General features: G+C 35.4%; 6 protein-coding genes and 1 pseudogene across 6 annotated transcripts; 5 read left to right on the top strand and 2 right to left on the bottom strand.

The window, feature by feature from the left end:
- The first annotated feature begins 7,846 nt into the window (after nucleotides 1-7,846).
- On the top strand, nucleotides 7,847-8,812 carry LOC145527265 (olfactory receptor 52N4). The gene has a single exon (XM_081544955.1). It carries the CDS (start codon nucleotides 7,847-7,849, stop codon nucleotides 8,810-8,812), a length of 966 nt encoding a protein of 321 aa, XP_081401081.1.
- A 12,142-nt stretch (nucleotides 8,813-20,954) lies between these two features.
- On the top strand, nucleotides 20,955-21,938 carry LOC145525263 (olfactory receptor 52N4-like). The gene has a single exon (XM_081538069.1). It carries the CDS (start codon nucleotides 20,955-20,957, stop codon nucleotides 21,936-21,938), a length of 984 nt encoding a protein of 327 aa, XP_081394195.1.
- Nucleotides 21,939-33,120: 11,182 nt separating this feature from the next.
- LOC145525262 (olfactory receptor 56B2-like) lies at nucleotides 33,121-34,161 on the top strand. The gene has a single exon (XM_081538068.1). It carries the CDS (start codon nucleotides 33,121-33,123, stop codon nucleotides 34,159-34,161), a length of 1,041 nt encoding a protein of 346 aa, XP_081394194.1.
- Nucleotides 34,162-42,265: 8,104 nt separating this feature from the next.
- On the top strand, nucleotides 42,266-43,225 carry LOC145525261 (olfactory receptor 56B2-like). The gene has a single exon (XM_081538066.1). The coding sequence runs from the start codon at nucleotides 42,266-42,268 to the stop codon at nucleotides 43,223-43,225; it is 960 nt and encodes a 319-aa protein (XP_081394192.1).
- Nucleotides 43,226-51,422: 8,197 nt separating this feature from the next.
- LOC145527213 (olfactory receptor 52N5-like) lies at nucleotides 51,423-52,329 on the bottom strand. The gene is given in 2 exon segments (XM_081544819.1): nucleotides 51,423-51,453; nucleotides 51,455-52,329. Coding segments are annotated over 2 exon segments (906 nt in total).
- A 5,910-nt stretch (nucleotides 52,330-58,239) lies between these two features.
- On the bottom strand, nucleotides 58,240-59,205 carry LOC145527216 (olfactory receptor 52N1). The gene has a single exon (XM_081544823.1). It carries the CDS (start codon nucleotides 59,203-59,205, stop codon nucleotides 58,240-58,242), a length of 966 nt encoding a protein of 321 aa, XP_081400949.1.
- Nucleotides 59,206-70,493: 11,288 nt separating this feature from the next.
- On the top strand, nucleotides 70,494-71,455 carry LOC145527219 (olfactory receptor 52N2-like; annotated as a pseudogene).
- Nucleotides 71,456-72,089: the final 634 nt, after the last annotated feature.

Raw genomic sequence — 72,089 nt, 5'->3', positions numbered from 1 at the left:
CCTTCAGCTCACTGTTTTGCTGTGAAAGCAAACCATAAGGTAATTAATATATACAAAAGAAAGGATAATGGCAGGATTATTTTTCTTTCTTTTTTCTTGTAGGCAGTAAGACAAAGTGGATGGATACATGGCAAGTCTATGGATACATGGCAATTGCTTATTATTTTTCCAGAAATTTCTAGTCACACAGTTTTAAGGCAGAAGTGTTGTATGATATTGTACATTCTTGAAAAATGTGTATTTCCCCAAGTGTAACATTGTGGTTATGATTATTTCTGTTATTTCTCTATTCAAAGAGAAATTAGAAGTAAATCACTCCCATGACAAAGAGAAATAGGGGAATAGTTAGAAAAATAGTTCTCAATCATTAGTCTGATGGTAAAAATACTCTTGTTTTTCCCTGATTCTTTCCTTATTCCTCAAAATCTTAATGTAATTTGCCTTGATCATGTACTACAGAGACAGACCTATGACTTTTGTTTCATTGATTTTGGATAGAAAAAAACTACATGGAGCAAACCACTCTCAGATGAAAAGAGAAATATGAGTCCAAGGATTAAACATGGTCTAATAAAAGTACATCTATTACCTATCAAGTTTAAGGATGAAGATAGACAATAGACATATCAAAGATGTATTTTATAAGTGGCCATAGTCCTGTGTTTGTATTATTTTTCCAGTAACTCTGACCACACCCCAGTGCCCCCTATTTTCTTCAACACAGATAATTATTCTTTCTGCAGAGAAATTATTAAGGCACTGAACTGACGTTGTTCGCTCTTGTCAAGAGACCCTTTTACTCCAAGAGAAGCTGCAATATTGCTTTGTGCACTGCTATTTACAATGCAATATACAGTTCAAGGTTTTTCATTCATTATGTCAGCAAATCTGGAACACCTAACAGTGGCCACAGAGCTGGAAAAAGTCAACCTTCATCTCAATTCCCAAGAAGGGTAGTACCAAAGAATGTGCTAACCATCGGACAATCACACTCATCTCTCATGCTAGTAAGGACATGCTTAAAATCTTGCAGGCTAAGCTTCAGCATTATGTGAACCAAGAACTTCCAGATGTCCAAGCTGGGTTTAGAAAATGAAGAGGAACTAGAGACCAAATTGTCAACATTTGCTGAATTATAGAGAAAGCAATGGAATTTCAGAAAAAAACCATCTATCTCTGTTTCATCGATTATGCTAAAGCCTTTGACTGTGTGGATCATGACAAACTATGGAAAGCTCTTAGAGATATGGAAATATCACACCACATTCCTTGTCTCCTGATAAACCTATATTCAGGTCAAGAAGGAAGAGTTAGAACCCTGTATGGAACAACTGATTGGTTTAAGATCAAGAAAGGAGTACGACAGGACTGTCTGTTGTCACCCTGCTTGTTTAACCTATATGCTGAGGATATCATGAGAAATGCCTAGCTGGATGAGTTAAAGGCTAGAATCAAGACAGGCGGGAGAAACATCAACAACCTCAGATATGTGGATGATACCACTCTAACGGCAGAAAGTGAAGAGGAACTAAAGAACGTCTTGATGAGGTTGAAGGAGGAGAGTGAAAGAGCTAACTTAAGACTAAATATTAAAAAACTAAGATCGTGGTATCCGGCCCCATTACTGCATGGCAAACAGAAGGGGAAAAGGTGGAAGTACTGACAGATCTCCTCTTCTTGGGCTCCAAAGTCACTGCAGATGGTGACTGCAGCCATGAAATCAGAAGATGGTTGCTTCTTGGCAGGAAAGTGATGACAAACCCAGACAGTGTGTTGAAAAGCAGAGACATTACTCTGCCGACAAAGGTCCGTATAGTCAAGGCTATGGTCTTCCCAGTGGTCATGTATGGTTGTCAGAGCTGGGCTGAAAAGAAGACAGAACTCCAAAGAATTGATGCCTTCAAACTATGGTGTTGGAAAAGACTCTTGAAAGTCCCTTGGGCAGCAAGGAAGTCAAACCAGTGAATCTTAAGGGAGGTCAACCCTGAATATTCAATGGAAGAACCGATACTGAAGCTGAAACTCCAGTATTTGGTCATCTGACACGAACAGACAACTCACTGGAAAAGTCCCTGGTGCTGGGAAAGATTGAAGGCAGAAGAGGGCTTCAGAGGATGGGAAGGCTGGACGGCATCATTGACGCAATGAACATGAACTTGGGCAAACTCCAGGTGATTGGGAGGGACAGGGAGGCCTGGTGTGCTGCAATCCATGGAGTTGCAAAGAGTTGGACGTGACTGGGTGGCTGAACAACAACAACAACAATACAGTTCAAAGCAGGTATTGAACCTCACAGTTAAGAGAAACTCTTCACTGCCTTAAAGTAGATAGATGGAGAAAGGAATAGAAATCCTATTTTTAAATTAATTAGAATTATCTTAAAATTGATAGGTGGTTTAAATAATTTATCTTTATTGACCAAAACAATATATTTGTTCTGTGTTTGTCATCTTATTCTTACCACTCTGTATTTTGTTTTCCTACTTTATCAAGGGAATGTTTATTTGTGTATCTTTCTAGTAATCTTTTTTAAAAATTAATTTTTATTACACTATAGTTGATTTACAATGTTGTGTTAGTTTCACATGTACAGCAAAGTGAATCAGCTCTACATATACATATATACACTCTTTTTAGATTCTTTTCTCATATAGGTCATTACAGAGAATTAAGTAGAGTTCCCTGTGCTATACAAAAATTTTATATCAGTTATCTTATGTATAATATGTGTATATTTCAATCCCAATCTCCCAATTCTTCCCTCCCCCTCCTTTCCCCCTTGGTAACCATGTTTTTTTCGCATATGTGTGACTCTAGTGATCTTGAGGAAGATGCTTTGTATTTTTTATTCTACTAGTTTATTTTATGCATTCCAAGTAATACTATTTAGATTATAACTTAATAATTCTCAAAGTCAAACATAAACTGTTATTCATTTATTTATTTATTCTTTCATCCAACTGTTCATTTATTTTAAAAGTTACCTGATATGTATCAGGTGGTTGTTAGACTGAGTGTTTTAATGTAAATACAAACTGTCCTTTTTTAAAAATATACAAACTGTCCTTACCATAAATATATATATAATTTTACTGAATTGTGGAGGATTCCCACTATGAATTGATTTTTATAGCACCATGAGTTAAATACAAAGAATATAATTATTATTTGAATAAATCAGTTCCTTGCCTCTAATTATGGAAGTTTATAACTATATTATTTTAAGATTATTTATAGAATGTTTCACTACTGTTACATTCAAGAGACATTCAACTCGTTCTGAAGAAGATTTTTTTTTTAATGAATTTGAATTAACTACATTTGATGAGGGTTAGAAGGTGAGCACCAAAAGGGCAGAGGACCACATATCACAAAGCAGAGAATATCAGTGTGATTTGAGTAGAAAACAGCAAGTAGCATCCTGTGACAGGCAGTATGACTGTCTTTGACTTTGTAATGACACAAAGAGAAGTCCTTGAAGGGTGTGTGTATCAATATATGCAACCTGTGTTTCTTTACTTTTTCCAAAACAAACCTTTAACAAATCTAATCTGTCATTTCTTGGTGGCACTTTCTGATGCAGAATTTCAAAGTGATTATATTCCCTATAGATAATGGCATTGAAATAGCCAAATTTATTAATGGAAGGTAGAATGAATATTCTCTCTGATGGAACACAGTAAAGAATTCATTTAGTGGCATTCAATGGCTTTCTAGAGCATTAATTTTTGTAAGCATTCCAAAATTGCTGTCAGTCTGAAAAAAATATACAAATATTGAACACATAAAATGTGGTAGCATGTTTCAACGTTCTCTTCAATATGATTTTCTGATTTTAATAGCATAATATATATATGAAATTTTCACAGTTACATCTTGATGGTTTTTTACAACCAGAAACCCATTTCTCTCACAACTAGATCAAGAAAGATAATATTCCCAGCACGTCACTAGACTCCTCTTCCTCATGCTTCTTTTCACGCATTCACACGTGGGAAAAACACTCTTCTGTGTGTAATAGCACCTATTTCTTTGATCCATTTTTGTATTTAATGTAAATGGTGTTAAACATGACATTCTATTTTGTCTAGTTTTTAAAATTAACAGTTTGTGAGATTTATATTTTTCATTTTGTGCATGTAGTTATAGGTTGTCTGTTGTCATTATCAAATTTCACTGTGGGAGCACACCAAAATTTATTTACCCATTCTGATATCAATAGAAATTTAGATATCTTCCAGATTTAGATTACTAATATACTGTAAATAATATTAGAATAATCATTCAGTTAATAGTTGATATGTCTGGCAAAAACATGTACACATTTTTAGTTGGGAATGGAAGTGATGGCTATACGTACACTCACCATCAAGATATGCCAAAATTATCTCAAACCTACACACATTCCAGTAGTATATGAGACTTCCAGTCATTCCATGTCCTCACCAATACTTGGCATCTTTTATGCTTTTTCATTTTAACTATCTAGTTTGGTATGTGTTTCTATACCATGAGACATTCAAATTGAATTTATTTTCCAAATTATTATAAAAACTGGTGACTACTTACATGTTTACTGTCACTTTTTTCCCCTTTTGTGAAATATATATTTTATGTAATTTGTCCCTCCTTCTTTTTCTTATTGCTATTGTAAGAGTATTTTAGATATTTTGAATATTAATTTTTGTTGAACTTATGTGTTGCAAATATCTTCTCCTAGTCTGTGGCTCATTTTTCATACTTTCAGTAGTGTTTTTTAATTAAAAAAATTAATTTTAATTTAATTCACTCTGCCATTTTTCTGTGGGTAGCACCTTTTGTGGTCTATTCCAGATATTAAAGAAGATATGTATATGCATTTCACATTTAACTCTACATTAAAAAAAACTGTTGTATATGATATGATTTGTGGAACAAAATGTGTATCTTTTCCAGCAATGTATATCCAACTGACCCAGTAATACTTATTGAAAATGGTGCATTTTTATCCCAATCTATAGTGCTTCCTTTGTCATAAATTAAATGGCTTAATGTGTGTTTCAGAATTTGGTTTCTGGGCTCTGTACTTCTTATAATAGTATTTTTAACCGCAGTTAACAGGATGAGTAATTAGTTTTTTAAGGAAGTTATATAAATTATCCTCATGCATATCTTTAAAAATGGAAAGATAAGGTTAAAATCTATATACTTCTCTTCACTGGTCCTGTTGTACTACCTGATCTTGGAAAAATTGAGAGGTAATAAAATCTCAAGGAGATTAAGTGAACTACAAAAATCAGTTATAGAATCCAATTTTCTATCCTATAAATTGGTGGGATTTCCATCATGATAGTTTGCCATGTTTCTATGAAAAATCAGATGAACTGTTTCATATTACTGGTAATTATAGAGTTATTAGGAAGGTGTTTAATAGAAACCAATTTTTTTTCTTGGGAAATTGGTCACAGAATTATTTTCATTCTACTGAGTATAAAGCTTACATACATTTTTGGTGATTTAGAGCCCACTGGCTAAATTATTATCTGTTGTTTGCAATCAGCCTTATGCTTGCATGAAGCTCATTTTACTTACCTTTTGAACAGAGAGTACAATAGCACTAAATTGTTTCTTTTCTTCTTCTGACCTAACTCCTGGACACTGCAGACCATATTTCTTAAGGGAGGGGTAGGAGAGGATTCTGGCTTCTTCACTGCCCAATGCTTTCCAAGCACCATGAAGTTAACCAATGGCTCTCTGGATATTTATGAATTATTTATCATGTATTATTTAGCATCTATGAAGTTCCTATTATCTGATAATTGCAAGATTCTTTGTGGTTTAGCTCCTGGCCAAGCATCTAAATTATCACTTGTCCCCTCTACCCCAGTGGCTTCTCACAGACTTGATCATTTGATTTCCATACTTTTACTTATTGATTCTTTTCTCTGGAATTCCTTTTATAAATGTGTCTCCTTTACAGCACGTTTTCCTTCTGAATAGGTATCAAACACCTTCTCTTCAACATAGTCTTTCTTTATAGTCACCAATTCCTCCTTCAACACCCCATTAACATAATAAGCATCCACTTTAATAGTCTAGTGCTCATTTAGGAGGTCACACATACTTTTATTTTAATTCTTATTACATTTACTGTGATAAATTGTATGCATCTTTGTCCATTAACTCTGATATCCTTCATGAGTGAAACCCTTGTTCTCCATATTGTCACATTTTAGATGTTCAATACATACATATGAGAAATTAAAAGATTACTGAAAGGATGAGGTAGCATTTACTTATCTCAAATACTTAAATTGAAAATGAGATTTAGCCATAAGCATGGAATTTGGAATTAATTAATTTTACTCTTAGATGAGAAATAAATTTGAAACTAGTTTTGCTTTTGCTACAGACACCAGATAATCTCAGAGGACAATGTTTAAAGGTGAAGTAGAAAGATTGGTAGAAAGACATAAAAAAAAAAATTCATTACCATTGATATATTTATGCATCCTAAACAAGATTAGCCACTTACAACCTGTTACTGAAAGCTTATTCTGATTAGAAATTAAAAGCATTCTAATCAATGCACATAGACCATTATAATAAAAGGCAAAAATGAGTCAATTTAAATGTGAAAAGACCAAATCAAACATTTTTCTGATTTGTGAGACCACAATCTCCATTGAGAAATAAATAATTTAATATTTACAAAAGATTTCAAACCGTGCCTTAATAATTAAATATCAGTGATCAGCTATTAAACAAGAATAAGAATTTTTAAAGTCCTCATATCTTTCGGCTCATGGGTATGGTGACCAAAGGACACTAAGATCACATCCACAGGGAGATCTATATGTTTATTAACAAATGAAGTTTTCTATCCAAAATCTCTTCAGGAGATATAACAGAATTACTTTTTATTATAAATCTGTGAGCATCTGGTCCCATCACCTCATGGGAAATAGATGGGGAAACAGTGCAAACAGTGTCAGACTTTATTTTTTTGGGCTCCAAAATCACTGCTGATGGTGATTTGCAGCCATGAAATTAAAATACCCTTATTCTTTGGAAGGAAGGTTATGACTAACCTAGATAGCATATTGAAAAGCAGAGACATTACTCTGCCAACAAAGGTCCATCTAGTCAAGGCTATGGTTTTTCCAGTAGTCATGTATGGATGTGAGAGCTGGACGGTGAAGAAAGCTGAGCGCTGAAGAACTGATGCTTTTGAACTGTGGTGTTGGAGAAGACTCTTGAGAGTTCCTTGGGCTGCAAGAAGATCCAAGCAGTCCATCCTAAAGGAGATCAGTCCTGGGTGTTCATTGGAACGACTGATGTTGAAGCTGAAACTCCAATACTTTGGCCACCTCATGCAAAAAGTTGACTCACTGGAAAAGACCCTAATGCTAGGTAGGATTGGGAGCAGGAGAAGGGGACGACAGAGGATGAGATGGTTGGATGGCATCACTGACTCAATGGACATGAGTTTGGGTAAACTATGGGAGTTGGTGATGGACAGGGAGGCCTGGCGTGCTGTGATTCATGGGGTCGCAAAGAGTCAGATACGACTGAGCGACTGAACTGAACTGAATTGATGAGCGTTAAAAACTAGTTTTAAAAAACAATTTTGAATCAGTGTCTGTGATGTGAACTTGAACTTGCTTAATAAAATTTTTTTGAGTGAATAAATAAACTAATTAATAAACAGAAGATACACTGTCACTCAGGAAAGTTGACTGTTTGATCATTAAAATAAACTACAGAATTTTAAAACACAGAAAAAGAGAAGTAACCATAAGCTATATTTTCTCTTGTCTTTATCTTACTCTAGGAAAAGTCACATAAAGTTTATGTCTATCTGATTATGCTAATGCTGAATAAAACGGAGTGGGTCCCAACCTCATTCATTCTGAATGGAGTCCCAGGACTGGAAGATGTGCATATTTGGATTTCCTTCCCATTCTGCTCCATGTATGTTGTAGCTATGGCAGGGAACTGTGGACTCCTCTACCTCATCCACTGTGAGGACTCCTTGCACAAACCTATGTATTATTTCTTGGCCATGCTTTCCCTAACTGATCTTGTCATGTGCTCTAGCACAGTCCCTAAAGCCCTTTGCATCTTCTGGTTTCATCTCAAGAAAATTGGCTTTGATGGATGCCTGATCCAGATGTTCTTCGTTCACACCTTCACAGGGATGGAGTCTGGGGTGCTCATGCTCATGGCCCTGGACCGCTACATGGCCATCTGCTATCCTCTGCGCTACTCAGCTATCCTCACAAATCCTGTCATTGCAAAGGCGGGTCTCTCCACCTTTCTCAGAGGGGTGTTGCTCATCATTCCCTTCACTTTCCTCACCAAGCGCCTGCCCTACTGCAGAGGCAATGTAATCCCCCATACTTACTGTGACCACATGTCTGTGGCCAAGTTGTCTTGTGGAAATATCAAGGTCAATGCCATCTATGGTTTGATTGTTGCCCTCCTGATTGGAGGCTTTGACATCCTGTGCATCACAGTCTCCTACACAATGATCCTGAGGGCAGTGGTCAGCCTCTCTTCAGCAGAAGCTCGGCAGAAGGCCTTCAGCACCTGCACTGCCCACATCTGTGCTATAGTTTTCTCCTACAGCCCAGCCTTTTTCTCCTTCTTTTCCCATCGCTTTGGGGGCAATACAGTCCCTCCCTCTTGTCACATCATTATAGCCAATATTTATCTACTGTTACCTCCAACTATGAATCCTGTTGTGTATGGGGTGAAAACCAAGCAGATAAGAGACTGTGTTTTAGGAATCTTTTCAGGTTCTAAGAATACCAAATCCCAAAACATATGAGTGGGCATTCCCAAGAAAGAAAAGAGAAAGATGACTTTTAGTTACCTGTTTACATGGGAGTTGGCAAAATCCTTCTGCAAGTTCTATTTTGGCCACTAAAATGGGATCCAACCAGTCCATCCTAAAGGAGATCAGTCCTGGGTGTTCATTGGAAGGACTGATGTTGAAGCTGAAACTCCAATACTTTGGCCACCTCATGCAAAGAGTTGACTCCCTGAAAAAGACCCTAATGCTGGGAAGGATTGGGGGCAGGAGGAGAAGGGGACGACAGAGGATGAGATGGTTGGATGGCATCACCGACTCGATGGACATGGGTTTGGGTAAACTCCGGGAGTTGGTGATGGACAGGGAGGCCTGGCGTGCTGCGATTCATGGGGTCGCAAAGAGTCGGACATGACTGAGCGACTGAACTGAACTGAACTGAAGTGCATCTCCAAATGCATGTCCTGTCGTGAGAATCTCAGTATCACCTGCACACCCACCAATCTTTCTATGAATTTCTTATTTCTCATTGCTGTGAAAGATTAGTCTAATAACTAACCCAAGTTTTCTTGAACAAAAACAAATTAGACCATTTTTCATAAAAAGGTGAATAAAATGGGAGGACATGATTTTGTTTTTAAATAGTGAATTTAATAATCAGATAGCCAGTTGTGACTTTCCCCTGAAAATATATACTCTCTACTTTAAATCACTAACAAAATATCTCTTTCTTTCCAAGGAACAGGTAGAAAGTATCCTATGATGAATTTTAAGTTTCTGGGAATTTTATTAGAATCTTGCTTTACACTGAATAGGTCTCTCTTTGCCAGATTACACACACTATTATACTACAGACTAATTTGGTGTTCATTTTCCACACAGTCTGAAAGGTGAGGTAGATAAGTCTCAAGCAAATCTACCATAACAGCATAACTTATTTTTAAAGAATGGCATGAGGTTGAATCAAAATTGACTTTTTTCATCTTATCTCCGATTGTTAACCTAATAAAATGAAATCTTTCAGATAATTAAAATTCTGATAAACAAGTGAGGGACTAATCATTAAGATTCTTCCAAATTAATAAACAAGTGAGGGATGAAAGGAAATGGTATTTTTTATTAGTTTCTTCAGAACTTAGTCAATTATATATAAGAATTTTAAAGTAAACTGAATCTTTACTTTTATCTCTCTTTTCAACTGAAAAAAATACACATTGTCTCTCCCCAATTCAGTTAATCATACACAACAAATCACACTGGATTATTTAACTGTTTTTCTTTACTATCTTGTAAAATCCTACAGGACAACTCTACCCCTTAAACTGCAATTATCTTCCCTGTATCATCCCATTTCTCTATTCACCTTGACCTCAAAACTTCTAAAATGAGTTTTCAACATTCTCTCCATTTTTTCCCCTCAACCTGAAGTCACTCTTTCCCTAGTTTTTCTTTCTGTCATCCCTTCCATTAACTGAAATTGCTTCTGTCAATCTCACTAAGGACTTCCACAATAACAAATAAAATTCTTTATGGGCTCATCTAACACTACCTCTCAGGAATAAAGAATGCAATTCTGTATTTCCAATATCTTGAAACACCACACCCTGTACACCCTGATTCAGTATGATATATGGTGAAAACTACCACAATATTGTAAAGCAATTAGCCTCCAATTATAATAAATAAATTAATTAAAAAACACTACCATTTTAAAACTACAGATGCACAATACATGTTATGATTTTCTTCACTACTTTGAAGGAAGACATAAAAATGGCCAACAGATATATAAGAAGATGCTCAATGTCACTAATTATCAGAGAAAGACAAATCAAAATCACAATGAGATATCTTTTCACATCCTGTTAGGATGGCAATTATAAAAACAAGCAAACATTTGTTGGTGAGGATGTCAAGAAATTGGAACTTTGTGAACTCTTCTGTTGGAATATAAAATTGTGCAGCCACTATGGAAAGAGTAGGGAGGTTCCTCAAAAAATTAAAAATAGAATTATTGCATGGTAGAACAATCCCAGTTCTGGTTATTTACCCCCCAAAACTGACAATAGGATCTCAATGAGATATACACATTTCCATGTTCATTACTGAATTATTCACAGTATCTAAGATGTGAAAAAAGCTAAGTGTACATGGATATATGCCTAAGTAAGGAAATATGGTTTGTATACTTGAAACTGAGAGATCTTGTCGAAGATTACATCATAGATAGACCTTAAAAATATTATGTTAAATGAAAAAAGACAGTCAGAAGGGCAAATATGATTCCACTATATGAAACATCTCAGCCATAAAGAAAAGAATGAAATGCCATTTGCGGCAATATGGATGGACCTAGAGACTATCATGCTAAGTGATGTAAGTCAGACTGAAAAAGTAAAATATCATATGATATCACTTACATGTGGAATCTAATAAAAATTGCACAAATGAACTTATTTACAAAACAAAAACAGACTCACATATCTCAAAATCAAACTTCTGGTTACCAAAGGAGAAATGTGGGGGAAAGTGATAAACTAGGAGATTGGAATTAACAGATACACACTACTATGTATATAAAATGGCCTTCCCTGGTGGCTCAGATGGTAAAGTGTTTGCCTGAAATGCAGGACACCTGGGTTAGATCCCTGGTCGAGAAGATCCCCTGGAAAAGGAAATGGCAACCCACTCCAGTATTCTTGCCTGGAAAATTGCATGGACAGAGGAGCCTGGTGGGCTACACAGTCCATGGGGTTGCAAAGAGTTGGACAGGACTGAGTGACTTCACTTCACTATGTATAAAATAGGTAACTAACAAGGACTTACTGTATAGCACAGGGAACTCTGCTCATTATTATACTCAATATTCTATAAAAATCTACATGGGAAAAGAATCTGAAAAAGAATTGACATATATATGTATGTGTATATATATATATATATGAAAGTGAAAGTGTCTCAGTCATGTCCGACTTTTTGTGACCCCATGGACTATACAGTCCATGTAATTCTCCAGGTCAGACTGGAGTGGGTAAACTTTCCCTACTCCAGGGGATCCTCCCAACCCAGGTCTCCTGATTTGCAGGCAGATTCTTTACCAGCTGAGCCACAGGGGAAGCCCATATATATACATACACACGCACACATATATATACATACACACACATGCACACACACACATATATAACTGATTCACTTTCCTGTACACTTGAAACTAGCACAACGTTGTAAACCAACTATACTTCAATAAAAATTTAAATACAAACAAACAAAAACACAAACAAACAATGTAGTTTATATATATGATGAAATATTCAGGCATAAATTCAAGCCAGTCACAGAAGGTCAAATATGATTCCACTATGTTTTAAAAAAGTGTTAGTACCTCAGTTATGTCCAACTCTTTGCAACCCCATGAACTATAGCCTGCCAGGCTCATCTGTCTATAGAATTATCCAGGCAAGAATACTAGAGTGGGTATTTATTCCCTTCTTCAAGGGATCCTCCCAACCCAGGGACTGAACCCAGGTCTCCTGTATTTCAGGCCATTTCTTTACCACCTGAATCCCTAGGGAAGCCCTTGTTAGTTGCTCAGTCATGTCTAACTCTTTGTGACTCCATAGATTGTAGCCCACCAGGCTCCTCTATCCATGGAGTTCTCCAGGCAGGAATACTGGAGTGGGTAGCCATTTCCTTCTCCAGGGAATCTTCCTTTCTCCAGGGGATCTAACAACTCAGGAATCGAACCCAGGTCTCCTGCGTCGTAGGCAGATTCTTTACCATCTGAGATACCAGGGAAGCCACGATTCCACTATAAGAAGTACCTAATGTACTTCCCATAGAATCTGAAAGTAGAATGGTGATTATGCTTATTTATTATGATCGTATGTTGTTGTTCAGTCACTAAGTCATGACTGACTCTTTCAGACCCCGTGGACTGCAGCATGCCAGGCTTTCTTGTCCTTCACCATCTCCTGGAGTTTGCTCAAATTCATGTTCATTGAAGTGATGATGCCATACAATCATCTCATCCTCTGTTATCCCCTTCTCCTCCTGCCTTCAATCTTTCCCAGCATCAGGTGTCTTTACCAATGAGTCAGCTCTTCTCATCAGGTGGTCAAAGTGTTGGAGCTTCAGCTTCAGCATCAATCCTTCCAATGAATATTCAGGATTGATTTCCTTTAGGATTGCCTGGTTTGATCTGTACAAGGGACTCTCAAGAGTCTTCTCCAGCACCACAGTTCAAAAGCATCAATTCTTTGGTGCTTAACTTTCTTTATGGTCCAACTCTCATGTCTGTATATGACTACTGGAAAAACCATAGCTTTGACTCTATGGACCTTTGTTGGCAATGTGATGTCTCTGCTTTTTTGCTTTTTAATATACTGTTTAGGTTTGTCATGGGCTTCCCTGGTGGCTCAGTTGGTAAAGAATCTGCCTGCAATGCAGGAGACCCCGGTTTAACTCCTGAGTCAGGAAGATCCCCTGGAGAAGGAAATGGCAACCCACTCCAGTATTCTTGCCTGGGAAATCCCATGGACAGAGGAGCCTGGCGGACTAAGTTGACTAGGTTTGTCATACCTTTTCTTCCAAGGAGCAAGTGTCTTTTAATTTCATAGCTGCAATCACCATTCACAATGATTGTTATCATATAATAATATGTATATTATAATATATAAAGAACTGTGTAGTACTGATGAAATAAATTATAAATATTTAAATGAAAAGATATACAATGCTCATGAATGTGAAGATATCAATTCTTTTCCAAATAATATGCAGATGTATATGTCAGTCAATTTTTACCATAAAGAGGAAGTTTTGTAGCTCTACAGGGGTCTTATCTAAGGGTGAACAAGAGGCAGGTCCCGGGAAGTGGGAGAGATTTGGTCACAGGGCTTTTGGAGAAGTCACATTAGGAACTTACAATTGTTTTTGACTTGGTGAGCAGTTATCTAGGGCATACAACTACACAGGGGTGTAGTGTTAGTGTGAGGACACCACAACCAAACAAATGGATGCAGAGGCAGAGATACTATGAGGGAGCTTAGCTAAACCCTTAGTGCAATCTCCAGACACACTCAGAAATAACATTTAATCAAGGCACACCATGGCAATCATGTTGACACATAAAATTAAACGCCACAATGAAAGGAATCAATACATGCAAAAGTATGAATTTTGAAACATCCTAAGTGAAAAAAGTCAGATAAAGAATAGTTCATATTTTGTCATTCCATATACATGAAATGGCTAGAATAAAAGTCATAGAAAAGAATGCCAATTAGTGTTTGACATATTCTGAAGGGAAGAGGCAATAGAAAATGATGCTTAAAGATTATAGGCTTTGCTTTTAATGTAATGGAAATATTCTGCAATTAGGTAGAGAGGTAGTGATTACACATCATTGTGAATATACTAACAAATGCTGAATTGTCCATTTTTAAATTGTTAAAATAATTCATTTTATGTGAGTTTCATCTTAAAAAATAAAAGTAAAAGCATTAAGCAAAATATTTTTTCTATATGTATATTTAATATTATCATTTCCTGTATAAAAAAATCTTAGCTGCCCAAGAGAATAGCAGTGTTTATATTTAATATGCTGTCATCCAAGTTTTTGTCAGGAACACATATACTAATGTATATTAAGAAATTTGATAGAGAAATATTTATCAGAAGAGAAATATGTTACCTCCACTTTACAGAATTTAATGGTGGTTTTAATCTCCTCCCAAAGTCATTTTATTTTTAAATATTAATCAAAATATATGGATATTACCTTTATTGCCTAATTGAAGGAATGCAAATCTAGAATTGTTATATGTTATTATTGCTACTATTGTAATCATCATTTTTGTATTTAATTATTCCTAACCTAACACATACGCATAACAAGCCAGAACTTTTGATGTCATTTTAGAAAGCCATAATATTCATCACCTTCAGTACCACCAACTCAATGGACATGAATTTGAGCAAACTCTGAGAGATGATGAAGGACAGGGAAGCCTGGTGTACTGTAGTCCATGGGGTCACAGAGAATCAGACATGACTTAGCATCTGGACAACAAATTCAGTTGAAAGTAAACTTCTCAAAAATCAGAGTGCATGTTATCTGACTTTTGCAGAGTTCCCAGTATGATTTGGGGAGTACTAGATCCTCATGATGGTTTAGACATGACAAAATAAAACAAATAAAAGAATAAATTAATGAATATGTGAGTGATTGAAGCATTCTGTATTGAAGAGCTTTTGACTTGTGTCTTAGAATGACTTCCATGGAAAGAAACAATACTCTGCAATAAATACTGAAATCATTCACTTTTACTAAAACTGACTTATGTTCATTGTAATTCCTCTCCATTGAATACATTCTCATACATAAACATGTGCATAGATACAAATCTATGAATAAATCCTTTATTTATTATCATGTAGCTATAAGAATGGAAAACTTTTACTGTTTTTCTTCCTCCCATTAGGTTAGCTTGATTGCTACACAAGCATCTGTGCCTTCAATGTTCTGAAATATCCCCTTGAGACATATAACACATATTTTTCTTAAACGCTCAGTTCAATAGTATAGATATCAAGGGATTTAGAAGTTGAAGACTACGCATGTACATATATTGTACAGTCATGATATTTTTTAACCAGGATTCTGAACACCTGGACTAGTTCATATTCAGTTCACTGTTCTGCTATCCAGAGCTAAGGTATTTAAGGAAATAAATAGTGGGAGTAGTGATAGGATATTGTTAGGGTAGTAAAATAAAGTGGAGAGAGTTTTGAATGCATATAAATGGTTTATGATACATTTAGAAATGCAGATTTGTGTCCGCTAATAATATTTGAAGGCAGAATTATACTGAAGGTTGGGAGGTTGGAAAATGTTTATTTCTCCAATTCTCAGATTACACTTCAATGTAAATTTCCATCATGTTTATGGACAGCTAATCTATAGGAATGATTTGTCCAGTTGCACTAGAAATCAGGTATAAATCACCCTCACGACAAGAAGAAATAGGGAAATAGGTTGAGAATATTACTCAGTCATGGTCAGAACACTCTAGCTTTTTACCTTCCCTTCCCTCATTCTCAAATGAAAATCTAATTTTTCTTGGTTCATTTTTAGAAAGACATAGTTATGACTATGTTTTAACCATTTTAGATAACAACATTTGCCTGGAAGAGTCCACTGTCATATGGAGAGAAAACAAGGGCTTTAAAGATTGAGGACTAGCTAGTGAGAAAGCAATCTAATTGTCTACAGGGTTTAGGATAGAGAAGGAACAACAGGTATTCATGTGCTAATGTTATTATCAATATATCTGTCTACATTCACAGCATAATATTAGTTAATTTTCCTTGCGAGGAAAAATAAATTATGACGCATTGAAATCATTTAATATTTGTTTTGGAAAATGTCATATTTAGTTTGTGGCTAATACTATATTACTTTGATATAAGTATGAATCTGACAGTGTTGCAAATGTATTGAAGATAGGACTCAATTTTTAATTGTAACAAGAAAGTTTTGGTAATTAAAAACACATATCCTTATAAAGAACACACAAAAGTTAAAATGTGATATTTACCTGATATTTAGGAAAAATATTCTTCAGAATACAGCAAGTCAGTAACATACTATTTATTTTTCAGTTATGAATGTTTATACTTTTCCTGATTTTTCTACTGTTCAAATGTATTAAGAAACAGAAATGAGTGTTGATACCATTTTTCCAACAATTTATGACAATTTAGTATACACTAGCTAAATATTTATCAAAAACAAATTTCAGTGTCTATTTTATTTCAATGGTTATTATATATATACATAAACATATGGACATATATACATACCTGTGACTTTTATAGCATTTTTATTTCTTTTAGTAACATCTGTGAAAGTAATCTGAAAAATATAATGTCGTATTCAAACATAAAGTGTACCTTTACAAGCCTGACAGAAAGAAAGTTGATTGCAATTTTGGTATTCATGGAAACACAACTCTTATATAGTAAATCCATAGTATTCTTTATTTCCAAAGTGTGGTATGTAAAGCTTTTACTAGTCTTGGTCTTAATAATTTCAAGCAACATCAATGGCACTGAAATAAGAAATGGAGGATCAGCTATTAAGCTATGACATGATTTAAATGATGCCCAATTATTAAACTTCAACTGTGGCTCAACAAACTGAGCAGGAGAATTTATTTTAGTACCTAAAGAGGGAACAGTTTGATACATTAACTTTAACCGCTCTGTATCAAGCCTTTGTCTATTTTTCTCAAAAGTGATCTTACTCCAACATTTTCTTGCTTTCATTTCGGCATTGCCTGAAATCAGTACTTCCTCCCAAATTTCTTGATGTGTTTATATTATTTTGGTGTTTTCTGTTCCCCATAAAACTTTTGTACATACTTTCAGCATGGTTTTCTTTCTGACATGCCTCTTTTTTTAATATTTGTATCTTAAAAAATAATGCTTTAAACGATTGATCCTGTTTGCAAACAAATATGGTTATTTTGTCTATCACATTATTTTTCTTGCTTTCTTGAGATTTCTTTTGTTTTCTCCACTTTATTATGGATTTAGGGGCATGTACAATTGCTGGTGATTTATAAGATACATATTATATTTTGTTTCTTCTGGTGGTTACTTTATATCTTCCAAATAACGTTTGGACTACAGCATTTAGCTTAACAATGTTTAAAGTCAAGTACAAAAGTATAATTCATAATCTGTTAATTCATTAAAAATATTTATTGACATCTAATGTGTACTAAGTGTCTTGCTATACAATGAAAGTATGAAGTAAAATTTTAGTATTAAGGATTTTATTATATTGTGTATGACTCAAGAATATAATAGGATTTTATAATATCATGATATTAAGCTAGTGGAAAAAATGATTTCATCTACAAATTTATTCTGTGACTATAAGCCAAGTATTTTGCTAGCTATATCATATTAAGAAGCTTTAGAGATTGGCACTCTAACCTGTCCAAGAGAGTTGAATCTTCATGAAAAATGTAATCTAGAGGTTATTTTGGAAAAGATGGGGGAGTGCAAAAAAGGAGAGAAGACTGTAAATTCACAAAGCTAAAAATGTCAGTATGATATACCATTGACTATTAATTTATGCTTAAGAAAGAGGTTGGTGAAAGTTTCTGATTCTAAATACCAGTGATTGGTGAGTCTCATCAACTGGTAGCATTTATTTTGAGTGTCAGGCAACCCATGTCCATTGAGTCGGTGATGCCATCCAACCATCTCATCCTCTGTTGTCCCCCTCTTCTCCCACCTTCAATCTTTCCCAGCATCAGGGTCTTTTCCAATGAGTCAGTTCTTTGCATCAGGTGGCCAAAATATTAAGAGTTTCAGCTTCAACATCAGTCCCTCCGATGAATATTCAGGATTGATTTCCTTTAGGATGGACTGGTTGGATCTCTTTGCAGTCTAAGGGACGTTCAAGAGTCTTCTCCAACACTACAGTTCAAAAACATCAACTCTTCGGCATTCAGCTTTCTTTATAGTCCAACTCTCACATCCATACATGACTACTGGAAAAACCATAGCTTTGACTAGACGGACCTTTGTCAGTAAAGTAATATCTCTGGTTTTTAATATGCTGTCTAGGTTGGTCATAGCTTTTCTTCCAAGGAGCAAGCATCTTTTAATTTCATGGCTGCAGTCACCATCTGCAGTGATTTTGGAGCCCCCCAAAATAAAGTCTGCCACTGTTTCCACTGTTTCCCTATCTATTTGCCATAAAATGATGAAACCGGATGCCATGATCTCAATTTTTTGAATGTTGAGCTTTAAGCCAACTTTTTCACTCTCCTCTTTCACGTTCATCAACAAGCCCTTTAGTTCTTCCTCGCTTTCTGCCATAAGAGTGGTGTCATCTGCATATCTGAGGTTATTGCTATTTCTCCCGGCAATCTTGATTCTAGCTTGTGCTTCATCCAGCTCGGCATTTTTTATGATGCACACTGCAAATAAGTTAAATAAGCAGGGTGGCAATACACAGCCTTGAAGTACTCTTTTCCCAATTTGGAACCAGTCTGTCGTTCCATGTCCACTTCTAACTGTTGCTTCTTGACCTGCATACAGATTTCTCAGGAGGTAGGTCAGGTAGCCTGGTATTCCCATCTCTTGAAGAATTTTCCACAGTTTGCTGTGATTCACACTGTTAAAGGCTTTGGCATAGTCAATAAAGCAGAAGTTGATGTTTCTCTGGAACTCTCTTGCTTTTTCAATGATCCAACGGATGTTGGCAATTTTATCTCTGGTTCCTCTGCCTCTTCTAAATACAGCTTGAACATCTGGAAGTTCATGGTTCATGTATTGCTGAAGCCTGGCTTGGAGAATTTTCAGCATCACTTTGCTAGTGTGTGAGATGAGTGCAATTGTGCGGTAGTTTGAGCATTCTTTGGCATTGCCTTTCTTTGGGATTTGGATGAAAACTGACCTTTTCCAGTTCTGTGGCCACTGCTGCAATTTCCAAATTTGCTGGCATATTGATTGCAGCACTTTCACAGCATCATCTTTTAGAATTTGAAATAGCTCAACTGGAATTCCATCACCTCCACTAGCTTTGTTCGTAGTGATGCTTTCTAAGGCCCACTTGACTTTGCCTTCCAGGATATCTGGCTCTAGGTGAAAGATCACACCATTGTGGTTATCTGGGTCATGAAGATCTCTTTTGTATAGTTCTTCTGTGTATTCTTACCAGCTGTTCTTAATATCTTCTGCTTCTGTTAGGTCTATACCACTTCTGTTCTTTATTGTGCTCATCTCTGCATGAAATATTCAATTTATTCATCTATCATCACCATTCTCAGCATTACACTTGAAAGCCAGACACTGTAAAATTTTCTTAACTATTTCAGAGCCAAAAAGTAAATAAATGAAGAAAAACAAAGGAAGAAGAGGTAGTGTCAAAAGGATTAAAATCTTCTTAATACCTATACTTGAGGCTAGAATTTGAAAAAACCTGTGACATTTATGTATGAAGAAATTTTCTACTAAAGGTTTCCATTTACTCATTTATAAAGTACAGACCACAAAAAAAGACTAAGAGCCAAAGAATTGATGCTTTTGAATTCTGGTGCTGGAGAAGACTCTTGAATGTCCCTTGGAGAGCAAGGAGATCAAACCAGTCAATTTTAAACGAAATCAACCCTGAATATTCATTGGAAGGACTGAGGCTGAAGTTGAAGCTCCAAAACTTTGACCACCTGATGCAAAGAGCCGACTCATTGGAAAAGACCCTGATGCTGAGAAAGGTTAAGGGCATGAGGAGAAGGGGTTGACAGAGAATGAGATGGTTGGATGGTATCATCAACTCAATGGACATGAGTTTGATCAAATTCAGAGAGATAGTGAAAGACAAGGAAGCCTGGTGTGCTGCGGTTCATAAGGTCACAAAGAGTCAGTAGGACTTAGAGACTGAACAACAACCACAGCAAAGTACAGATTAATAAAAGATTACTTTCTGAGCTTGTAGTGAGGACAAAACGAGTTAATCTTTGTAAAATCCTAGAACTGTGCCTGGTTTACAGTAAGCATAAATATGAACTCTGTTAGAAATAACAGCAATATTAAATGCATCCTAATCATGTCTATTGTGTCACTGATGAGTAATTAATGAGATTTTCCTTTAGAAAGCACCCAAAAGGAGATGTATACAGTAATCAATATTTAAATAGGGTTAAACAAAAATTAATTAGAAAGACTGCAACCAATTAATTAAATTAAAATTTTATGAATATGTGTCTATTTTGAGATTCTTATTAATCAATTATAGGAATTTTTTCTTTTGTTTAAAATAATGTTGTTCCAATAGATGTGATAGTGCCTGGCATATAATAGGTGATACATACATATTTGTTGAATGAATTGATCAATTAATGAATTAACAGAGACTACATACCTGGTTTAATCTATGTGTAAATAAATACTTCCTGGCATTAAAATGTTTGATTCTTTGATTTAAAATGCAAATTTAACAGAGAGAAGAGACAGATAGAGGAACTGCAACTGAGATTTCTTTTTCTGTTTTCCAAATCTAGGAGGGTCAAAAAGCAAAGCAAAACAAAAAATAAAAGTGAAACCATATAAGCTTCTTAGTGACTATACCAGCCTGATCATGATAATGCTAAACCATACAGATGTGACACCAGCCTGTTTTATTCTTAATGGGATCCCAGGACTGGAGGACATGCACATGTGGATTTCCCTCCCATTCTGCTCCATGTATGTTGTAGCTATGGTAGGGAACTGTGGACTCCTCTACCTCATTCGCTATGAGGACCCGCTGCACAGACCCATGTATTACTTCTTGGCCATGCTTTCCCTAACTGACCTTGTCATGTGCTCTAGTACCACCCCTAAGTCTCTTTGCATCTTCTGGTTTCAACTCAAGGAAATCAGCTTTGAAGAATGTTTGGTCCAGATGTTCTTTATTCACACTTTCACAGGGATGGAATCTGGGGTGCTCATGCTTATGGCCTTGGACCGCTATGTGGCCATCTGCTATCCTCTGCGCTATTCAACTATCCTCACCAATCCTGTCATTGCAAAAGTTGGGGTTGCCACTTTCCTGAGAGCAGTATTTCTCATCATTCCCTTGGTTTTTTTCACCAAGCGACTACCCTACTGCAGAGGCAACATAATACACCATACCTACTGTGACCAGCTATCTGTAGCCAAGCTATCTTGTGGAAATATCAAGATCAACGTTATCTATGGTCTGATGGCTGCCTTCCTAATTGGGGGCTTTGACATCCTGTGCATCGCCATCTCCTACACCATGATCCTCCGGGCGGTGGTCAGTCTATCATCAGCAGAAGCTCGGTGGAAGGCCTTCAGCACCTGCACTGCCCACATCTGTGCTATAGTTTTCTCCTACAGCCCAGCCTTCTTCTGTTTCTTTTTTAATCGCTTTGGGAGCCATACAATTCCTTCATCTTGTCACATCATTGTGGCCAATATTTACCTGCTCCTACCTCCCACTATGAACCCTATTGTCTATGGGGTGAAAACCAAGCAGATACGAGATTGTGTCCTAAGGATCCTTTCAGGTTCTAAGAATACAAAATCCTATGTCACATACCTTCCAGGGAAGAGATGAAAGGCAAAGGGAAAGAAACAAAGTGATACTTCTGTTGGATGTTTGGTCAGGATATAAAAATATCTTTTGAAGTGTAACATTTGGGTCATAACAAGTGAAGGTGCTGATTGAGGCAATGTCTTCAAAATGCCCAAAGCCTTGACACATCCCTGCCCTACGCACACACACTGTCTTACAAATTTTTTATCTCCTCACTTCTGTGGAAAACTAGTCTTCTCATTAGCCCAAGTTACAATGAAAAAAAACATAGTGGAAATCAGAATAATTATTAAAAAATGAATAATTAAGGAACAGATATCTGCTGTTGATATCTGGTATCAACAGATACCAGACTGGTATGGTATCAGTCTTCTTTTCAAATAGTGATGGAAAATTCAGTTGGAAACCTCAACACACCTCTCTCAACAATGGATAGAACAACTGTACAGAAAACCAACAAGAATATAAAACCCAACAGAAGTTCAATCAACAGTATCTAATAGATCTTTATCAAACAATCTCCCCAACAATATTAGAATATGCATTCTTTTTTTCATGTGCACCTGAAATATATACCTATAACAAGATCTATCCTGAGCCATAAAAGAAACCTAAATATTTCAAAAAGATTGAAAGCATACACTGTGTATTTTCCAACTACAACAGAATCTGATAATAAATAAAAAATTAAAAAGGACAGGAAAACCTAAAAACATTTGGAAAATAAGCAAGACACTTGTAAATAATCCATGAGTCAACAAGGAAGTCTCAAGGAAAATTTTAAAAATACATTGACTAAAAATAGAATTCAATGTATCATAATTTCTGGAACACACTAAAATATTATTGAAAGAGTAATTTAGAGCACTCATACGTACATTAGAATAGAGGAAAAATATCCAAGCAATATTCCAATCTCTCACCTGAGAAATCTAGAAAAAGAATGACAGTAATCTCTGGGAATTGGTGATGGACAGGGAAGCCAGATATACTGCAGTCCATGGGGTCGCAAAGAGTTGGACACGACTGAACGACTGAACTGAACTGAACTGAACTGATAACTCCTACAATGACTACTATTTCATTAGTAAAAGAAAGGGAATGATAAAGAGGAGAAGATAATGAAATTAAAATCAGAAAAATAAAGCTAAAATCAATGAAGCATATAGTTGGTTACTTGAAAATATCATTAAAATTGACTGACCTCCATCAATATTGATAAGGAAAAAAAGAGAAGAAACAAATTCACAATGTCAGGAATGAAACAGAATATCATGTTGGACTCTGAAAAAATGAAAGGGTAATATGGAAACACTAAACAAATTCTTGACAATTGTTCAGAAAACACACCAAAATGTACTCATTATGAAAAATGCTATTTCAATAGCTCTGTTACCATTAATGACATTGAATTTTTATTAAAAAAGTTATCTCCAGAGCCTTGTATTTTTAATGGAGAATTCTACCAAACTTTTAAAGTATTAACACCAGTTCTATGCAATATCTGCTAGAAAATAGAAAAGAAGGGAATACTTCACAATTCTTCCTATTAAGTTAGTGTTATTCTGATACCCAAACTGGAGAAAGACAGAACAGCAACAAAATCTACAAAACAATATCTCTCATGATTCCAGATGGAAAAATTCCTAAAAAAAACCCAACAAATAAAATTCAAAAATCATAAAAATTATATATCATTATTAAATAATTAGTCCAGTGGATTTTATTCTCAGCATTCAAGATTGTTTCAGTATTCAACAATCAACCACATTAACAGGTTAAATAATAACCATTATGTTATCACACAATTGTTAAGGAAAAAGGATTTGACAAAATTTAAACCCATTCTTTTATATTATTGTGGTAAAAAAAAAAAGATAACATAAAAATGATCATTTAAAGGATTTTTATATTTACAGACCCAAGAGATGTAGTTTCGAACCCTAGGTCAGGAAAATCCCCTGTAGGAAGAAGTGGCAACCCACTCTAGTATTCTTGCCTGAAAAATTCCATGGACAAAGGAGACTGGCAGGCTACATACAGTCCATGAGGTTGCAAATAGCTGGACACAACTGATCACATACACACACATACACACATAGTAGTATAAACTATATGCACATTGTTTTATACAGATTCCTAGAACTTTATTTTATCTTGCAACATCAACACCATATACTTATTGAACTATTCCCTTTTTTTCCTTCTTCATATCTCTGGTAACCACCATTCTATTTCCCCTTTCTAAGAATTTGATTGCTAAAAAAATTATTTTTAAGTGTAGTAAATACACACAATATAAGATTTACCATATAAACCATTTTTAAGGGTACATTTAAGAAGAGTTGAATGTATTTACAATGCTGTACAGCAGAAATCTAGAACTTGTTCATCTTACAAAGATGAAACTCTCTACAGAGTGAACAGCAGTTTTTCCATTTCTCCCTCTTCTCATAACTTTGTACTAACATTCTACTTTTTGTTTCTATGAGTCTCATTATTTTAGATGCCTCATATATGTGTAATTTTTGTGTGTCTTTTTATGACTATCTTTTTTCACACAGCATAATGTCCTCATGGTTCATTCATGTTGTGACATATGATAGGATTTCTTCCTTTTTTAAGATTGAATAACATTCTATTATATGTATATACCATATTTTCTTTATTCTTTCAATGGTCTACTGACATTTAGTTTGCTTCCACTTTTTGGCTAATGTGAATAGTGATGAAATGAACATTGCTGTGCAAATATTTCTTCAAGATCTTGTTTTTACTTCTTTTGGATATACATCCAGAACTGTGATTACTGAGTTATACATTAATCCTATTGTTAACTTTTGGAGGAAATCTCTTCTTTTTCCATGGATGCCACACCCTTTTACATTCTCAACAAGAATACATGAGGGTATCAATTTCTCCAAATCTTCACCAGCACGTTATTTTATGTTTGTTTGTTTGTTTTTGATATTGGCCACTATACCACATGTGAAGTGATATCACATTGTGGTTTGGATTTGTATTTTCCTAATCAAGAACTGATGCTTTCAAACTCTGGTGCTGGGGAAGACTCTTGAGAGTCCCTTGGACAGAAAGGAGATCAAATCAGTCAATTCTAAAGGAAATCAACCTTGAATATTTATTGGAAGGATTGATATTGAAGCTGAAGTTCCAATATTTTGGCCACCTGATGCAAAGAGGTTTCTCAAGAGGCAAGTCAGGTGGTCTGGCATTCCCATCTCTTTCATAATTTTCCATGTTATTTATGGTTTTCTTTTTATTTGCATCTTTCAAGTCTAAGGTCTAAATTCTGTAAAAAGTTTCTCCAATTACTATATCATTAAAATCATTATTTCTTTAAGCATTTTTAATTGTATGTTTTTCTCTCCAACTAAAATGTAGGGCTTCCCTGGTGACTCAGTTGGTAAACAATCTGCCTGTAGTGCAGGAGGCCACTTGCAATGTAGGAGACCCAGATTTAATCCCTGGATCAGGAAGATCCCCTGAAGAAGAAAATGGCAATCCATTCCAGAATTTTTGCTTGGGAATTACCATGGATGGAGGGTTACAGTCCATGGGGCTACAGTCCATGGGGTAGCAAGAGTCGGACATGTCTGACTCTTTGCTCAGACAGAGTCTGAGCAAAATGTAATGAATATCCCTAAGGGCAGAAATATTTTCCTTCTTGTTCAGCATAACTACTGGGTCAGTTTATGTATGAATTTGGAATAGGCCTCAAAATAGGATTATGTTTGATTAATAGTGATTTTAATCTAGTCTTGGAATTGTCCTTTGTAGAGATAAGATGAATGGAAAATGATAAGCACATGAATTCCAAGTTCAGTTCTACCACATACTGTGTGATGTCAGGTTTTGCTGGTTTGTGTATGTTTGTGTAAGGCTGGTTGGGGTAGGACTGAGGTGAATGATTGAACTCTTCTTGAAGACTATTCCCAGGGTTACCCAGAGAGAAACAAGCTATTCTGCAGCCAATCAGAGAGTTAAGGGTACAGTCTTTCTTCTTGTTACCCAATGGAGATCAGACAATCTAAGTTAAGTGCAACATGGTGCAAGAATTTCAAGTCTATTTTCAGGTAGTTTATCATTTACTTATACTGAGAGCTCACCAAGCCAATTACTTTTGGATGCTCTTCTTTTATTTAAAATTGGACCAGTCCTAGAGAGACAAATTGAGAGAGAATCCCTCTGCAATTTCTGTATATATAAAACTTAAAGTATGTATACAAGGAGGAAGAGATGTCACATTCCACTTTTCCTTCAAAATATTCTTCCAAAAGGCTTTCTATAAAAAGAAAGCTATTCTAAAACTTAGATATTTCAACACATTTATGCTTGTTTCAATAAAAGTCCGTCAAACTCAAATTAGGAAGTTAGCTAAATGACAAGACTTTAATACTTATCCTTAATTATAACATTCTCTTGGGTTTGACTATGTCATTCTGACTTGGCTTTTAAAACTCTAGGGAACTGGCTTTCTTTCCATCACAGTAGGCACCTTGAGTTTATCTCCATCAGTCTTAAAATCTAGAATCCATCTGCATTAGTTGTAAGCCAGTTGCTAGTATACTGAAATTCGACTATACCCGATACAAGTGGAGTACAAAACCCCCTACTTAAGATGAGTCAAGTACAGTACCCCCACTGTAAGTACATTGTTGGGGCCAGAGCCAGTCTTTTCATCTTTTGCAGTAATTTGGGGTTGTCTTATAGAAGGATTCATTTGTGATGGGAGTATCTGCATAATAATCCTCCAATGTCTCTATAAAAATTATGAAGTGCACTCTGTGTGAAATTAACCTAAATATTGAAATATGTTATTGACCTTGACTTTCAAAATATTAGAATATTCCATAATCACTATGTCCTGATATAAAAAAATTATGGTAAAGTGTATTAATACCAATATTCTTTAGAGTCATATCCACTGTTTTCTTAATTTTATTACTTTTTATCTGTAAAATTTTTCATGAAATTTTCCAAATCTGCATTTTAGCTGGCCATATCTGAAGTCATCATGCTCCAGTTCCACTGAGTTTCTGTGGATAATCATGCACTTGCTTTTCTTGCCTTTTTGACTTCTAAGCAATATCATGGTATCAGACCTTGATGAGTACTGTCTTGACTGAGGAAACAGATATTTAGGATTCCATTAAAATTGACTATATAAATACTTAATTGTCTTTCTGCCTTACAAGTATTTTAACTAAGGATTTTAATATAATTTAATTCTTCTCCCAACCCCTGTAGCTAGAAATGAATGTTATTTTATAGATTAGAACAGAAGATCCTAGAGGCTTAATCAATTTTTCAAGTTCATAGGACCACATAGAGCTACATTTTCATCCAAAATATTTGAATTTTTGCTGAACTGAAAGAATAGTGTACAATTTTCAATGAGCAATCCTGTAATTGAAAGGACAATTTCTCCTACCCCGCCGAGCAAGATGTAATATTAATATTTAGCACATATCAGTGGATAAATAAACATAATCCACTTTAAGAATACACTACACAGTTGTTCCAAACTATTTTTCATGTTTAAAAAGCTTTGTCCTAAAATTTTTTGGTATTTTCATCTAGGTCATTACATTTTCTAAGCTGCAAGCTGGATGTGTGTGCATATGTTTCTTACAAATCCATTACTTTGGGATCTCAACTATATTGAATAGGAATTGAGATGATGGGCACCCCATGGAATTCTCCAGTCCAGAATACTGGAGTGGGTAGTCTTCTCCAGGGGACCTTCCCAACCCAAGGATCGAACCGAGGTCTCCTGCATTGCAGGTGGATTTCTTACCAGCTGAGCCACAAAGGAAGCCCAAGAATACTGGAGTGGGTAGCCTATCCCATCTACAGCAGATCTTCCTGACCCAGGAATTGAGCCAGAATCTCCTGCATTGCAGGCAGATTCTTTACCAACTGAGTTATCAGGGAAGCCCTATTCCTTAAGTAGGTAACTTTAAAATTTTGCTGTATAATGCATTTACACAAGTTCTCTTTTTGCCTGGTTTAAATTTAATTTGTAAAAATAAATAGATAAAATGAAACATATGACTGATTTATCTTGCCCACATTGATTTTTCCTTTAAAATTTAGAAAGTTTTTTTTAATATACTTTATATTTTAGAGCAATTTAGTTCACAGAAAAATTTAGCAGAAAGCAGTTTCTCAAAAAATTAAAAATAAGTTTACCATATAGTCCAGCAATTCCACTTTTGAATATATATCCAAAATAATTGAAAACAAGGTCTTGAATACATATTTTTACACCCATGTTTATAGCAGCATTATTCACAATAGCTAAAGCATGGAAGCATCCCCTGTCCATCAATCAATAAATGGATAAGAGAAATGTGTTATACACACAAAATACACACACACACACACACACACACACACACGATGGAATGTTATTTGTCCTTAAAAAGGGAGAGAATTCTGTAATGTGTTACAAAAAGGATAAAATTTGAGGACATATGCCAGTAAGAAAAAGACAAATGCTCTGTGATTCCACTCATATGAGATATTTCGAAGGGTCGAAATCATAAAGATAAAAAGTGTAATAATGGTAGTTTCTAGGGGATTTGGGGAGGAGAGAATGTAGAGTTATTTTTTGATAGGTACAGAATTTCAATTTTACAAGATGAAAAAAGAGGAGATGAATGATGGTAACAGTTATAGAAGGGAAATATATTTAATGTCACTGAACTGTACCCTTAAAAATAGTTAATAAATCTTGTTTTATGCCTATTTTGGGGCTTCTCTGGTGGCTCAGATGGTAAAGATTCTGCCTGCAATGCAGGAGACCAACGGTCAATCCCTAGGTCTGGAAGATCCCCTGGAGAATGGAATGTCTACTCCAGTTTTCTTGCCTGGGAAACCCATGGACAGAGGAGCTGCAGTCCCAGGGGTTGCAAAGGGTCAGACACAAGAGTAGGACATGACTGATCAACTAACACTTTCACTTCTATGTCTATTTTATCCCCCATCAAAATAGGTGGAAGGCATAAAAATATCCCATATACCTTTTACACTCTACATATGTTTTCCCTTAATTTTTTCAACGGAGTGAATTACAACTAATAAAATATTTTTGTTAGTTATAAAATAATTTTTTTAAATATTACAACTTTAAAATATTTTACAAACCTAAATGTTCAATCTTGACTGATAAAATGATTCATTTCATTGTACAGCATTTTAAAATAATTTTTTACATGCCATGTCCCAATTTTTTATCTTTGTTTTCAATTGAATACTTTTAGTATTTTATGACTCTCTTTAAATAAAATCTTTCATTCTTTGAGATTTCTTGTTAAATTTTTTTAGAATTCCAGTAATTTATCGTTTTATTTTTATTCTGTTTTCTCTCTTTATATTGAAGTTTGTTGCTGTTGTTTAGTCACCAAGTCGTGTCTGACTCTTTTGTGACCCCGTGGACTGTACCCCACCAGGCTCCTATGTCTATGGGATTTCCCAGGCAAGATTTCTGGAGTGGGTTGCGATATCCTTGTCAAGGGAATCTTCCCAATCCAGGGATGAAACCCACGTCTCCTGTATTGGCAGGCGATTCTTTACCACGGAGCCACAAAGGAAGCCCATACTGAAGTTAGTTATTTTAATTCCTGTATTAAGTAATTATTCTAAAGCATAAACATTTCTGTTTGTAATATACTCATTTAGGTTATAGAGGTATTAGATATCAGTTTAACTATATCTCTCAAGTTTTCTCATCGTTTTACTATTCATTACCTTTTGTGATTTTCATTATTATTTACATTTGATCCATTTATTGTTTCATATTGTTACTAAATCTTTTCATATATATGCATTTATAATATTTTGTCTCTTTTATGGTATCAATGTTCTTTTTTTTTTAAGTTTTGATTCGTGATCTTTATTATGTTCATTCTTTTTTTTTTAAGATCAGATTGCTTTTTCAAATTTTTATTGGAGTATAGTTGATTTACAATGTTCTGTTAGCTTCAGGTGTACAGCAAACTGAATCAGTTATACGTATATAAAAAAGTGTTAGCGCGCAGTGGCATCCGACTCTTTGCGACCCCATGGATTGGGGCCTACCAGGCTCCTCTGTCCATGGAATTTTCCAGGCAAGAATACTGGAGTAGTTTGCCATTTCCTCCTCTAGGGGATCTTCCCAACCCAGGTATCGAAACTACATCTCTTTCCTGAGTCTCCTGCATTGGCAGGTGGGTTCTTTACCATTAGCCCCACATGGGACAATACTAGATATATATATCCATTCTTTTTCAGATTTTTTCCACATATAGGTTATTAGAGATTATTGAGTAGAGTTCTGTGTGCCATAAGTAGGTACTTGTTGGTTGTCTGTTTTATGGATAGTACTGTACTGTGCTTAGTCGTTGAGTCATGTCCGACTCTGCGACGCTATGGACTGTAGCCGACCAGGCTCCTAAAGCCGTGCGGATTCTTCAGGCAAGAATACTGGGGTGGATTACCATATCTTCTTCCAGGGGAACTTCCCAACCCAGGGATCGAACCCAGGTCTCCCACATTGCAGGAGGATTCTTCACCATCTGAGCTACCAGGGAAGCCCATGAATACTGGAGTGGGTAACCTATCCTTTCTCCAAGGGATCTTCCCGATCCAGGAATTGAACCAGAGTCTCCTGCATTGCTGGCAGATTCTTTACCAGCTGAGCCACCAGGGAAACCCTTATATAATAGTGTGTATATTTTAACTCCAATCTTCCCATTTATCCCTTACCCCCACATTCCCCCTTTAAGTACCTATAAAGCTTGATTTCAAGATCTTTGAGTCTGTCTCTGTCTTGTAAATATATATTCATTCTTTTTTACTTCTCACATAATTAGAGCATGGCTTACTTTTATGCTTAAAATGCTCTGTAATCTCATATTTTTGCATGTAGGTTTATACATAAATTTTTTGGTACAAATTTGCTGTTAGTGCTGTCAAATCTATATCATTGCCAATTTAGGATTACCCATTCATTTTAAGAAATAGTAACATTTTAAAATTTCTTACCATAATTTTGACTTTTTAATTCTCTACTTGTATTTCTTTCAGGTTAAAGCTATGTGTTTAGATTCAGGCAAGGCACAAATATTATATTGTTTTGTTGAATCATTCCTCTCATCATTATGTAATTATCATTTTAACTGAATTATTTTCTCTAAATCACTAAATAGTTTTACTCAAGTAAGAATATTTTTTCATTCTATATGTTTTCAAACTTTGTATTTTAAGTGATTTTTAAAATAAATACTACATAGCTTTTTAAAATTTAATCTCAGAAAGCCTGTTTTAATCAACAAGCATACTCCATAGCAATTATTATGTTTATAGATATGTGTGAATTGTCTTTTTCATGTTTTTTTCTAATACTCATAGTTTTATTTTTGACTTCATTTGGCTTTGGTAACATATTCATAATTTCTTCTAATCTTTTATTGTTTGACATGATTATTTCTGCCCCCCCACCCTACCATTGTCCTTTTACATATTTAACATACTCATCTGTCAATGGCTCTAACCTCCTCATGAATAATACAAAAAATCATGGACATATAAACTGTATAACCCTCCTCCAATATTTATTAACATAACTAATATATACTGAGTGCCTGTTCAGTGCCAGTCTCTCAGAATAAACCAGTAATATAAATGGCAACTACATCATGCCTTGGTTTCTTCAGGAGATATATATACTAACAATGATCTAGGCTTTAATACACATCTTTTTTTCCCTTCTTTAGACAATAAAAACAGGCTTTCTAATTGCTAATTTTAGTAAAGTGGAAGCTATTTCATTGCTCTAAATTGATGAAGCAAGCTCACTATTAAGAACCCATATTATCATGCCTAAGACCATTTTCTTGTTCAGATTTGGATGTTAAAACGGCAGATCGAGGTCACTGTAACATTTGCCTATAGGGTATCTCTCTAGATTACTATGGGATCTTGACAGTTTTAGAATGATGTATTAAATTTATCCCTTCATTTCAAACTCAAATATTTTTAATTTGATATTTACAATATTTAGAAAAATACTGTTTGCTGTATTTCATTAAGAATTAAAAATATATAGCAGTTCCATCATCTTCATTAATTTCCAGAGTCTGTTATGTTTTGAAAAGAACCGAATGCCATTATCTGGGTTAAGCTAAATATACCTACAAAGTTTACATCAACACTGCTCCTCTGTTTAAACTATAACTTTTGACAAAATTTAAAAAATATCCTGTATTTCTATTATATGTTTAATATATGAAATTCTTAAAAGAAAGTAAATAATAATTAACACATCTGGTATAAACACATAGTAACAATATTGTTTTCAATTTTAAAATAAAACAGTAATTAAATACCATATGTAGGAAGGGTATTAGATATAGAGTTACTTGATTTTAGCAGAACTTCTGAAAAAATATTTACCTCGAACTCACTAGTTTGGTTAGTTTATTTGTTTTTATGTCTGTTTAATAGTTATAATGTGAATGTCTGCAGTACTCTAAGAAGCAAATAGATGTTGGAATAGGGAAAAGTTACTCAAAAGAAGAGACAACTGGGTTTAAACATACCGAGATTTCCAAGCCATTTTTCTCTCCTTCATAGCTGCTTGGCTTTACACAGGTTGTTAACATTTTAGACATCATTTTCCTTGCTATAAAACAGGTATGCTACATGAACTCATATATTTTAATTCAAAGTAATGACATTTCTGAGTACTTTATAAATTCTCAAATCCTTGAAAAGTAGTTTTTTTAAACATTTATTATCTAGTCTAATATTTTACCTAAAATGACTACATGCATAAAATCCACTACTCTGAGGCTATATATTTGGCCTCTAAAGAAGACAACCCATTAGCAAAGTCAGTCAAGAAACAGACTGATTTCAGAGGACTTTCATCTTGTCCAGCTTCCATCACTTACAAGACTGAAGATCATGACAAGGTCCTGATTTCCTTTAATGTTCTATTCCTCTGCTATGTGAAGGTGGAAAAATGACTTGCCTTTATGTCGTTTTTGTGATCATTAGCCAAGCTGACAATAGAAAATGTGTTACCACAGTTCCTGTTTCATTACAAATGTCCAAGAAATGTTAGTGCTACAATCAGAATAATAAAGATAATGAATTCTCCTTTGATATTCTTTGATATTATGATATCTTTGATATTATGAACCTGGATAACTCCTTTTCAAATATTGTCAGAGAAATTATTAAGAAAAGTAACTCTCTACCTTTTCACTTAGTGAAGTTCCAGGATCTCAGCAACTCCAACAGCTCAAAGTTCCAGGTCTCTGAGTTCATTCTGTTGGGATTCCCAGGCATTCACAGCTGGCAGCACTGGCTATCCCTGCCCCTGGCTCTGCTCTACCTCTTAGCTCTCAGCGCCAACATCTTTATCCTGATTATCATCAATAAGGAGGCAACACTACACCAGCCTATGTATTATTTCCTGGGCATCCTGGCTATGGTAGACATGGGTCTGGCTACCACCATCATGCCCAAGATCTTGGCGATCTTGTGGTTTAATGCAAAAGCCATCAGCTTCTCTCAGTGCTTTATACAGATGTATGCTATACACTGTTTTGTGGCCATGGAATCAGGCATCTTTGTCTGCATGGCTATAGATAGATATGTAGCCATTTGTCGACCACTACGTTATCCATCGATAATTACTGGCTCCTTTGTGGTCAAAGCAACTGTGTTTATGGCACTCAGAAATAGCCTGACTACTACCCCAATTCCTGTGTTTGCAGCTCAGAGACAGTACTGCTCAAAGAACCAAATTGAGCACTGTCTTTGCTCAAATCTTGGAGTCACTAGCCTATCTTGTGATTATGACAAGACAGTCAAGAGTATCTACCAGCTACTTCTGGCCTGGACACTCATGGGAAGTGATTTGGGTTTGATTATTTTATCATATGCCCTGATACTTCAATCTGTATTGAAGTTGAACTCATCAGAAGCTGCATCCAAGGCCTTAAGTACCTGCACTTCCCACCTCATCCTAATTCTTTTCTTCTACACAGTCATTATTGTCATTTCTATTACCCACAGTGCAGCAATGACAGTTCCTCTCATCCCAGTTCTACTCAATGTACTCCATAATGTTATTCCTCCTGCCCTCAATCCCATGGTCTATGCACTCAAGAACAAGGAGCTCAGACAGGGCTTATATAAAGTTCTTAAACTGGACTTCAAAGGCAACTAACTTGGAGAGGATGCTCACCTTTGAAATTTTTCTACATCTGTGTTCATTGCATTCTCAAGGACTGCAGATGACAGAAGAACTAAGGAGTACTAACCGTTTTTGATAATGTAAGAAATCACAGGCAATTAATGAAATTTCAAAAAAGCAGGTGAAACTAATACTTTATCATGTTTGTCAAGAAAGACCTTCATCGAAAAGAAAAAAAAATGAACACTAGCACAATTATGCAGATTGAATCAAGGAAGCCAGGGTGAGACAAATGGAATACCCATTTAATTTTCATATCTCGCTGCCCTGGCTAGAAATTCTGGACAATGTTGTATAGGGGTGGTTAGAGTAGATATCTGACAATCTTTTCATTCTAATGAGAGTGTCTAACCCATGTACATTTCATACAATTACTAATAGAGTACAACTTACTCTAGATATTTGCATCTTTGCTTTCTAATAAGTCTTCTATTCTTTAAATGGAAAACGGACTCCAATAGACATTTCTATAAAGATGTGCAATGTCCAACAAACAGGAAAAGATGCTGAGCATCACTGAATTCAAATCAAAACCACAAGATACCACTATATACAATAAAATGGTTGTATTTTTTTTATTTTAGCAGAGGATGGCAATTTTCTGGAAACATTAGACTTCTTATATATACTGGAAAGTATGTAAAAATTACATTGAGCTGTGAGAAACTGTTAGACAATTACGCAAAGTTTGAAACACAATTACCGTATGACAGAAGTTCAACTCCTAAGTATATAAGCAGAATAACTTAATACAAGAGTAGCAACAAAATTTATACACAAATGTTCATAGCATCATTATTAGTGAAAAATTGGAAAGAATTCAAATATTCATCATTTGTTTAATGTATAAACAAAGTGAAGCGTACTCATAGAGAGGATTATTATTCACTCATGAAAGGATGAAGTACAGATGTATGCCCTTTCACAGATGAACTTTGAAAACACTATGCTATTTTAAAAAAGCAGACACTAAAGGCTACTGCAATATGATTTCAATTATATCAAATCAGTTACTGGAATAGATAATCCACTGAATCAAAATCATACTAAATGTTGGAAGGGATCAGAGGAATAGATCAATAGGTAGTGACTCATTAATGGTTATGGAGTTTTCTTTTTATGCAGTTGAAATGTCCTGAAATCAGATATTGTTGATGGTTGCACAACATTTTAAAAGTACTAAAAGGCACTTAATATTACATTTCAGAGGTTTAAATGGTTATTTTATGGCTTGTGTATTCCGGCTCAATAAAAAAAGATAAAGTGTAACAAACTCTTGTGTTAAAATTTTTCTCCTGTTTCTCTCTATATATACCCACAATTAAATTGTTAATTAAATTGTATAAATACATATTATATACTTTTATTTAATCATAAAATTTCTGAATAATCATTATTTAAATTAATTATCATATTCTGTCAATTAACTTAGAAGACTTTATGTTTCAATATTGTTTTATCCAAATATTATCTAAACATATATAGAAAATGCCGACTAAGAAATAAGGGGAGAATGAATATAGGTGTATATGTATAACTGAGTTCCTTCACTGTCCACCTAAAACTACCACAACATTGTTAATCAGCTATACCCCAATACAAAATGTTTTTGATGTTAAAAAAAAAATTAAAAATAAATATATCAGAAGTTGCCTGTATATAATTTAATTTGAATGTGAATGAGTGTCAATAAAACCTTCTGAAACATCATTAGTGCTTTTAACTTCTGTCCTACACATCCTTACAAGGAAAGAAAAACACACTTCAATAAATATTAAAGTATCTAATATTCATTAAAGCTAAATTGTGTTCATTCTCATGCCCCCATATATAAGGCTTGTATGTCAGCACATAGATATGAATACATACAGATAAATTTATTCTCTAATTTGTGTGTCACTTTATAAACAGTAAGAATGGAAAGCTTTCACTTCTTTTCCTTCTCCAGTAGGTGTTAGCTTAAATCCAATGCCAGCACCTGTATTACGAGTGCTTTACACTATTCCGTTGGGATACATAATACATTTTAAAATAGATTTAGTTCAAAGGTACAAATATCAAGAGATTTAGTAGCTGAGGACTGTGAAAGTACATATAGTGTAGAATCATGACTTTTTTTTAACTAATATCCTGAACACCTGGACCAGATTGCATTTAGCTCATTGTTTTGCTTCAGAAACTAAGGTATTAAAGCATATGCAAAAGCAGGAATAGAAACAGAGTTTTTGTTTAATATGTAGGCAGAAAACATATGGAGATAATTTTTGGATGTATATTAATTGATTATTAAGTTCACATGACTGAAGGTTTGATTCCATCTACCTATTAGAAGGCAGAAGTAAAGATTGGGTTTAAATGGAAAAATGTTTATTTCTCCAATTCACAGATTGCAATATAGTGTAATTTTCCATGATTATTATGAATATGTAGTTATTTTTCCAAAGTAAATAGGAATCCAAATCTGTAGTGGTAAATATCAAGCCAGAATCACCCTCATGACCAGAGCAATGGGACTACAGCAGGAGAGTAGTTCTTGAGCATGATCACAACACTTGCCATTCACCTACCTTCCACTGTTCCCCAGAAAAGAATCTCACTCACTTACTTTATTTCTAGAGATACATATTTGTGGCTACATTTAATCCATTTTAGACAGGGAAACCTACTTGGAGGAATAAACTTCATGTTCGAAGAAGAACATGGGATATAAAATTGAGGACTGACTATTGAGGAAGCAAACATTTTCTATGGAGTTTAGAAATGGGAATAGTCAACAGGTGACAATAATTGTACTTATAAATAAGCAGCCATGTTCTTGTGTTGATGTAAAAACTTCAATACACTTGTCTCCTACAGAATAGTATGAGCCCATTTTCCTTATAGAAAAATTAAGCTATAATGTATTGAAATCATTTTAAATTTGTTTTGGAAAAAACCTAACATAATTATGGTTAGTACTACAATATTTGGTGTAAGTTGGGATCTTTAACTGATTGTTTTTACAAATGGGACCTATACTTCTCATGTAACAATAAATCCAGTTTCAGTAATCAACACTAGAACTATCAAAAGGAAATATGAATGACAAAATAGATATTTAGCTCATATTAGGAGCTATATCCTTAGGAGTAAAGCAGAAGTGAACTCAGTTATGTTTACTATTCTCGATTTGTGGGTATCTATGATTTCCCTACTTACTTCTTTTGCTTGGACATATATAGTTAAGAGTTGACTATTTACAATGTTGTAAAGCAATTCTCCTCCAATTAAAGGAAAAGAGTTGACTATTCAAATACATTGAGAGGAAGAAATGAGTAACAATACTATTTTTTCAACAACTATTAAAATCTGTATACACTAGTCAAACAGCTATCAATAATACATTTCACAGTCTATTCTATTCCATAATAATCAGTTATAATGTGTGAAAATATATGTGTAACTGCTTATATATATATATATATATATATATAGGAATTGTTACAGTTTTGTTCGTTAATGACAATTAATTTTCAAAGAAATGTGGAAAGTATAATTGCATACAAACGTTAGGAGCAAATTTACAAACCTGACAAGAAATAAATCTCATAACAATTTTGGTATATAAGGAAACGCATTCTTATAAACTCATATGATTCTTTGTCAAAAATGCTAATTGCAAGGCCTTTGTTAAGCTTCAAGATTATTATTTTCAGTCAAAATCAGTGTTCCTAAATAGGAATGCTGCTGCTGCTGCTAAGTCACTTCAGTCGTGTCCAACTCTGCGACCCTACGGACAGCAGCCCACCAGGCTTCTCTGTCCACAGGATTCTCCAGGCAAGAATCTTGGAGTGGGCTGCCATTTTCTTCTCCAAATAGGAATGAGGTTCAGTTAATGTTATGATTGCATTAAGTGAGTTCCCCACCATTAAGATTTGCTTTGTATGGGGACTTCCCTGGTGGCTCAGACAGTAAAGAATCTGCTTGCAATGCAGGAGACCCAGATTCGATTTCTGGGTCGGGAAGATGCCCTGGAGAAGGGCATGGCAACCCACTCCAGTATTCTTGCCTGGAGAATCTCACGGACAGAGGACCCTGTCCGGCTACAGTTCGTGTGGTCACAAAGAGTCAGACACGACTAAGCGACTAACTCACTAACTCATTTGCCACCTTTAAATTTTCTACCATGTACTAATAAAGTGAACAAGATAATTTCAATTTATTCTTTTATTTTGCTTGTGGGCAGCAATATGGAACAGAGAAATTAAGCAACTTGATACAATGAGGTTAAACTGCTGCACGTAAAGTATCTCATCTATTGTTTCACGAAGGTGATCTTGGTCCACTATTTATTGAGTTGGCCAAAAAATTGGTTCAGGTAGTGAATATATTATTCAATACAGTTCTGGATGAAAATGAAAAATGTGTCTTTTATTTTTACTTAAAACCAAATGAATTCTTTGGCCAACTCAATACTAGTTTGGATTTCTATTTTGTATATTGTAATATTTCTTCCATAATTTGTGGGATGTTTTTAGTGTATTAGTGTAATTTTTGTTTAATTAGTATAAATTTTGTTTCCAAAAATTTTGTGCATTTTCAGTTTATTATTTTCTTTGCACTCTCCTTATGATTCATATATATAAATTTTATTGCATAAATATTTGCATATAACCAAGGGCTTCCCAGGTGGCACTAGTGGTAAAGAACCTGCCTGCCACTGCAGGAGACCTGAGATGCAGTTTTGATCCCTGAGTCAGAAAGATCTCCTGGAGAAAGGGCAGGGCAACCCACCCAGTATTCCTACATGGAGAATCCCATGGACAGAGGAAGCTGTCAGGCTACAGTTCACAGGGTCGCAGAGTTGACAAGACTGAAGTGACTTGGTTTGTATGCATGCAATGTAAAATACCACCAATTTGTAGTACTGTTTTACCAACTAAACTTTATTACTAAACCCAAATATCTGTTTTGACTGATGCCTTATTTGTTGCCTTCTTTTTGAAATTCTTTTGTTTTATCTATTTTGTGATGAGGAATTTTTTTAGATTTAAGTTTTCTCTTGTTTTATGAAGTAGAATTTATACTTTTGTTTCTTCCTTTTATACTTTGAAAAAATAATATTTAAATACATGTTTAAGTACTTAGAGCGGAGTGCAATAGTTCTTAAAGTTTTATGAAATTTGAATCACTAGTTCAGGAATCTATTCATTCACTCAAAAAATTTATTGATATCTAAAGCGTGATGTGTTGCTATACAATGCAAGTGAGTTAGTTGCTCAGTCATGTCCAACTCTTTGTGACCGTATGGACTGTAGCCCAACAGGATCCTCTGTCCATGGGATTCTCCAGGCAAGAATACTGGAGTGGGTTGCCATATCCTTCTCCAGGATATCTTCCCCACCCAGGAATCAAACCCGGGTCTCTTGCATTGCAGGCAGATTCTTTACTGTCTGAGCCACAAGGGAAGTCCCCACACAATGCAAATATAAATATAAATACAATAAGTTCAAATATTAAGATTTTGTTTAAATTCTGGTGGATCCAAGTTGTCAAATTTTTTATAATACTATGATGTTAAAATAGAAAGAAATATTGATCCACTGACAAATATATTCCTTACCTACAATGCCTGCCTCTTTTTTATTTACGTCATATTAAATAGTTTAAAGGATGACTCCCTGTCCTCTCTGAGATAAAGTTGATATTCTAAAATAAAGTGGTTGAAGTTGCAGTGGTTGTAGGAGGGCACAAAATAAGATAGAAAATTGCAGTTAACAAATCAAAAAATAGCAGTGAACTTGAGAAGAAAGCAGAGTACAGTAACAGAAGAAAGAGAGAAACTGATCTAGCATACTCTAAGACCATTTTCCTTTCCTCTTTAAATTCTCCAGATCTCCTCCAAAATTGTACTTAGTTTCATTCCTACCTACTCCTGTATGCCTCCAAGAATTTATTATAGCACAAGAAAAGTCTTTGAAGGGCACTCTTATTAAGCAGTTCATACAATGTTACTTTACTACTTCCAAAAAAGTTGCTTTTTGCAGTATCTAAACTGTCCTCTTTTGTTGTGAATACATAAAGATGAAAGAGGGTTCTAGGTAGAAAATTAACAAGTAACAAATTTATATCCCTGATCCATCCACTATTTTAAACAGTGCTAACTATACTCTTAGTGTATAGCTGGACTGTACTATAAGTATATATAGTAACATGATGGACAAAGTTTAATTTAATGTAGTACATGTTAAATTAATTTAACATAGGGAAAAAATTTAACATATACTATGGATGCAAATATATCAGATGTGATAAAGTCCAAGGATGAGGCATCATTAAAATTGACAAGGTGAATCAAATTTTTATATTTAACTGTGAGATTGTGTCCCTCTACTACTCAATATCAAGAACAATGGAAGCCAGTCAAATATTTTTCTAGGATGCATATTGGTAGATTATTTTCTGGGAAAAATGTAAATCCCTCAGGGAAAGAATCCACTGGTAAATAAGAATGTCAATAGTGCTACAAAAGAAACATTACAGTACAGAAAGTAAATCCTACCAATTAACAAGACTCACTCATCACCTGGAGTTTCAAATCAGCTTCCTAAGGACTCTTTGTGAATTAATATCAAATAACATGTGACATTTGAAAAATAGTTCCAATGTTAAGATTAAAAACAATGCAAGTTATAAAAATAAACTATTAAAATTTAGAGGTTATTAAAATAATATATATAAAAGAATTGTTATATTTGTCTAAATATATATCTTTTTTATTCTACCTTCTTCATTATGTTATTATAAGTATAATGGAATGGTATCACTTGGATTAGAATGAATATATTTTCCAGGATTATATTTACACTATTGTTCTGTACATACTATTATTTTGAACCACATTTTTCAATGTTTTATGTCCTGATAATACATCCTTAATATTTAATTTATTGAAAGCATATAAATGAATAAATAATAGACATTTAGGAGAAACAGATCATGAAATCTGTTTCCCCCTTTGCAGTAAAATGAATAAATGTACCAAAATTAATAAATTTTGGTAGATAAGCACTAACTTGATTCAAGTAATTTGATTTTCAAAATCTTTACTTCAAACTAATATTTTAATGCCTGCTTTATTCTTTATGGTTTGGCTATCTGGAGTGCTCCAAGAATCAAAGCTACATCAAGCAGGAGAAAGTTACTGAAAACCAGAATTAATTGGTTTTGAATAACAATTATATTCCTAAATCACATTTCTCTTTTATTATTACAGTTTTGGACAAGTCATTAGCAATTTTTGATAAAAGCTTCCTCACTTAAAATGTGCATACTAAATTATTTCATACATTTCAATTAAAATTAAATGAGACACAGGATTATTTAACAAAATCTCAAATCCTTGAAATAAGAGTTATTGTCAGTATCATATATTCTAGTCTATTACTTAAATGTCTCCATGCACAGAAATTTCTATACTCTTTACATATATTATGTTTCTAATAATCCAACAAAACAAATTCAAGAGTGCAGTCTGTGATATCAGAAGGCTACATCTTCTCCAGCTTTCATGACCTATAGGCTGAAGATAATGTCCAAAGTCATGATTTTCTCTAAAGTTCTGTTCCTCAGTTATGAGAAGATGAAAACAATACAAACTGACATGGTATGAAGTTTGTGTTTTGATAAATAATTTAACACACAATGTGTTAAAACAGTTTCTGTTAATTAGAAATATCCAAGGAATGTTGGATACTTCTAATCTGCCTGCAAAGCAAAAGACCCAGGTTTAATCCCCCAGTCACCAAGATCCCCTGGAGAAGTGAACGGCTACCCACTCCAGTATTCTTGCTGGAGAATTCTATGGACAGAGGAGCCTGGTGGGCTACAGTCCATGGGGTCGCAAACAGCTGGACACGACTGAGTGACTAACACTCTCAAAAAGCTTTCACTTTCAAGGAATGTTAGTGCTGGAATTAGAGTTTAAAAAGGTGATTCCCCCACAACACCTACAAAACCATGAATGTAATTTCTTCAAACACTGTCAGAGGGATTATTAAGGAATAGTAACCTTGAATGTTTTTCCTCTTAGTGAATTATGTTCCAGGATCTTGGAGATTCCAACAGCTCAAAGTTTCAGGTCTCTGAGTTCATTCTGATGGGATTCCCAGGCATTCACAGCTGGCAGCACTGGCTCTCCCTGCCCCTGGCTCTGCTCTACCTCTTAGCTCTCAGTGCAAACATCCTTATCTTGATCGTCATCAATCAGGAGGCAACATTGCACCAGCCTATGTATTATTTCCTGGGCATCCTGGCTGTGGTTGACATGGGCCTTGCTACTACCATCATGCCCAAGATTTTGACCATCTTGTGGTTCAGTGCAAAGACCATCAGTCTCCCTGAGTGCTTTGTACAGATGTATGCCATACATAGTTTTGTAGGAATGGAATCAGGCATTTTTGTCTGCATGGCTATAGATAGGTATGTGGCAATTTGTCAACCACTATGTTATTCATCAATAATCACTGGATCTTTTGTGGTCAAAGCTACTGTGTTCATGGCACTCAGAAACAGCCTGACTACCATCCCAATTCCTGTGTTGGCAGCTCAGAGACACTATTGCTCAAAAAACCAAATTGAGCACTGTCTGTGCTCTAATCTTGGAGTAACTAGTCTATCCTGTGATGACAGGACAATCAACAGTGTTTACCAGCTACTTTTGGCATGGATACTCATGGGGAGTGACTTGGGTTTGATTCTTGTATCCTATGCTTTGATACTTCAATCTGTACTGAAACTGAACTCAACGGAGGCTACATCCAAGGCCCTGAGTACCTGCACTTCCCACCTCATCCTAATCCTGTTTTTCTACACAGTCATTATTGTCATTTCTATCACCCATAACACAACAATGATGTTTCCCCTCATCCCAGTTCTACTCAATGTACTCCACAATGTCGTTCCTCCTGCCCTCAATCCTATGGTCTATGCATTCAAGAACAAGGAGCTCAGACAGGGCTTATGTAAGCTCCTTAAGCTGGACTTCAAAGGCAATTAACTTGGAGAGGATGCTCAACTTTGTAATTTCCCTATGTATATATGCATTATATTCTTCAAAGATTATAGATAAAGAAGAACTAAGAAACACTAACATTTTTCAGTTAGTTTAAGGAACCAGTGGCAATTAATGAAACCCTCAAAATGAGGATGAAATAATCTTGTTTTTCAATAAATTTCTTCATCAAATGAGTAACATAATGATGTTGATTGTCTCAAGGAATCCACAGAAAGACAATAGAATACATATTCCATTTTTGTCTCCAGTTTCTCTAAATAGAACTTCCAAACAATGTTTAATAGAGATGGTTAAAAGAGATATCTGCCATTTTCTTCCTTTTTAATGAGAATATTTAATCCATATATATTTTATTTAATTACTGCTGCTGCTGCTGCTGCTGCTGCTGCTAAGTCACTTCAGTCGTGTCCCACTCTGTGCAACCCCATAGACAGCAGCCCACCAGGTTCCTCCGTCCCTGGGATTCTCCAGGCAAGAATACTGGAGCGGGTTACCATTTCCTTCTCCATATTTAATTACTGATAGCATATAACTGCTCCATGACAAAACTAGACAGCATATTAAAAAGCAAAGACATCATTTTGATGACAAAGGCCCTTACAGTCAAAGTTACGGTTTCTCTAGTAGTCACTTATGGACAGGAAAGTTGGACCATAAAGAAGGCTGGTCCTAAAGCTGAAGCTCCAATCCTTTGGCCACCTGCTGCCTAGAGCTGACTAATTCGAAAAGACGCTGATGCTGGGAAAGAATAAGCGCAGGAGGAGAAGGGTGTGACAGAGGAAGAATGATTAAATGGCATCCCCAACTCAATAGACATGGGTCTAGGCAAGCTCTGAGATACAGTGAAGTACAGGGAAGCCTGGCATCTGCAGTTCAAGGGTCTCAAAGAGTCAGACATGATTTAGCAACTGAGCAGCAACAACTGCTCCAGATATTTGTGCTTCTTTCTGAGGTGTTTTACCATTTTTAAATGGTTGAAGAACTTGAGTAGACACTTCTCTAAAGAAGATATGAGATGCCAGCAAATATATGAAAATATTTCAATATCATTAAATTAAAATCAAAACAACAATTATCACAATAAGTTTAGGATAATTAATGTATACCCTAAATGATTACTATTTTGTTTTAAATTTAGCAGATGTTGGCAATATTTTGAAACATGGCATTATTATATGTTGATAGAGAGTATGTAAAAATCACACAGAAGCTGTGGAAAAAAGTTTAGTAATGACTCAATTTAAAAGTAGTTACCATATGACTCAAAATTTAACTCTTAAGCATATAATCAGACAACTTAACACAGCTGCAGCAAAAATTTTATGTAGAAATGTTCATAGTATCATTGTTAATCAAAAAGTGGAAAGAAGTCAAATGCTGTTAAATGTCAGTTGTTTAATAGCTAAACAATATTAAGCATATCCATTTCAGGAATTATTATTCATCCATAAAAAGGATGAAGTTCTGATACATGTTCTTGCATAAATAAAATTTGAAAAAAGCATGCTAAATAAGAAAGACAGACACTAAAGGCTATAAGTTTCATGCTTTCAATTACATCAAATCTCCAGAAGAGAGAATCCATTGAACCAAAAAAAAAAAATAGCCCTTGGTAAGAAGAGAAGTGACAAATTAATAAGCAGTTACTGATTAATGCTACAGATATTTCTTTTGAGGTAATGGAAATGTTTTGAAATAGTATTGCGCTGAAGGTTGCGCAGCACTTTGAATGTACCAAAAGGTACTCAGTTTTGCATTTTTGAGTGCTATTTTATGGCATGTGAATTTCACTTAAAGAAATAGGAATGTGTGTGTGATTAAAACCTCTGAACATCCTTACAAGGGAAGGAAGAGAATTCTTTAATAAACATTAAAATCTCTAATATTTGTCAAAATTAGATTGTGTTGATTCTCACTCCTCCATATATATTCCTCATGTGCAAGCACACAGATTAGATATATACAGATTAATTTATTCTCCATGTGTTATCTTCTAGGTGGTGAGAATAAAAACTTTCACTGTTTCTTCTCCAATAGGGGTTAGCTTAATTCCCAAATCAGTACCTGTATCTCAAGTGTTTTGCAATATTCCCTAGGATACATAACACATCTTAAAAATATTCAGTCCTATAGTTCAAATGTCAAGAGATTTAGTAGTTGAGGACTTTGAATGTACATGTATTGTACATTCTTGATTTTTTTAAACCAATATCCTGAACACCTGGACCAGATTGCATTCAACTCACTGTTTGGCTCTCCAGAAACTAAGATTAAAGGATATACAAATGTGGGAGTAGAGGCAGAATATTTTTTAATTCTCTAGGCAGTAAAAAATGTCAAGAGTTTTTGGATTTATAATAACTAATTATTACATATTTATCCACACAACTTCAGGTATGATTCCATCTACCAGTTTGAAGGCTGAAATGTTAAGAAAGACTGGACTTTCATGGGAAAATATTTACTTCTCCTGTTCTCAGATTACAATACAGTGCATTTTTCCATGTTTATTATGAATATCTCGTTATTTTTCTAAGCAAATGGTAATCTTTTTTGGCTCTGTTGTGCTAATATCAAGAAAGAAGCACAGCCATTTAATGAAGAATGAGGAAACAGCAAGAGAATAACTCTTGATCATAGTCACAGGGCTCTTGTAATTTACCTACTCTCCCATTGATCTCAGATTAAGAATCTAATTTACATACTTTATTTCTAGAGATACTTATTTGTGGCTGAATTTTATTAACTTTATGTAGGAAAATCTACTGGGAGGAGGAATAAACAACCATATTAGAAAAAGAACATGGAATGTAAAATTGAGGACTGATTAGTGAGGAAACAAACATTTCTATGGAGTTTAGAAACAAGAAGAGGCAACAGGTGGTATGATAATTGTACTTATAAATAAGTGACCATATTCTTGTGTTAATGTCACAACTTCAACACACTTGTCTCCCACAGAACAACAAGAGCCCATTTTCCTTACAGAAAACTTAAGTTATAATGTATTGAAATCATTTTAAATTTGTTTTGGAAAGTCTAATGTAATTATGGTCAGTACTACAATATTTGGTTTAAGCTTGGCTTGTTAACTGAGAGTATTGCAAATGTATTGCAAATGGACGTAGATTTCTCATGTAACAAGAAAACCAGCTTTAATAATCAACACTAGAACTTTCAAAAGGGAACAAGAAGGACATAAATAGGATATTTATTTCATTTTTAGGAACTAGATCCTTAGAAATAGAGCACAAATGACATCAGAGATATATTTGCTATCCTTAGTGAATTTTTTTTTTTTAATCAGTGCTTTTTCTGGGCTTCCCTGGTGGCTCAGACAGTAAAGAATCCGCCTGCAATGCAGGAGACCAGGGTTCAATCCCTGGGTTGGGAAGATTCCCCTGGAGAAGGGAATGGCTATCCACTCCAGTATTCTTGTCTGGAGAATTCCACGGACAGAGAAGGCTGGCTTTCTCTACCTGTATTTCACGGACACAAAGAGATAAAAGTTGACAGTTCAAATATATTGAGAGGAAGAAGCAAGTAAGATCCTAGTTTTTCAGCAACTTTGAAAATCTGTCTACACTAGTCAGTAATACACTTCAAATTCTTTCTTATTCAACAGTAATAATTATATATGTGTGCAAATATACCTACACACATATATGAATTGTTACAGTTTTGTTTCTTATTGAAAAATGCAAAAGAAACATGAAAAGTATAATAGTATACAAACATTAGAAAAATATTTACGAGCTTGACAAGAAAGAAACCCGATGACAGTTTTGATTTGTAAGAAACACATTCTCTAGTATATTGTAAACTCATATTATTTGTCAATAACACAAATTCCCCAATTTTGAAATTTCTTCCACATATTAATAAACTAGATAATTTCAATACATTTTATAATTTTGCTTGTGGACAACCATATGAACATGGAAATGAAACAATGTGATATGCTGAGGATTAACTGCTATGTGTAAACATGTCATCTATTGCTTTACTAAGGTGATCTTCACCCATCATTTACTTGTTTGGGTGTCTATTTCCTCCCTTTTTGGGGGGGAGTATGTGTTTGGTGTGTTAGTGTAATTTTTGTTTCCAAAAAACTTTGTACATTTTCAGTTTACTTCACACTCTTTTTGTCATTTATATATATGCTTACTTACAGATATGTATTTTATTGCTTAAGCATTTGCATATAATCAATGTGAAATAAGGCCAACTAGCAGTATTGTTTTACTGATCAAAATTTATTTCCATACCTAAACAGTTTGTTTTGATTGCTGCCTCATATTTTCCTTGCATTTTTGAAACTGCTTTTATTATATATACTTTATATTAGGGAATTGCTTTGAGAATTTAAATTTTTCTGTTGATTTGAAGGAAATATTATAGTTCTATTTTTTCTGAAGTTTCCTTTATACTTTTGAAAAGGCAGCAATTACTGGAGTGGCTTGTCATTCCCTTCTCTAGGGGATCTTCCTGATCTGGGGAATTGAACTCAGGTCTCTCACATTGCTGGCAAATTTTTTACTATCTGAGCCACCAGGGAAGCCCAGAGGTGGCCAGGAGGTAAGCCATTTAAGTCACTCAGTTGTGTCCAACTCTTTGTGACCCCATGGACTGTGTAGCCTGTCAGGCTTCTCTGTCTATGATTTGGTTCAAGACATAATCCACCCACTCCCGCTATGTAACAACAACCATAGCTCCTCATAACAATTTGGGTCAACTTTTTCTACCACTAAAGTTACTCCTTTCTCTTCTTCCTAGTCTAAGGGCATGGTGAGCCACAAATGATCAAGAAGCAGCCATAGTTTTAGGACTGCATCTCTAGTAGAAGAGGCCCCCTCCCCTTCTACAAGGACCTATTACCAGTACAGATTAAATTAAGGGGTGGGGGAATGGGTTACAGAGAATGATAATAATAAAGGCTACTCCTCTTTTCACTCATTGGCTTCTGAATGCTGAGGCCTCTAACTTTGACCATTGCATTGAATAAGAGAGATAGAGACAGAGAGCGAGAAAGAGAGAATTTGCAATGACTACATTTAACAAGTGATGTATAAACTGCAAAAAAATAGAAAATTCAATAGAAAAATTGACAGAAGTCTTACACACTTCACAAAAGAGATAAATAGGAAATGTTCACATGAAATATTATGCAGTATCAGTCAATAAGGAAAAGCAACTTGAAACCACAATGTGATATCTTTAGTAAACAAAATATTTAAAATGAGAAAAACTGACAATATTAATTCTTAGCACATTATGAAGCAACTAAAACTTTTAAGATAAGCATATACATATTCATCCTAAAGGAAATCAGTCTTGAATATTCATTGGAAGGACTGATGCTGAAGCTGAAACTCCAAAATTTGGCCACCTGATACGAAGAACTGACTCATTTGAAAAGACCCTGATGCTGGAAAAGATTGAAGGTGGGAGGAGAAGGGGATGACAGAGGATGAGATGGTTGGATGGCATCACTGACTCAATGGACATGAGTTTGAGTAGGCTCTGGGAGTTGGTGATGGACAGGGAAGCCCGGCGTGCTGCAGTCCATGGAGTCACAAAAAGTCGACATGACAGAGCAACTGAAATGAACTGAACACGTGTTCCATGATCCACAAGTTGCAATCTGGATATATTCCCAAAAGATGTGGTACTTATGTCTATCAAACTATATGTACATAAATGTTTAAGATATTGTCAATAATGTTCCCACATTGAAAACGATGTCCATAAAATGACAGAATGAAAACATGTATCTATGTGCAGATAGATAATACAAAGATATAACTTATATTTGTGTCTGATATATATAAACTTTTACATGAATCTAGTGTATAAGATTTATATATTTATTATTTCATATTACATTTAGGCTTCCCAGGTGGTACTAGTGGTAAAGAACTCTCCCTGCCAACGCAAGAGACATAAGAGATGTGGTTTGATCCCTAGCCCCTGAGAGAAATGACAATTCTCTCCAGTATTCTTCCCTGGAAAATTCAATGGACAGAGGAGCCTGGTGGGCTACAGTCCATAGGGTCGCAAAGGGTTGGACATAACTGAGCAAATGAGCACACACATATAGGTATAAGATTTATATATTTATTATTTTATATTATATTTGTTAAACATATATTAATACAAAGCATCATAATACTACACAGGAATAAAAACATAAAGTGCTGCTTTACAAAGCAATATAAATGAATCTTACAAAGTTATTTGTGAGTGAAAGAAGCTAGATATCAAAGCACATCCTGTGTTATTTCTATTAAATAAAGTTTACAAATATACAAGGAAATCTGTGATGCTGAGGTTGAAATTGTGGTTATCTTTGGAGACCAAGTGAAATACACTAGGTTAGTGAGAATATTCTATACTTGGGTCTGGGTGTTGATAACATAGGTATAACTAAGATTTTTGCACTGTACTCCATAAGATATATCCCAATTTCAAGAAGAAAAACAAAAAAGGAAGACCTTATGGAAATGGTTGCTATTAGAGCTGAATTTATTTTCAACATATTACATAAATGATTCTCAAAATACATATTTTGTAAAAATTAGTATATTTTTCAAAAACTATTAAGAAATCATATTATTTTACATCTCACAAGTTTTCCTGATTTAAGAGACAACAGCTAGATTCTATCTGCCTCTGCATGCAGTCTGTTGAAACATGGTATTTTGTTTAATATTTACAAAGAAAATATGACCTCATATAGAATACATAGTTGGAAGAGAGAGGAGTTGAGCCTTTAATAACTTTTCAATTAATTGTGGGTATTTTTCTTTGATACTACATCCAAAATGAACAATAGATATTCTCCTGAAGATTAGTTGTAAAATCTGAAATCATGTCAATAAGCTGTTGGTACTCTGTTGCATTAAAACCCACTGGTCCATCTTTCACTGAAATTAATTTGCTACAAAATGCATCATTTTGCAACATCAAAATTTGTCATTTGGAAATATTGGCTCACTGTGCTATGCAGATCTTCCAAATGTGACATACTTAGTTTTTACAGCAATAATCTCACATCATATGAACTCTAGAAAATCCCTTTGTACATTAGTAAGAGAATGAAACTGAAAAAGACAAAAAATGCCCTAATATTTCTATGAAAATTGTTGTGACTTCACACATTTTCCCAAATGGTCTTGAGGTTCCCAGGGCTCCATGGACAATACCTCAATGTAGGTTGCATTAGAAACTCCTGAGGTAGAAGGTGAGAAGCAAGGTAGATGACTGATTATCGGTGAACCAAGAAAAATAAATTATTGAATTGGGAATTACAGTGGAGAGGTTATATCCAAGATGTTTTTACAGAATTGGTAGTTGTGAGCATTACTTATGTAGTTTCCATTGGCATTATAGATAAGTCATTTTATTTAATAGAGAAAAAGCCTCAATATCAGTAAAGGAAAAAGAAATCCATATTCTGAAACAACATAGCTGTTTTGAGATGTATGTTGCATGCAAAAAGCTAAGCTATAGATTACACATTTATTTCTTCAGTAAATTGGCCTACATGCTTTTTACAATATGATGTTTAATAAGTGCCATTTTTTTAAAAATCAGTGACTGCCATTTTGCCTGTATATTATCAGCGTAATTCATAAACTGAATTTTAACTTCAATGACTGCCTAGCCTGGAAAATGTCCTTAAAAGCCATTTAATTTCTTATCCATAAGGACGATTACATGGAGAAGGAAATGGCAACCCACTCCAGTATGCTTGTCTGGGAAATCCCATGGACAGAAGAGCCTGGCAGACTACAGTCCATGGGGTTGCAAGAGAGTTGGACATGACTTAACAATTGAACAACAAAGGAAGATTATAATCACAGACAAGACACTTAACTCTCAAAAGATTAAGAAAATATCCTACATGAATACATTAAGAGGAAAGTTGTGATGAACCAATATCAATGACTTGGTCCAAACTAGTGATAGAGGGAAAAAATATGGAGTCACTGGAATATAAATCCAGAATTATCTGTAACTTTTCCCACTATAGTTGCAAAACATAGATCATAGAAAAGACATGATATCACACGTGAGTTTCTTCTTTGTTGTTTTTCATTCATCTTTATTCTATCTCATTTCAATTGTCCTGAGTACTTACACCTTTCTGACCCTGGAAGAGCTTTATGACATTGTCTCAAATGTGTTTTGTCTTCACCCCATAAACAGGCTTTGAGAGTTGGGGGAAGAAGAAGATAAAGATTAGCCACAATGATGTGAAGAGAAGAGGGAATAGTGTGTCCTCCAAAATGGTGGGTAAAGAAAGTGAAGAATGCTGGAATATAAGTGACAATAATGGCAGATATATGGGCAGTGCAGGTGCTGAAGGCTTTCTGCCGAGCATCTGCTGAGGAGAGACTGACCACTGCCCGAAGGATCATAGTGTATGATACAGATATACAGCAGATATCAAACACTCCAATCAGGAGGGCAACCATCAGACCATAGATGACATTGACCTTGATACTGGCACAGGATAATTTCACTACTGACATGTGGTCACAATATGTATGGGAGATAATATTGCTTTGGCAGAAGGGCAAACGCTTAACCAAGAAAGGAAAAGGAATCATCAGCAATGCACCCCTCAGGAAGGTGACAAGTCCAGCTTTGGCAATGATAGAGTTAGTGAGGGTGGTAGCATAGCGCAATGGGTAGCAAATGGCCACATAGCGGTCCAGAGCCATGAGCATGAGCACACCAGACTCCACACCTGTGAACCCATGGACAAAGAACATCTGGACTAAACAAGCATTGAAGTTAATTTCCTTGAGATTGAGCCAGAAGATGCAGAGTGCATTGGGTAGCGTAGTGGTACAGGTAAAGAGATCAACGAGGGAGAGCATTGCCAGAAAAAAATACATAGGATGATGTAAGGACTCCTCATGATGAATGAGATACACAAGGCCAAGGTTTCCCAGAAGAGAGATGATATACATTGTGCAGAATGGGAGGGAGATCCATACATGTACTCTTTCCAGACCAGGAATTCCATTAAGAACAAAATATTTGGGGGGCACACATGAATTGTTGGAAACCAGCATAACTAATTCAATAGAGACTCTATTTTTCTCCATCCATAAGTTTGTACCCTAGGAGAAGAAACCAAAAACAAAAAAAAAATAAAAATTTAGTTTAGATCATTCTTGAGAATGCAGACTTCAGTTTGGCATAAAATTACATTTATAACAGTACCAACAATTTTGAATAATAGTGATTATGAAAATGCAGTTTATTGAATAAATAAATATTAAAGAATATTTTTAAAGTTTTGTAAACAATATAAATGTAATTTTAGAGCCACAATTGCACATTGCAAATTTGTTCTATCAGCAAATAAAAGAAGATACTGAGGTAGAGAAAGATTGAATAATGCTGCTGCTGCTGCTGCTGCTAAGTTGCTTCAGTTGTGTCCGACTCTGTGCGACCCCATAGACGGCAGCCCACCAGGCTCCCCCGTCCCTGGGATTCTTCAGGCAAGAGCACTGGAGTGGGTTGCCATTTCCTTCTCCAATGCACGAAAGGGGAAAGTGAAAGTGAAGTCGCTCAGTCGCGTCCAACTCTCAGCAACCCCATGGACTGCAGCCTACCAGGCTCCTCCATCCATGGGATTTTCCAGGCAAGAGTACTGCAGTGGGTTGCCATTGCCTTCTCCAGAATAATGTTGACTATCAAGCAAAACTAGATTCATAACCTCAGGTGTAACCAACATAAAGATAATTTTCAGACAAGTAATGTATAAGCAGTCTATGTCACAATTCATGAGTATCCCTTCTAAATGCATAGTAGATATTTCCATCTTAAATTTCCACAGTCAGTTTAAGTTCTTCATGTTCAAGACTAAGTCATTTCAGCCTCTATCCAATGGCAAAATAAGCTCCACTACTGAGTTCTGATTTTTAGATAATGATGTCATCACCTAACACATGATCTACCAACATCTTTGTGACCTCCTCAAGTGTGCCTCTTGGATATATATTTTCCTTATAACTCAAAGTATCTTAGTTCTTACTCTGTCCAGGTCATCTCAGCACATATGTTATCTGTATTCTATCCTTAGACAGGGGAAAAGCTGTATTTTTAATCCAGAAATAATTTTAATATCAGTCCTTCCTTCCTATTACCACTCTTTGCTATCTTTTAAAGACCACCAGCTACATCCACTCATTTATTTGCTTAGCCTTTAGTATTTTTCAAACCAAATATGTTCTGTAGCATACTTTTGAAGACATTTTAATCCTACTTGGTAATCTTCAAAGTCTCCTTATCAATTTCAATATAGAGCTCAAATTTCTTGGCATATCATTAAATAAAGTAAACTTTAGTTTTTATCTTCTCTTTCCCATGTTATTTGTTTCCATTCCTTAAGCACCCAAGAGTATCCTCATTTGGATGATGTATTATATGATCACTGTATCCCTTAACTTAGCATTTCATGCTTAAACTTTATTGACCACTCACAAATTTCAACTATAGCAGATACCTGTAGCCTCTGTTGACTTTGTTCAGTTTATTTCCCTTATTTGAAAACCTATCCACCATAGGTAATTTGGTTACAAATACTATTCAGACTTACCCTAAACCTCTCCCACTTCCTTATTTTTGCCTGCGATTCTGGGAAAGTATTAAGGAGACAGAATAGAGAAAAGTATTGGAAGTACAATGACTAAATCACAGGAAGAGAGATCCACCTTAAGTGTATTTTTATTCTTGCACTGAGCTTTTCCCAATGAAAGAGGCAATGTAGTACACAGTACTACAAAAAGCATATCACATTGTGTTGTGCTATACAATACCACCTCACCTTCCCTCCTTGATGATAATACATTCCATTACCTGATCCAGAAGGCTAAGCCAGCAGGACTTGATGGAAAGTACAGGGACTAATGTTATTGCTGCTTCTGTTCCCTCATCCTGCACTAGACAGCCACTTGTTGAAAATAGCATGCAGCACCCATTGCTGCCTCTGGCTATTTAAAATGGAAAACAGGCATATTTAGATTATTGTCTGACCTCAGTGCCCATCCCCTCAAAATCAGGATGAATCAGGTACTGCTTAGGACCTAAGAAGGCATGTTTTTTCAGTTTTTAAAAAACCTTTATGCTGTTTCTCTAGAGATGGCCCAGGACAGCAATTTTTAGGAATTTAGATTCTGAGACACAGACTAAAATTCTGTCAGGCATATGAAGAATCCTTTCCATGATCCTTTGGAGAGGAATGTCAGGAAAAAGCTGGATTCAGCAAAGAGAGTTCTAGGTTCTCTGAGATAGTTTCACTTTTTGTTATTGCTATTCTAAATATTTTTCTTGAAATATCAAACTTACTTTTTTAGTGATACACAATGCTATCATTGACACTGAATATTTCAAGTGTATGGACTCTAAATTAAATTAAACACTTCCATTTGTTAATTTTTTTTAGAAATTCCATTAAGCATCCACCAAGTGCTAGGCAATGCACCCTTCAGCATTTAGCATAAGGGTCTTCTGTGCCTCCTCTGGCTATTTTAGGTTTACCTTGTGCATAAATAGCCAGTTTGCATACCAACTCAAGTATTTATCCATGTCTACAGAAACAAGAAGCAGCAGTACTATTTACGTATTTAAATATATTTACTTTTTTATTATTTAAATTCTTCTTTGAATTTAATTAGATTCCTTTAGTGAGTGCAGTGATAGCCACTCTATCTAACCAAGATACAATATCTTTAAAATTTGCTAAAAGATACAGAATTTTGTGCTCTCTATACTAAATACTGATGAAACACAGCCCCTTCTTTCTTTATTCAAAACAGATTCTTTACTTGAAAGTCACCCTTCTTTCTCTCTGCTACCCTCACATTTTCCTCCTTTTTTCAAGATGATGATAACCTGCAGACCTGTACCAGAAGTTCTTTTATGTTTATCATATCCCTTTACTGACCTGTGTGCTGTTTTAATACATGGGCCAAATCTACTACCTATTTTACCCATGACTGAGGATAGTACCTGGATTTAAAAAAAGAAGCAAATTGGAATCAGATGGGATGACTGCAAGTTGTATGACTGAACTGAAGAAAAGAAAGGTGGTGGGGAAGCTTGAGCTAGTGACTTCAAGGGAAAGGTATGTACCTATTTATCTTTTCTGATATAAGTCATCTTAAAGTTATTAGTGCCTAATTCTCTGTCTCTGCCATTATGCTATAGTTTATAAATGTGAATAATAATAATAAAGAATTCTCTCTAAAGGTTTTGAAAGAGTCTAGTCTTTCTCCTGCCCACAAAAGAGCGCACATTCCTTGTTAATACTATCTCTCCTTTGAAGGTGGATTATGTTCTTCCTCAATTTTCCCTGACCAAGAAATAACCAAATAACCTACTCTGTAGGGCAAAGCCCTCTATGCTTGTGATGACACAGTAGAATGAAACAAGACAGCGTTTTGTCATAAGCCTAGAATCCAAGTAACTGAAAGGCATTACCTTACCCACACGGTAGATCCAGACTAAAAGGAATGTGAAAGGTGCTCATGCCAGGTAGAGGGCTCAGGAATGTACATGATGGTAGCACCCTGGTTTCACCTTCTAGACCACGGATCTGAAGCTCTTAGTCTAGCAGACTTCCCACGGGAAACAGGTTTAATTTCACATCCTTAGGACTCCCAAGTCTCAATGTGAAACAGGGCTTAAATCCCCAAAGGCCATAGAACCCTAAGGGAGGGCATGATACAAAGCTTCAGATATTTGGAAAAAATAAACCCCATTGAGCTGGTTCCAGAATGAGAGAAGTCCAGAAAGTAATTCCTATTGCACAAATATCCAGCGTTTAGGATTACAAGTTGGAAATTCTTACCTAAGGCAATTAAAAATAAATCAAAATATATATGTGTGATTTTATAATGTGCTTTGTTGTTTTTATTCTGAATTCTAAAATATTATACTCAATTAAAAAAGAGAAAAATGCAGCAATAAAAACATTTTTAAATAGCACATACTACCAACAGTAAGAAAATGCATGCTATTAGGATTTTGTGTCTCGTTATCTTCATGTACATGTAATTTAAAAAAAATATCAGGATCACGGGTATTTTTCATTGATTGCTTCAATTTAGATATACTCACAACAGAATATTTTTCTGCCATGAGAAAGAAAGAAATCTTGTCACTTGTGACAAGATGCATGAATCTTGAAGGCATTATGCTAGATGAGATTAGTTAGATACAGAAAGATAATCACTACTTGGTATTACTTACCTGTGACATCAGAAAAAGCCAGATTCATGAAAACTGATAGTAGAATGGTGGTTACCAGAGTTTGGGACATGGGGGATTTGGGTTAATGTTGTTCAAGAGTATGAACTTGGAACCAACAGATAAATAAATCCTGGAGTTTTAATAATACATGTCACATATTTTCAACTTATACAATGCCTTATGCCACTTATATCTCAGAAAAATAATTTTTTAAAGGACAAGTAAATTCTCAGTGACTTACACGCTAATTTAAATAAGTTAACTCAAGTCACTTTCTTTAATTATTTATATGAGATTATCCCAGTCAGTTCAGTTCAGTCTCTCAGTCATGTCCAACTCTTTGCGCCCCCACGGACTGCATCATGCCAGGCTTCCCTGTCCATCACCAACTCTCCAAGCTTGTTCAAATTCATGTCTATTGAGTCGGTAACACCATCCAACCATCTTAACCTCTATTGTCCCCTTCTCCTCCTTCTTCTATCCCAGTCAAGAAAATGGAAATGAAGATGTGATTATGAGTTAAAATAAAGGGTGTTCAAGATAAAAGTTTTGATTTTTGTTTCTTATGATTATCTTAATTACGTTGTTTGATATAATTTGTATAAAAGTACATATATTTGCACTAAATTTAGCATACTTCTGAGAGAAAAAAGAAATATATGTGTACACACACACACACACATATATATATATATATATATACACTTTGTAAGCCATAGACAGCATAGGAGGCAAGGAAGAAAATGTTTCACAGTTTAGGGAGATTGGGTGAACACAATCAAGACATATTGTTTTAAATAAGTATTTTATTAAAACATAATAAGTGTGCAAAAAAGAACATACACCATAAGTGTACAGCTTCATGAAAATTCACCAAGTCCTTGTAAATACCATTCAAGTGAAGAGCTAAAGCCTTGACAGCACCTCAGAATCACCCTCTCATATCCTATCCAATCATTACCTGTACCCTTGTTCTTTAAGTTAAATATCATCTTGATTTCTAACACCACAAATGAGTTTTGCCTGCTGGTGAACTTTATATAAATAAAATCCTAAATGTGTATGGTTTTGTTTCTTTCACTTGACATTTTATTTGAACAGACTACATTATTTATTTATTGTATGGATAAATTTATTGTATGGATGTTAATGGACATAGCTTCTAAGTATTGAATACACTGCATCTTACACTTTTTACAAGTTTTCTGGTGAACATACATATGCATTGCTGCAAACACAGCTGACAAACTTAGTAAGGAAAACATCAGATAAGGACTTGGAAAATAAGAATAAACTCCAAATGGTGTTGGAAGGAGAATGCTGAGGTAAATAAAAGCACAGGCATTGATGAATACACCTTATGTTTGCCAGGAACTTAAATTTTTGAAATGTTCAGTTCCAATTCTTATGATCCAACACTGTAACTCAAAGTATTGTGGATTGTCATTCAGGAGCAAAATGTCAGTCTATGAAAATTAGATGAATTGAACTTTGAAGTCTCCTGTGAATAAAAGAGGCTTTGGAGAACATGAAATTTTAGAAGAAAGGGTCTTTGCTTACATGCATATAGTGGTACCCTTTTAAGAGAAGTTTAAAGATAAAAATCACAACAAATATTTCCTATGACCAGATATTTGCTTTCATTTGGAGGACTCCCCATTGACTAAAAAATTTAGTCCCCATTGACTTCAGGCTGACTAAGAGAACTTCTCAGAAGATTCTAATTAAATGGTATGAGAAGGATTGTCCTTTCCTTTAAGCAAAAACCTAGTGATACATGTTCGTAACTGCTTGGTTTTTATCCCATACACAATAGGATTCATTGTGGGAGGCATGAGTAGATAGAGATTAGCCATAATAATATGTACATGTGGAGGAATGGAGCGTCCCCCAAAACGGTGTGTAAAGAAGGTGAAGAAGGCTGGGACATAGGTAATGACGATGGCAAAGATGTGGGCAGTGCAGGTGCTGAAGGCCTTCTGCCGGGCCTCTGCTGAGGACAGGCTGACCACTGCCCGGAGGATCATGGTGTAGGAGACTGTGATGCACAGGATGTCAAAGCCCCCAATCAAGAGGGCAACCATCAAACCATAGATGGCATTGACCTTGACGTTGCCACAGGATATCTTGGCCACAGACATGTGGTCACAGTAGGTATGTGGTATGACATTGCCCCTGCAGTATGGCAGGCGTTTGGTGAGGAAAGTGAAAGGGATAACAAGCATTACACCTCTAAGAAAAGTAAGGAGCCCAGCCTTGACAATGACTGAGTTAGTGAGAATAGTAGCGTAGCGCAAGGGGTAGCAGATGGCCACAAAGCGGTCCAGGGCCATGAGCATGAGCACCCCAGACTCCATCCCTGTGAAGGTGTGCACAAAGAACATCTGGGCCAGGCAGGCCTTAAAATCAATCTCCTTGAGATTGAACCACAATATGCAGAGAGTGTTGGGAAGAGTGCTGGTGCACATGAGAACATCTGTGAAGGAAAGAAGGGTTAGGAAGATGTACATTGGTCTGTGTAAGGCTTCTTCAGAGTAGATGAGACACATAAGGCCAAAGTTCCCTGTGACTGCAATGCTATACATGGTACACAGAGGGAAGGAGACCCACAAATGCACTTCTTCCAGTCCAGGGATGCCATTTAGGATGAATGAGACTGGAGTAAGGCTAGTGCCATTCAGAAACGACATACTGGCTGTTGGAAGCTCATGATACACCAGTTATAGAATTGCTCTGTAGGCAGAAAAAGTAAGATCAGAGATGAGCTGACAAGTAAGATTTTCTTTATCATAGCTGACAATTTGTCGTTCTTGTAGCTCAATCACATGTACATTCTCTTATGCTGAATATGTGATATTACACCCTCATTATGTGATGTTACACTCTGATCCTTCCTCAGTGATCAATGCAAAGAATTAGAGGAAAACAATAGAATGGAAAAGACTAGAGATCTCTTTAAGAAAATTAGAGACACCAAGGGATTATTTCATGCAAAGATGGGTACAATAAAGGACAGAAATAGTATGGACCTAACAGAAGCAGAAGATATTAAGAACAGGTGGCAAGAATACACAGAAGAACTATACAAAAAATATCTTCATGACACATATAACCATGATGGTGTGATCACTCACGTAGAGTCAGACATCCTGGAATGTGAAGTCAAGTGGGCCTTAGAAAGCATCACTACGAAGAAAGCTAGTGGAGATGCTGGAATTCCAGTTGAGGTATTTCAAATCCTAAAAGATGATGCTGTGAAAGTGCTGTAATCAATATGCCAGCAAATTTGGAATACTCAGCAGTGGCCACAGGACTGGAAAAGGTCAGTTTTCATTCCAATCCCAAAGAAAGACAATGCCAAAGAATCCTCAAGCTACCACACAATTGCACTCTTCTCACATGCTAGTAAAGTAATGCTCAAAATTCTCCAAGCCAGGCTTCAACAGTACGTGAACCGTGAACTTCCAGATGTTCAAGCTGGATTTAAAAAAGGCAGAGGAACCAGAGATCAAATTACCAACATCCACTGGATCATCGAAAAAGCAAGAGAGTTCCAGAAAAACATCTGATTTATTGACTATGCCAAAGCCTTTGACTGTGTGGATCACAACAACTGTGGAAAATTCTGAAAGAGATAAGAATACCAGACCACCTCACCTGCCTCCTGAGAAATCTGTATGCAGGTCAAGAAGCAACAGTTAGAACTGGATATGGAACAACAGACTGGTTCTAAATCGGGAAAGGATTGCATATTGTCACCCTGCTTATTTAACTTATATGCAGAGTACGTCATGTAAAATGCCAGGCTGGATGAAGTACATGCTGGAATCAAGATTGCCAGGACAAAAACCACTACAATATTGTAAAGTAATTAGCCTCCAATTAAAAAATAAATAAGTAAATAAATAAAAAAGAAAGAAAAAAAAAGATTGCCTGGAGAAATATCAATAACCTAAGATATGTAGATGACACCACCCTTATGGCAGAAGACAAAGAAGAACTAAAGAGTCTCTTGATGAAAGTAAAAGAGGAGAGTGAAAAAGTTGGCTTAAAGCTCAACATTCAGAAAACTGAGATCATGGCATCCAGATTGACGCTGAAACTGAAACTCCAATACTTCGCCACCTGATGTGAAGAACTGACTCACTGGAAAAGACCCTGATGCTGGGAATGATTGAAGGTGGGAGGAGAAGGGGATGATGGAAGTTGAAATGGTTGGATGGCATTATTGACTCGATGCACATGAGTTTGAGTAAGCTATGGGAGTTGGTGATGGACAGGAAAGCCTGGCATGCTGCAGTCCATGGGGTTGGAAAGAGTCGGACACAACTTAGTGACTGAACTGAACTGAACACTCTCGTTGGATCATGCCTTAAGCATTAGACATTGACCAGATGAACGGATGGAATCTAGTTGATGTGCTGGATCTGGATGTGCCTATTTTAAAAGATCATATAGTTCATTCTCTCGGCTGAAATTGACCTCCAACTAAACAATAGGATGATCAAGGATTAATTAAATATTTTCTGTGTTCCAACTGGTCATCATCTTAATCAAAGATGCCTATTCTATTCTGAAATCTTATCACTCTTCAACGGCGCTTGTGGGCTCCATTTTCAAAGTCAACCAGTCTAATCTAGGGGGGCATACTGACAATGCTATTAACTAGTTTTAGCTCAAATCCCCTGCTTTAGGTTCTCAGGAAATCTAAATGCAGAAAACTGTAAATCATCCCCTGTGCCAAAAGCGTTCTTTAAGCAAAATTATAGAATGATCTTAAAGGTAAAAAATAATAATAATGCTCTTTCTAAACATCAAAGGGCCACCCATTAATTTCTTGAGTCAATACCAAAAGAAATAGAGAGTGAAGAATCACTGGAAGCACAATAACTATGGGAAATTAATATTATTTTTCTAGGATTATAATCTCTTCTAATGGACTGCATAGCCTAATTCAATAAGAACTGAGGATCCATCACTTGAAACTAACACAATTGGCATTTCCTTTAGAACATATTTGGAGAAGGGAATGGCTTACCCACTCCAGTACTCTTGCATGGAGAATCCCCATGGACAGAGGAGCCTGGTGGGCTGCAGTCCACAGGGATGCGAAGAGTCAGGCATGACTGAGTGACTTTCACTTTTGCTTTACAACATAGTACTGTATTTCCTATCCTGATCACCACCTCAGAGAATTATAGAATCAATATCTCTCAGTCTATGCTATCTCCAAAACTAAATTTTTGTAGTATAAAGGAGATTCTCAATACATTTTTCAAATCCATAGGGAAAAAAAGCTGTGGGAAAAATAAGGACTGACAAATGTTTCTGAGTAGTAAGAAGGAAAATATTTGTTATGATAGTGTATTGTGAAAAAATAAGAACACATTCATGACCATAGAATGTATGCAAATTGGATGCATAAGTCTGAAGAAGCAGATTATGTTGGGTTGGAGGGTGCTGACTTAGGGGGGAAAATGTACAAGTAGTTTGATAAGGGAGGAAGTCCAAAAGAGAGGACTTTTGGAGAAAAAATAATAATCTCTTTGAATAACAATTATCAATTTTCAGATTTATAGTATTTCCTATGTATATAAGAGGTAACTCACCTGCCACTTCAGCGGCATCCCTGTTGAAAATTTAAGGTTGGGAAAAATTGGTTCTCCTTTCCTAATATGTGTCTTTTACAAAAATTTTATATCCTTAGTTTTTAAAAGACAAAATCTGAATAGATGAAATCTAGGGCCCCTTCGAATTGAGAAACAATTCAAATATCATAAGTGTGATGCGAAATCGAGGCAATTCTCTAAAATGAAAAATAGATGAGAAACAGAGAACATATGAAATAAGGCCATCATTTTTCTTTTCCTTTTCCCCCCAATTGTGTAAATTATTTTTTTCATAGAAATGCTGTTTTTAGTTTTCACAGCCAGTGGGAGGTATCACTTCTCTAGAATACTCCTCACAAGAATTATTCAGTGTGAACCACAAGATTTAAATATAAAAGCATATTTTATCCAACACGGAAATGGAGCATAGAAACCAGTATACAGAAGCAGACTTACAATACGGTCCATCACGCCCTCTCAAAATTTAGGAGACTAATCCTATTTGACAATTCGCTTCTTTTTCCTAACCTCTCATTATCATAATCAGTACCCACATCTTTAAAAAGCAAAATGCACCCTCAATTCAGAAATCTTCTTACCCTGAAAGCTCCTGGAATTCTTCAAGAAATTGAAGACATATCTACAAATGAAGTCGTATTCATGCCTACATGATGGACTGGGCTTGCAGGAGAAATGTAAGACCTGTATCGAGACCATGAGGAGGTAGATGGAGAAGGGAATATTTCTATTTTATATTTGGTGAATGTGGTATGTGTATGATATTATCTGAAGTTGAAGAGCTGGAAAAACTTGTTACTATCTTGTTCTACTATAGTCTCAGAGTGAAAGTTATTTTCCATGTACATGTATTTAAGTTATCTATAAAAAAAAAAAAAACAACTTAGGAATCAGATATACCTGGGTCCTAAGGACCTTGGCTCAGCAATTGGGAATTGCTTTAGGAATTATTTTGTCTCGAATTATAGTCTAGGACTCCCGGTATAATTTTTTATAAGTACAACAGAGAATATGTAGCTCTGAGACCTTTTAAACTTTCAGAATTAAATCCTTTGGGGAGACTGATCTGTTCTCCACATTTTTCACATCTTAGCACAAAGGCATGCACAAAATCATACTGAAAAAATATTTTTTAAGAATAACTAAATGATGTTGGTATGTAAGCAACTGAGTTTTATATGTGATCTTGTATATGTTAGTGTCCCTAATAAAGGTATTTATTAAATAATTTTGTGTAGCTTATTTTGGATTATCTAGATATATAACATCTCACTGTAAATGAAGAATATTTTGCTCCTCCCTTTGTTTTATTTTTGTTTTTTTGTTTTCCTTTTTGGCCTTTCTTCACTGGCTAGGATATCCCTCCTGCACAATGTTGATTGATCTGGATATTTTTGTTTCTTTATCATGACTGAGTGTAGTAAAACCCACTACAGGTAGAGAAACCTCATTCTACAGTCACATGAAAGACTTATATTCCAGTGCAGAAGCACATCCGTGCAATAATAAAAGTTAATCATATGCTGTTGAGTTTGCTAGCATTTTGTTGAGACTTTTTTTATATTCTTCAAGAATATTTGACTGCAGTTTACCTTATTGCAGTCTTTATCTGGCTTTGGTATCTGTATGATAATGGCCTCATGAAATGAGTTTGGAAGTGTTCAAGTGATGATGTAGTAAGTTTAAATATTTTTTTTTCTGTTGCAGGATTGTTCAGCTATTTTTTCTTATAATAAATATTCAAAATTATAGTATTATGAACTTACATCTATAGGGGTGATCATATGATTAGTTTCCATCTTATTGAACCCATTAATGTATAATGATTAGCTTTTTCTTTTGTATTAAAATATGGTTGATATATAGTATATCAGTTTCATAGAAAAAGTAGAAGCATGCTCAGTTGTATCTGACTCAGTGACATGATGGACTGTAGCATGCCAGGCTCCTCTGTCCATGGCATTTCCCAGGCAAGAATACTGGAGTGGGTTGCCATTTCCTTCTCTAGGATATTGTCCCAACCCAGAGATTGAACCCACATCTCCTGTGTCTCCTGCATTGGCAGGCTTATTCTTTACCACTGAGCCAACTGGGAAGCCCGTATTAGCTTCAGGTGTACAGCATATTGATTAAATATTTTTTTAGAATATACTCAAGGTTATTAAAATGTGCATCATTTTTTTATACATACTAGTTTGGACTTCTTAATCCCCACCCCTATCGTGCCCTCCCCCCCCCATCTCTTTCATCATGAGAGCCAATAGTTTGTTCTCTATATTTGTGAGTCTGTTTCTGTTATGCTGTATTTATTCCTTTGTTTTATTTCTTAGATTCCACATAAAAGTGATAACATACAGTGTTTCATCTTTCTTTGTCTGAGTTATTAAGTACAATACCCTCCAGATCCACCCGTGTTATGGCAAAAAGCAAAAAAGCAAAATCTCATTTTTGATGGCTGAGTAATAGTCTATACACCTCACACTTTATTTATGCATTTATCTGTTGATGGACACTTGGATATTCCACATATTTAATACATTTAATTATACAGACACACACACACACATATACAAAATAAACTCTTTCAGAGAAACAATTTGCAACACTTCCAAACTTGTTTAATGAACACACAGAGCCTCAATATTAAAACCTTAACAACTTATTATAAGGAAGAGAATTAGAAACCAATGCACCTTATGAACGCAGATGTAAAAGTCTCAAATGAAATACTAATATTAAAAATTGAACCTTGCAACACATGAAAAGGAAAGTTACACATAGCACACTGGAGTTTATCCCAGAAATAAGAAACTTAATTAATGTTTGAACATTAATCAATGTTGTTCTTGATATTACAGAGTGGAAGTAAAAACCCATTATCTTTAGATTAATTATATCATTTAAAATTTGAAACATTACTTTGAGGTATATACTATTATTATAATGATATAGAGATTAAAATGGTTTGATACCCATAGGAGTTTATAGGTGATAATGAACAACATAATTCATATAAATGAAATAGAAGGATTCAAGTTCAGGAGGGCTTCCCCAGCGGCTCAGAGGTAAAGAATCCACCCGTGATGCAGAAGACACAAGAGACCCAGGTTTGATCTCTGGGCTGGGAAGATCCCCTGGAGGAGGACATGGCAACCCACTTCAGTATTCTTGCCTGGAGAATCCCTTGGACAGAAGATCCTGGCAGGCTACAGTCCATAGGGTCTCAAGGAGTCGGACACAACTGAAGCAACAAAGCACGCACATCAATCACCAAAGACTTATTCACAACTGCATTGCACTGAATTTTACACATCAGCTTTCTGCCTGCTATTGTGTCATAACTAATATGATCCTTACTATCATTCCTACAAAAATCACCTTATATGTACTTTATATCATGGAACTTTTTCCTAACAGGATCTTAGGAGAACCTTTTGAAAATTGTTGATGTTTGTCAAGTAGTAGTTTGGACTAAGCTTAACTCAGAGAGGCTTTCTCAAAGGAAGGAATAGAATATTAACATACATTTTTGACCTTTTCTTATTCATTTAATCTCATTTATCTAATATTAAAATTTTCAGTTATATGACAAGAAAAACCAAAGAACTTTCTAATTTCCTCTTATCAGTTAGACCTCTTGTCCATTTCTTCACTTCTGTGTGCCGAGCCATGTCGTGCTATGACTATGTTGCTTCAGTCATGTCTGACTCTGTACAACCCCATGGACTGTAGACTGTAGCCTGCCAGGCTCCTTTGACCATGGGACTCTCAAGGCAAGAACACTGTAGTGTGTTGCCATGCCCTTTTTCAGGGGACCTTCCCAACCCAGGAATCGAACTTCCATCATTTAAGTCTCCTGCATTGGCAGGTGGGTTCTTTACCACTAGCACCACCTGGGAAGCCCCCTTCACTTCCATATTCACTCATAAACATAGAAGAATTATCTTTACTAGACATCTTGGCACACACTATCATACCCTGCCAACTGTTGTACAAACTATAAATCACATGTGGATAAACAGGCTTCATTTAACGTTTCATGCATATGCATTATTTATGTCATAAGCATATAATCTGATAAAATATATGCATAATATTTATAAGCACATATACTTGCTTAATATAGTTTTAACCAGAAAAAGCAAAAAAGACTTTAAGCAGATATATTTTCATTCAAGATTTTCTTCCTTGAGGAATTACTTTGCAGAGCTTAGGAATTGGAGCATAAGTGCCATCTGCTAGATTATTATTTATTTTATTTAAATACTGCTTTACCTAATGCAATCAATATTGTAACTCAGCATATATCAAAGGAAGGTTTGCTTCTAGAGTTTTCATGTATCATAGCTATCTGTTCTGGAATGAAGCCATGCTTCAAGAGACCTCTAATAACTGAAAACTTTCACTCTGGCCAGAAGATCTGTGGTGAGAGTTTTTTGTTTTTTAACGTGTGTCTGCCCCCTGTCACTTCCTGTTCTAGAAGAAAGGTATACTGTTGTGCCAGATTACTTCCTGTTTTCACCCTCCATTAGCTTGCACTTACTTCTACAAACCCCAGGTATGATATTAAATTGTGGTCATGATGTACTCTGCTACATGTACCCAGAAATTCCTTCACTATTGGGAGAATTTCAGTCTTCTGTGATTCCTTAGATTTGATCAAGATCTGCTAAATGAAACTGAAACTTTAAAGAATGTTGTAGTGAGGTAGAGAGGAGCAGGAATGAAACGAAAGTACTTAAAGCGGGCGAGAGGAGAAGGGGGTGATAGAGGATAAGATGGTTGGATGGCATGACTGACTCATTGGACATCAGTTTGAGCAAGCTCTAGGAGATGGTGAAGGACAGGGAAGCCTGGAGTGGTGCATGCAGTCCATGGGGTCTCAAAGAGTTGGACACGACTTGACAACTGAACAAGACTGTAGTGTTTCAAATGAACATACAACCTTAGTATATAAAATAAATTTTAACAAGTCTTTACCCCGTAAAATTCTGAAATTGTTCACTCAGTATTTTTGAGACAGATTTGAACCCCATAAGTGCCATGTAGATAAAGCTATAACCAAAGTTATGAAACTGGAATTGAATCACTCTAGGAAGTCAGATATATTAATAAATCCAGGTTTATACTTTAATGAGTATCAGGTACAGTCCATATGTCTCACCAGAGAAAAGTTGTTAAAATTTAAAGGTAGTTATTGAGATTTTCCCCTCTGCTCAAATATTTTCTAAATGTAGATCTAGTTTCAACAAAGCTAAATTTACCTCCTTTCTCATTAGAGACCTGTGGGAACATTTCTCTGGGAACTTACAAACAAATTGTCTCCTTTTGCTTGGAAAATCCCCAGGGAAGTGTTTTATAGAGGCTTTCTAAACTAATGCAGCACAATATTACTGAGCAAATTTTAAATAGAGATTTAGAAACATCGGGCAAACATCACCCAAACTCACCCTGAGTTTGGGTGACTCAAGAAAAAATACATAAGAAGCATAGATATTGCTAAATAGGGGGGATTTGAGTCAGAGGGTAGGCAAATAAGGAAGACTAAATTATCTCTATATTTGAAACTAAAAGGATTTGCAAATAATCATGAAGAGAAAGCAAAATGTGGGGAGAAATAAAAATAATTTAGGTACTAGTGGAAGAAGACTGCGTGATGCTAATATAACAAGGACCAAAGAGATATTTTACAGGTAAGCACATTTCTGTACAGTAATAGGAAAACTCCTCTGTTCTCCATAAATGTAAGAATGTTACTGAGAAAGTTGGAAGTCTTTGCCAAAAAAATTAATTAGTGCAAGAGTTGGAAGGAATTCCAGTGACCATCTATCCCAACTTCCTGACAATGACATTCATGAAACGTCTAATTCTCCTTTTGATTGAATACATCTGATGACAGTTATCCTGTTATCTAACTAAAATGTATGAACTAAAATGCATGAATGAACAATATTACCAAACTCAAGTCTACTTTCTTATAACTTTTCCTATTCAACATATATATATGCCTTTCTGCTGTGTGCTCAGTCGCTCAGTTTTGTCCTACTCTTTGTGATCTCATTGACTATAGCCCACCAGGGTCCTCTGTCCATGGAATTTTCCAGGTAAGAAAACTGGAGTGAATTACCATTTCCTACTCCAGAGGATCTTCCAACCCAGGGATCAAACCCGGGTCTCTTGCATCTCCTGCAGGTGGATTCTTGACCACTGCGCTTCCTGGAAAGCCCATGTATGCCCTTAGGGTGTGTAAGTATAATACCCAAGGCATTTATTGGCAAGGGTCTGGGGGTTGAAACTTTAAACTATGAAGTAAGGAAAAGCTTTAGATTGTCATTGACAGTAACCAAAGATCTGGAATCATGAAGGGTATATGCTGATATCGCCTGAGGAATAGCTTAGCAAGCAATGAAAATGAAAACTGGAAATGCCCCAGATTGTGCACATTTGTTGAACTTGAGAAACCTCCAGTAAGTAAGTATGGCTGGGTTGAAGGAATACAAGTAATGAGAGATATATTCAGAGATTTAAAGGGATCCTCATTGTGTAGGATTTTGTAAATAAAATAAGGATGTTGGCTTTTGATCTGAGATGTAAAGATACTGAAGGTTTAAAGGATGCCTAGAGATGGACTTCCCTGGTGGCTGAGACGGTAAAGCGTCTTGCTTACAATGTGGGAGACCTGAGTTCGATCCCTGGGTCCGGATCCTCTGGAAAAGGAAATGGCAACCCACTCCAGTACTCTTGCCTGGAAAATCCCATGGACGGAGGAGCCTGGTAGGCTGCAGTCCATGGGGTCACAAAGAGTCGGACACGACTGAGCGACTTCACTTTCACTTTCAGAAATGACTTTACTTACATGCATTTTACAAAACAAAATAATGGTAATGACACTAATAATAATTGTAGTGGTGCTATATATTTTGCTGATAATGTTCCAGGTTGTGGTAAAAATCTCCATGGTTTTACTCTTCTGAACTCTTAAAAAATTCATAATTGAGAGAATTGCTTTTAAAAGTTTTCAGTTTTACCTTGTTCCTATTTTCTGGAAAACTTTGTTTTTATCTTTTTTATGTATTGATATAATTTATGCAATATTATTTAAAATTTCTTCCACTGATTATAAAGATAAAGATTAAAAAAAGATACATACTTACATAGAAACCCCTACACAAAATCTCAAAGAGAGAGCAAGAGAAAAAGAGAGAATGGTAGCGATCAAAATTAGAACTTTTAATATCTATTATATGGGGGAGATTAAAATATAATAGAACATAAACATAATAATTCTTAATGAAAGAAAACATATAATAGATAGCTTATTTAATGAATGAGTCAATTTTATAATCTAATACAAACTTAAGCAAGAGCTTTTAAAAACATAGCAAAAAATTTTTTGTAAAAAAGTTTTAAAAGATTCTGAAGTCTTATGATTTTAATCAAAAACTTTCAGGCTATATCCATGTCTCAGGACACAGAAGAGAGGTGGAAAGCTAACTAAATTGATTAATAAATATTTTACCCTATTAAACATCATTTTTCATATTTATTAAAGGCTAAAAATAATAAATACAAAAATTTAAGTATAATTATTTATACATATATATTTCTTCTTTATCTACTCAGAGATTTAAGAGAATCAATAGGATCCACAAGAACTATTAATAATTATAGCTTAAAATGTCACGATTAAATGTCAAAAGAAAATCTTTCATGTTTATCAAGAAGAAACAATTAGACGTTTAAGGGAAAATGCATATGGCTATGCATTGTGCATTGCAATTTATTATATAATTTTAAGTCTGCCAAACTTTTGTCTCTGATTATTCTAACTTGGAATATCCAGACTTGTAGAGAGATTATGTTCACCTTATAATATATGTGTGCAATAAGTAAATTCTCACACTGTTTAAATGACTATAATCCAGTGGACATACCTGGAAGGAGTTTTTGGAAGAAGGGAAATTATATGAGAAGTTGGTAGAATCGGTGTTATTAAAACAAGGTCTGTTATCAGGAAACTGATCAATGGGACAGAAGCAAGTACTAGTGAACGGTCTGGAAATATGACTGGGAACATACAGAAAGAGCTTACAGTATGAAAGTAAGAAAGACCAGGTCTTTGCTATGCTTGCACTATGCATTCTTTTGATTCAGTAACAGACTCAAGACCCCTCAGCAAGATCAAACAACACAGTCTGGGTGTAAAAAGCTAATTTTCACCGAAATGTATTATTTATGTTGTGAAAAGTATTCATTCGTCTTTTGTCTCTGACTGAAAACAAACTACTACTGTCTCTTGTACAGGACATATTCATTAGAACCAAAAGTAACATGCTTTGCCATTGACCATCATGCATAGAGTCAACAGCTCCAGCCTGACACCTAAATACTTCATCCTCAATGGGATTCCTGGGCTAGAAGCTGCACACATTTGGATCTCCTTGCCATTCTGCTTCATGTACATCATTGCTGTCATGGGGAACCGTGGGCTCACGCACATCATCAGCCATGAGGAAGCCCTGCATCTGCCCACGTACTACTTCCTAGCCTTACTGTCCCTTATAGATATTAGCGAGTGCGCTTCATTTGTTCCCAATATGTGTGTATCTTTCGGCTCAGCCTCAAAGAGATTGACTTTAATGCCTGCTTCATGCAGATGTTTTTCATCCACATGCTGACAGGCATGGAGTCTGGTGTGCTCATGTTTATGGCTCTGGATCGCCATGTGGCCATTTGCTACCCTCTATGCTATTCTACCATCCTCACCAACACCACAATTACCAAGGTTGGCCTTGTCACCTTGACTCGGAGTGTGTTGATGGTGATACCGTTCACTTCCTGATCAAGCATCTTCCCTATTGCAGGGGCAAACCTTGTTCAACACATCTATTGTGACCATATGTCTCTGGCCAAATTATCCTGTGGCTATATAAAGATTAATGTCATCTATGATCTCATAACTGCTGTATTGAATGGAGGGTCTCATATCATCTGTATTTCCCTGTCTTACACCATGATTGTCCATGTTGTAGTAAATCTGTCCTCTGCGGATACTCTTCACAAAGCCTTCAGCACATGTACATTACACATATGTGCTATTGTCATCACCTATGTCCCAGCCTTCTTCAATTTCTTTACTCACCACTTTGGGGAATGCAACATACCTCACCATGTCCACATTTTAATAGCCAATCTCTACCTATTGCTGCCTCCCACCTTGAATCCAATTGTCTATGGAGTGAAGACCAAGAAGATATGTGAGGAGTGATCAAACTGTTTTCTAGAGAAAAAGGATATTTTGAGTGTGAGATAAATCTATAATATAGAATTCTGGACTTAGCATAACAATAAAGAAAAATATAGAAAGGCAGAGAATAAGTGTAAAATTCATCAGCCATGAGGTCAGAAAAATTACCTGTCAGTATTCTGCTCTAAGATTTATGATAAAAATCACAAAATTTCTACTCTGAGACCTAAATTTTATAGAAAAAATTGACAGGAAATAATTATATTCCCACAGGCTTTAACTTTATTTAGACTTTCTGGAATGGGCACAGAATGAAGCCTGCCAATATGAAGAACATATTTTAATATCATATTGGTGGTTTAGTCCCTAAGTTGTGTCCAACTCTTGTGATCCCATGGAGTGTAGCCTTCCAGGCTCCTCTGTCCATGGGATTCTCTAGGCAAGAATACTGGAGTGGGTTGCCATTTCCTTCTACAAGGGATCTTCCTGACCCAGGAATTGAACTCAGGTCTCCTGCATTCCAGGCAGATTCTTTACTGACTGAGCTACAAGGGAAGCCCTATATCATATTATACATAGTCAAATGATTATAAAATATGTTTACCACTCGACATATTTTTGCAAGATAATTTTCCTGCTTTGAAGCAAAACCTGAATTTTAAAAATATATTATCAATACAAAAGTGCTTCTCTGTAATGC

Source organism: Giraffa tippelskirchi, chromosome 11 (assembly GCF_054371585.1).
Source record: "Giraffa tippelskirchi isolate mGirTip1 chromosome 11, T2T-mGirTip1v1.2.pri, whole genome shotgun sequence".
Lineage (NCBI taxonomy): Eukaryota > Metazoa > Chordata > Mammalia > Artiodactyla > Giraffidae > Giraffa > Giraffa tippelskirchi.
This window is presented reverse-complemented; position numbering and strand designations above follow the sequence as displayed.

Excerpts from the sequence above, each read along its gene's own strand:
- LOC145527216 (XM_081544823.1), bottom strand. The coding sequence starts at position 59,205 with ATGTCGTTTCTGAATGGCACTAGCCTTACTCCAGTCTCATTCATCCTA.
- LOC145525263 (XM_081538069.1), top strand. The coding sequence starts at position 20,955 with ATGATAATGCTAAACCATACAGATGTGACACCAGCCTGTTTTATTCTT.
- LOC145525262 (XM_081538068.1), top strand. The coding sequence starts at position 33,121 with ATGAACCTGGATAACTCCTTTTCAAATATTGTCAGAGAAATTATTAAG.
- LOC145525261 (XM_081538066.1), top strand. The coding sequence starts at position 42,266 with ATGTTCCAGGATCTTGGAGATTCCAACAGCTCAAAGTTTCAGGTCTCT.
- LOC145527265 (XM_081544955.1), top strand. The coding sequence starts at position 7,847 with ATGCTAATGCTGAATAAAACGGAGTGGGTCCCAACCTCATTCATTCTG.